The sequence below is a fragment of the Podarcis cretensis genome (assembly GCF_951804945.1).
Source record: "Podarcis cretensis genome assembly, chromosome: 7".
Classification (NCBI taxonomy): domain Eukaryota; kingdom Metazoa; phylum Chordata; class Lepidosauria; order Squamata; family Lacertidae; genus Podarcis; species Podarcis cretensis.
Genome location: NC_137176.1, coordinates 53774622 through 53846710, shown reverse-complemented (window position 1 = coordinate 53846710; position 72089 = coordinate 53774622). Strand labels below are relative to the sequence as shown.

Below are 72089 nucleotides of genomic sequence, written 5' to 3'. Positions count from 1 at the left end.
ATGGCGATTCCCTTGTCGGACAGCTTGTAGCCCAGGAAATCCACCTCCGTCATGTCGAACTGGCATTTCTCCAGCTTGGCGTAAAGCCTGTGCTCCCGTAGTCTTTGCAGGACTTCCTTGACATCTCTCTCGTGAGCCTCCTGCGATTCCGAGAAGATCAGAATGTCGTCCAGGAAGCAGACGCACTTCTTGTATAGGAGCCCCGCTAACACGTGATGCATGAAGGCTTGGAAGCAGTGGGAGCCATTTTGTAAACCGAAAGGCATAACCCTATACTCATAGGTGCCCAAGGGCGTGAACATGGCCGTCTTCCACTCGTCGCCCTCCCGCATGCGTATAAGATTGTACGCCCCTCGTAGATCCAGCTTGGTGAAGATGCGTCCCTTTCTCACCGTCGCGAGCAAGTCGTCGATCTTGGGCATCGGGAAAGCCGTGGGCTTGGTTTTCGAATTTAAAATTCTGAAATCAACTACAAGCCTCTTCTGGGGCGTGTCTTTTTTCTTCACAAAGAACACAGGACTGCCCCCCACTGCTTTGGATTCTCGGATGAATCCCCGCTTCAAATTGTGATCTATGAACTCCCTGAGCTCTTGCAGTTCGTCTTCAGACATGGAGTACAGTTTTCCGGTCGGCAGCGTTGCCCCCGGCAGGAGGTCAATCTTGCAGTCGTAGGGTCTGTGGGGAGGCAGCTTGTCCGCTTCCTTCTCGCAGAAGACCTCCAAAAACGCCTTGTACTTGTCGGGTACAGCTTGCAGCATGCCCAGTTGTAGCTGTGGGTCATCCTCTTGCCCCTCGTCCTCCTGGTTAGTCATGATGCAATGTTCTGCGCAGTAGGAGGAGCAGAAGGTCAATTTACGCTGGTACCATGCCAATGCCGGGCTGTGCCTGTCCAACCAGCTCATGCCCAACACTATGGGCGTGTCTGACAGTTGGGTGACGTTGAAGCTGATGACTTCGCGGTGATTTCCAATGCGCATCACCATTGGCGGCGTTTGCTGTACCACCTGTCCCCCCAGCAATTCTCTTCCATCGACTGTCACTACTTTCAGGGGCATCGTGGCAGGCAGGAGCGCTATGCTATGTTGCTTGATGAAATCCACCCCCATAAAGTCTGCATTGCTACCAGAGTCAATGGTAATAGGCACTTCCATGGTGAGCCCATTGGGAAGCTGGAGTGTTGCGGTGAGCTGCACCACTGGTTTGGGCGGGAGGGGGTCTGTGGGCTGTAAGATTCCTGGGGACTGCTTCACTGATTCGTCTGGCTGGGCCCCAGCGGCTCTGCTTCCAGCCAGACTTCGTCGTTTCCCTGCTGCGGTTCCCTCTGCTGAGCTGCTTCTGTTACTTTTGCTGAGGCTGCATTGTGCTTGTGGAGCCTCTGGGGGCACTCTTTTGCCATATGCTGAGCACTTTCGCAGATGTAACACTTCCTGTTCCCTCTAGGAGGCTTCACTTTGGCTGCTCCCGGTGTTAGGGCTCTGGTTGCTGACTGAGCCTTGGCACCACCTATCTCCATCGGCTCCTCTCCCCCTCCCAGTGGAGGCGTGGATTGAGCGCGCGCTGAGTCTCTGGGGAAGAAAGGAGGTGCCCTTGCTGGCGTGCGTCCCCAACGCCCTTCATCTTTGCTCCAGGGACGTTCTTCCAGCCGCACACCAATCGTCAACGCCTTCTGGACCACTTCTTGAGTGCTCCGTGGCCTCTCCCCCCTTGCGATTTCGTCTTTCACAGCCCCGTTGAGCCCCTCCCAGAACAGGTCCCTGACGGACGCTGAGTCCTTTTCCCATCCCAGCGCGTTGACCAATGCAAAAAAGCGGGAATGATATTGCCTTACAGTGGCTCTGCCTTGTTTCAGACCGTGAATCTCTTTTCTAGCGACATCTACATCTATTTCCGATAAAAAACAATCGTCCATCGCCTTAATGAAGGCTTTTGCGTTTTGGAGGGCTGGATCATTATCTCTCCACAGATTGCGCAACCACGCTTTAGCTTCTCCATGGAGATGCGTTAGTATGAAGCCTACTTTCTCCTGCTCATCTCTAAAGTCCTTCTCCAGCAACTTTAGCGCAAAAACTACATCTGCTCTGAAGTTAGGATATTGCTGCAGACTCCCATCGAAATGCGACACCAGGCTCCCCCCTCTCTTCCCGAGCCCGATCCCTTCTGATTTGGCTGCCGGTGGCCCCTGTTTAGTCAACATTTCCAACCTGTTTTGCAGATCCTTGCAGACAGCATCTGATTCCTCTTCTCTCCTCCTTGCCGCTCGTATTTCTGCGTTAAGTTGTACCACGGCTTCTTGCAAAGCTGCCAGTCGTTCTTCTGTAGTCATCTTGTGCTGCTTTTGTGAGCTCGCGAAGCACCAATCTTCGCCCCTCGCTGCGTCCTCTCACGTTGCGAGGTTCTTTGAAATTTGAGACAGGACTTACTGTCAGAGCTGCGTCCAGGTCCCAGCTCACAGAGGACCAACGCTAGGCTGTAGTTATGTACAAAAGTCTTTATTGAGATTCAGTCTCCATTTCAAAGCGGCAGCGTGCAGCTCTACGTCCCGACCTTAGACCGGCGAAGTCCTGTCTGAGTCTCCTCCCCCTCCACACCAGTTTAAGACTCTCGCTTTGCTCCACCTCTTCCTAAATTCCTTTCTCCTCTGGGCCCTCCTGCCCGCTAGGGTCTCATCCTTCCTGGACTCCTCTGACGCTGACCCTGACGATTCTTGCCCCTCCTTCCGGCGGGCTTTAGGACCTGGTTCCCTATCCGGGCTACCTTCTGTGCCGCTCGCCTGTACCTTTGAACTTGGCGCGCGCGCGCAGCCTGCAACTTTCCTCTTAACCGTTAACTCGCTCTCCGATGGAGGCGTGGTCCACCCTGACTCATCTTCTCTCGCTGGTGGTGCATGTGTGGGCTCTGACACCTGGGACTCCTCCCCCCCACTACGCTCTGGTGGGGAAGCTAGTCCTGATTTGCAACTGCTGCTCTGGGAGTCCCCGCTGGCCCCTTGCTTCTGGGGTGTCCCCCTTGTGTCGCCCCTTGCCCTGCCCATCGGCGCCCCCTTCTGTGAATCTTCCGATTCGCTGGAGAGGCTCATGGAATCTATCGGGCTGCTGTCATATTCTCCTACGCTCCCCTCGGATTGCTCCCCCTCGCTTTCCATCTCCTCTCCTCCCTGCGCTCCCGCTGAGTCCCTGACACACAGAGACACAGAAAAACAAATAATGTGTACAGCAAACTAGAGAGTACAGAAAAACAGAGTGACATGAGACACTGTTGAGTCTCTGATTATACTTGTGAGGGGAATAATTGGCACTGTGGTTTGATTCAGAAGGAGGCAAAATTCATCCCAAATCATCCTGATTCACTTTGTTATTTGGCCCCAGAACAGACCAGTTTCGCATCTCTAGTATGTAGCCTTGCAGCCTTTTCTTCCAAGAATTTGTTTATATCAAAATAGCCAACAATGCTGCCCTCCGGATATCCATCAGCCCCAGCAAACACAACCAATGCACAGGACTGACATGAGTTGCAGTTCAACAACATCTGAAGAGAACTAGGTTGGCTACCACTGGTCTATAAGATAATGCAGGATGCTCCTATACAACCTGAATTATCTGTGGTCACTAAGCTTTTGCTGGCAGAGCAAGGGGAACCAGTTGGTTGCCTCTAGATGTTGCTGAACTACAACTCCCATCAGCACAGCCAGCATGGCCAATGGCTAGAGAAGTTTTGAGTTGCAGTCCAGCAACTTCTTGAAGGCACCATGCTGGCTATCCCTGATCTGGAGGGCACTAGGATGCAGAAGACTGACCTAGTAAAATGACAAGATATAATAGTTTCAAATCAATCAAGAAGTCATATCAGACCCTATAAGGGGAATCACAGCTTTTTTACCTGAAGGGAACCTGTGGTGGCTAAAGCCATTAAAACTGATAACACCATTTCAATATATAAGCATTAAAACAACAGTTATCACTATTTATCATTTAATTATTGAGTTTCATAGAGCTAGTTTAGATTAGAGCTAGTTTAGATTATGCTTCCCCTCTGATCTGGTCTAGTGCAAGGAATTGGGGTGGGTCCATGTGCTCTGTCTGTACTATGAACAGGAATCCATTCAGTATGATGGATTCCTCACAATGGTCTATGATGGATGCCTGACAATGCTTTAGTCAGGCACACAGCACATCAAGAGAAGGTTTTAGGGTGGCAGGACCAATTCGGCCACACTGGGTGCTGGCGCTACAGGTGGCACTGCAACAATGACAGAGAACAGAGAGTAAGAGGCAGGGGGCGCCAAATTTTAGTGCCACACAGGGTGCCACAGAAATTTTAGAGCCCAAAGTCTGCCAATGGTCAGCCTAGAGTTGCAGAACTCCAAGCAAGTAATTTATGTGGGGATCAGGGGAGAAGTATTGCCTGATCTGGCCCATTGAAAATTCTACAGAAAATAATCAGCATCCCACCCCTCGCTCCTGTTACATCTTTAGGTTTCAGCTTATGAAAGAAACAAAACTGCTTGGAAACTGTCCCATTCAATTTGCTTCTGTGTTTGAAGCGTTTCACTTCAAAATTTCTTTTAGCTGAAGCTGCTGCAAAGTAACCTCATAATTATCTCCATTTATCTTCCCGTGCTCTGGCAGATAAGGCAAATCCTTTCACTGACACATTGCACTAGCTTAGGAATTCCAGATAATTCGTAGCAACTGTAAATCACACTAAGATGAGAAGTGCGCTTCTTGTACACTTTTATGGACCATGTCAAGGTCATGAATTTTCTGTAGTCTAGTCACCAGTCAGAGTTTAGAATCCTTTGGGCCAAACTGACATTTGCACAGACAGATACTTACTCCCGCATGTCTACAGGTTCCTGTTTTCATACTCAAAATGTGCTAAAATAACCTTTGGTTATCGGAAATTATATCCAGACACTGACTAATTTACAAGAATGTTTCTCCACTTTCCTTGTTCCTATCAAGGAATGTCTTGATATTCTACCAATGTTTTATGCAAATGCGTTGATTGTGAATGAACAATTTCTGAAAAAAGCGGTGAGTAACAAGAATTCAGCTCATGAGATTCAGTCAAGGAAGGGAGTCATAGCATAGGTGTGTCATCTCTGTGTGCATGTACACAGTGATCCCTTCCCAAATGTAGCAGTAAGCTGCATTAATGAAAACCCCAAATTTTTACCTGTGTCCAGTTTCCCAAATTGTGCATCATTTTCTGAACTTTTTCTTGTACACAGTCCCAAAAGTTTCTTCTTGAATTGAGAGCAGAAATCTATGCTGCATTCTTTCACCAATGTTATCGGGGGAAATGTTTATTTAATCAGGGTGATGAGTTCATCAGTGCTTCAAGTACAAAGTTGAGTCTTTTCTCAGCATCAGACAAATTGATGGATATTATTTAAATAGGATCTCTCTCTCTCTCTCTCTCTCTCTCTCTCTCTCTCTCTCTCTCTCAATTCCCTTTTTGATGTTGGCTCCATAGTAGAACTGGCATTTGTTTGCTTCTTTTCGACTGTTTAAGCATCTCCACAAAAAGGAAGCAGACAGAGTGAAACAAGTATTAAATCAGTCATGGCTCAGCAACATTTCACTGGAAAACTAAGAACATGCAGACATTCTACTGCGGGATCCCTCCCAACCAAATTGTCTGGTTATTAGTGGTCAATTGTTCTTTGCAGCCATATTCCATAGAAAGATGAGGAAAACAAATATGAGGGGGAAATAGAGGTTTTCCTGACAGGTTTGGTTTACTGAGTACATTAAAGAAAAGTAATTCTAAAGACCAACTAAAACAATGGAAAAATGCACAGGAAGTTGGATTTAAACCACAGAGCAATGGGGTGCTTTCCAGATGATGAGGACTACAATTCCATTCAGTCTAGCATGACCAGTACTTATGGGTGAGAGGAGTTGTAGTTCCAAACATAAGCTAAATCATGCTTAGGGTACAGTCACTGGAACTACTAACTTAAATTAATATGACCAAAACTGGATCTAGCCCAGGCTTTATAAAGTTGAAGTAGGAAAGATCCTAAACTTGAAACTAATGATGGCAACCTAATTAGGACATAGCATTAAGTTGGTCTCTCATATCTGAAAATGAGAAAAATATATCAATGTTTGCATAAATACATTAAATCACAGGTAACAAAACATCATTTGGGTAGAATGTTGACCCATATGCAGTGGACCACTTGAACACACCTGAGTTTTATTAAGCTTGCAGCAAACTAGGGGATCACTGCCATCTGTTGGTAGATAATAAATGGAATATTGCATTACCTTCTCATCAATGCAGAGTTGTAGAAACTGTGGCATTTATCTGAGAGGCATAATGTGTCTGCATAACAGGGTATTCCTACCACACTTGCATCATGTTCCCAAGCCTTGTTACTTGGAAGTCCCACTGAAATGTTTCCAAATGAACCTGGTTCTGATCAGGTTGAAAGTGTCCTTGACTATATAGATCCACTCTCTCCCGCTAAACTGTTAGAGGAAGCACCCACAAGAAAGTAGTGGATCTGGGCTGTAGCATCTTACTTGTAAGAGGGCAAAGCATCATGGCATGTAACAAATGATGGCAATTGTGTAGCACACATATGTGATAGACAATGGCCTTGTTCACACATCGCAGGTAACTATAGTTAATGGTTCATTTTGAACATGCCAATATTGACCACTTGCCTGTTCCTCCTTTGCATTAGGAGGAAACAAATCACAGTCTCTGGATTAGCTCAGAGGCAGATTTAAGGCAGCACGACTGGCTTCCCCACACTGGGCACCAAACCGAGGGGCTGCGCAGCAGGGCATATAAGGTGACAGATGGGCAGGGGAAATTTTGGCTTTACACACTGAAATTTGAAAGACCAAAGTCTGCCCTTGCTTAGCATCACATCTCAATCAGATATTATGTTTGTTTCACTCCCTAACAAGCCACAATCTTTTGCCATGGTTGTTCTTGGTTTACAGATCATGGTTCATCTCTGATTCAGATGGAATGCTAAGCAAGGAATCATTGGTTGTTTGTTTCCTGCCTACACTAGCAGGAGGAGACAAACAGCCCAGAAGGACACAACAAAACATAAGGAGAGCCCTCCTAGAGCACACCAAAGACCCATCTAGTCCCTTGGACACATAGTGGCCAACTAGTTGCCTCTGGGAAGCCACAAGCAGGACCTGAGTGCAGCAGCAACTCTCCCCACTAACAACTCCCAGCATTCAGAAGCATACACTACCCCAGACAGTGAGGTAGAACATTAGAGAGCCACTCTGGTGTAGTGGTTAGAGTGTCAGACTAGGACCTGGGATACCTGGTTCAAATCCCCACTTGGCCATGAAGCTCACTGGGTGGTCTTGGACCAATCACTTGCTCTGAGCCTGACCTGCCTCACGGGGTTCTTGTAGGGATGAAATGAGGAAGGGAAGAAACTTGTATTCCCACTTTTGGTGGGAAACAGTGATATACAAATGTGATAAATAAATAAAACACTAAAATAATAATACTAAGGCAATCTCCCCTCCACATTCCTTCTCTATAGGGCTTTGGTAAGCAGTAGTAGAATTTAGGAGGTGCAGTTCGAAAGCACCTCCGGGTGCAAGTAGATAAATAGGGACCGCTTACCAGCGGGAAGGTAAACGGCGTTTCCGTGTGCGGCTCTGGCTCGCCAGAGCAGCGATGTCACGCTGGCCACGTGACCCGGAAGTGTCTCCGGACAGCGCTGGCCCCTGGCCTCTTAAGTGAGATGGGCGCACAACCCCAGAGTCTGTCAAGACTGGCCCGTACGGGCAGGGGTACCTTTACCTTTACCTAGTAGAATTTAAATGTGATTTGGGTATATGTGACATAGCAGCAGCAGTAGATCCGAGTGCTAAACTCTAGTAGTTGTTTCCAAAGTGCCTTATAAACATATTTCAGTTGGCAGTGGAAGGTTAAGGAACACAGGGCATCATGAAACCAGGAGACTCGTGTGTCAGGAGGGATTTTCAGGAAACTTTGCTTCCTATCCAGTAATAAAAACAAAATGTAAAGAATTTTGAAAATGCCAACTAGATATAGCTGAGGTTTTTTTTTCCACCATAGGAACAAAAACATTTCATATGAAACAGAACTGTAACATTGTCCAAAACAGTACAGGATGTACAATGTACAAAACAAAAAACATATGGGATGTAATTGAACTGTTAAGTTTAATTGCACCCAACTTTAAAAAGTCTAGTTAAACAATAAATATTTTATTTACTAAACACAGTTTTTACTTTTTAGTGAACCAAATATATTTACTATTCTTTATCAATTAACACGATTTCTATACCACTTTCCACTTAAGCACCACAAGGCAGTGTGATGCATTTACATTTTATTGCAGAATAAATAAAACAGAAGATAGTGTAGCAGGCTGAATAGGCATAACAAGTTCTTACAATCAACTGGGATTGACGTCCAGAAAAGGCTTGGGAGAATAAATAAGTTTTTAGCAGGTGTCAAAATGGCAACCATATCAGTGCCTGTCTTAGTTTAGAGGGGAGGTGATTCCAAGGGAAAAGGGTCATTACCCCAAAGGATCTCCCCCTGGCTGCTGCCAAACGGATTTCTACAGGTTGCAGCACAGCCAGGAGAGCGTGTTTTGATGATTTGGAAAGTGTACACACTCCTGTTTACTCTGCATCCAGTGCACTGTCACCACCAAATTAATCATGCATTTTGTATAGCTTCTCAGGCCCTCAGTTTGGTGATGTTAATGCACAACAAGGAGCTATGGAAAGCTTCCCTAGAAAGATAAGTGGTGGGGTATCCCTGTGCCAAGACAGGCTGCTAGTTGTATAGGCTGAACAGTTCTCAGTGGTGCTTCTGTTTGCTCTGTCAGTCATATGGATGGAGAGGTGACCATCATAATTTTGTAAGCCGGAGAGCTTGTGGTGAATTGGATGAATGAATCCCCCCTTTTTTTTCCTTAACCCGCCCCCCACAACCCAGATCATATTGCAACTTCAAGAGAAATTGTCCTCTTACTTAACTCAATGCATCCAATTTTCTGTAATTGCCTGTAAAACCTATTTGCAATTATTGCAAATCTCCAGCAATTTAGAAAGGCTTACCACCCTGAACTTATCCAAACAGCATTCTGTTTACTGAAAGCAAAGATTTCAGCAAGTGCCCCACTCTTGGTACTTAACTTCCCTGAGGGGTAATACTCTATTCTCCTAATTTCAACCCTTCATTTATTTCTTGCTCTGAAGCCATCACCGGCTCACCTGAAGGATACTGTTATGAGATAAGCTTTAAGGGTAAATTCTGACCAAATCCAAAGCAATTATCCATATTCTAATCTAGAAAAGCCTGTATTTTATCATGGTGTTGCACCTGGTAAAACACTAAATACAGATAAATAATGATTTGAGAGTATTTGCTTTGCTCAAAAAACAGTGGGAGAAGAGAATTATCAGGGAGTGTGGTCAGAACTGCAAACAGAAAGCTGCAGACATACAACTACTATGCAATGGGAGCTGCATTGAATACGATTTGACTGAAAGGATGGCATTGAAAATGATTTATCTGAAGAAAAGGATTGGCCCTACCATGCAGCAGGATTTTTAAAACAATCACCATCTATTTATATTTCACATAATGTCAGGACAGTCTTTAAGTAGTAGAATGAAGCAACCTGTTTAAGGGTGCTACCATTGGGGAGGGGAAAGTTAATAGTTGGCCAATGGCCACACTGGGCATTTGTTCCACTTCAGGCAGCGAAATGCCTTGTGCAATTACTTCCTGAATGCATGCAAACTGGTGGAATGGGTATAAAATTCACCTTGCTCTTGACAATAGAGTCTCTGGGGTTCCTAAACTCAGCTTCCTCATTTCCCCCCATTAAGGTGAATGTCGGGTTTTATGGTATTCTCCCATGGAAGTCAAGGGAGCTGCAATAAGGCATCCCTGAGATGGGGGCAAGGTCTGTCCCTGCCCAAAATGGCCCCAGGGCCTTGGATGCCAGGGTCCCTCCTCAAACTGGAAATGCTTTTCTTTAAAGGATCTTAGCGGTTCCCAGGATTGCATCTCTGCATTGCAAGATGTTAGTCAAGATGACCCTTTGGGTTCCTCCCATCTCTAAAATTCTGCAATTCTGTACTTTGGAAGGGGGAGAGTAATAACTTGGAAGGAATTTGTATTGACTGCTCTTGTAATTTGAATGAGCAAATAGAAAAGAGAGCTCTCCTTCTCTCCCTGGTCTTCCCCCTCCAGTTCTGCCACAGTGTCTGATTTACAGCAAGTGATTTACGATGACTGTGGCTATGTGCTTTACTTATTTCCTAACTAAATTGCAGTGTCAATTGGTGGGATTAGGCATCTGTGTCTTCTCTGCTCTTTCAGAGGCTTTTGCTGTGAAGCTCACCCTGGGATTCTTTTTGAGCAGATTAATGGAGGAGCCCTTTGTGGCTACTGCCAGATAGGGCCTGCAGACTGGGGCTGAGAATAGGATTTCAACTCATCAAAACTGTCTGGGATTAGGAAAACAGCCTCCTTCTCCCAGGTGCTGTCTGTGTGTCATTTTTTGAAATACAGGCCGAAAACACATGCCCAAACACTCTAAGCAGAGATAAGGCTTTGCACAATAACAGAAAATAAATCTCTAAAACCTCTTAGGCCCTTGGTCCTGTTTTTTTTTAAAAAAAGAAAATAGGGAAAGGTATTTAAAGTGGAGGCTTACATTTTATACTGTTCTTAGCCAGTTCTTAGCATTATATGACGGGCTGCGACTGCAACCTTGCTTGTTGTTTTTGGACTCATCTAGAATAGTTTTTGCACCCATCACTTAGTGTACTGTCCTCATCGCATTGGCTTGGCATGGAAGTATTATGGGAACAAGATAAGAGATGTAATTCCTGTCTAAATGATAAGAAAAAGGTCATTGTATCAAATTTGACATGGGAAGGGGGCGATATTTTGGAAAACATAATTATGTGCTTATCACAAAAAACTAAAAATCCATTAAACAAAGTGCATGGTAGTAAAAATTAGGAAGCATAATTTATAAGCTGTTGATTTAGTTCGTAGTGGGCCTGGGGTGAAGCCATTTACTCCATTGATTTTACTATTTGGTAAAAGAGTCCTCCCCACAACCCAAGATGGGGTTGGGGATGCTTTCAAATGGAAAGGAACAGAGAAGGTCCATACAGAAAACAGCTCCTTTTTGGATTCTGTATATAGTAACATCCCCGGTGCACCTGAATGCATGTGATCCATAAATGACACCCGTCATTCATGCCCTAGTCGCACTGAAATTTGATCTCTGTAATGAACTCTTCTTGGAACTGCCTTTGAAGACAATTCAGAAACTTCATCTGGTTCATAATTTCGCTGCTGCTTGGCACCTGCAGATTAGATAATATTATCCATGTGTGAAGCCATATTCACAGACACATATTTGCATTCAGCCTCAATTCAAAGTACTGGTGCTGAACTTTAAAGCCTAATTCAAGGAGCAGTGATGTGTCTCTGTCTGTCTCTCTTTCTGTGTATGTGCATGAACCACTCCATCTAAAGTGGAATCCATTGAAACAGATGTGAGTGATTTTATCCACAAAGTGCCTTGCAAATAAGTCACAGCAAGCCTCTGAAGGTTCCAGCAAACCATCCCAGGGCTTAGCATATAATAAGCTCTTTATCACCCAGGAAATCTCTGCAGGCAAAGACTAAGCAGACACAATAGCGTTGTGCTCAAATAAGACATGTGGGTAGAACGTGCATATGGGGGGGCACGCACCACCTCCACTGTCCCTGTGAGCCCCTCAATTTCTTGTGTTGAGTGGGAAGTTCTTAAAGTGGAGTCTAAGCGCTTTCAGCATAACGTGCTTAGAATCCTCCATACAACTGGGAAGGTTCTCCACTGCAGGAAGGTAAGTTCATACATGAAGAACCACACGTTTGACCTTCCCATCCAACATGAGGCAGTCGGGTTGGAGCAGTGGGAATGGTGATGTTGGGGGCACAGCTGGTGAGCACATTCTCATGCCTCCTCCACACGGTATGCTCACACTTGCTCTTTGATCACATGAACAGTGCTATAGATGTCTTTGTCACCATGCACACCATACATATCAACCACATTTCAAGCCCATGGCTTTCTCCAAAGAATCCTGGGAACCATGGTTTATTAAGGGTGCAGGGAATTGTAGTTCTGTGAGGATTCTTTGAGGGAAGCCATGCACTTAAAAGGTATGGTGCGGCTGTGACAGTGAGACAGTATTCCTTCAAGTGTGATCTAACCTGCAGTTGGAGTCAGACCGAGTCTTCAGACTGAGTCTTCCTTCAATAACATCTTGTATGGCAAACCTAGAGCTTTGTAGCCCCTAAACTCTCTAGGAAGAAAACAGTCCCTAGTTTGTGGTGGCAAAAAATCTGGGAGTGATTATATTTACATTGTGTCATTTTCCCAGTTGAGCAGTGTCATAAATAATAGCTGACCATGCCGATATAAAATTTCCGGAGGACAGTCAGGGAACTATCTACTCCCTCTGGATAGACTGTTTACTCCAGCACCAGTACATTTCCACAGCTGGTGTTTGAAGCCAAGTATGCATGACATTAGCCACAATTCTGTGGTGTCTTGAGAAATATCCCTCTCTGATGTGCTCTCCCTCAAACAGCTCCATCCAACTTGAACACATAAGCCATGGTTAAGCTGAGGTGTGTACATTTCAGACAGCCATTGCACAATGAACTGGGGTTTGGTGTGGAGAAACAAATCAGGTGAAGACATTCCTGATGTTTGCACAGCAACATAAGAATACCACTTGAAACACAGCAGGGAGAAGTGAGTTTCAGAGACTGCTCATGTGTACATTGCCTGAATATACTGTATGAAAGCAGGTTTAGAGAGACAGGTAATATGGAAGAATCTACCACTTCCAATTATTTACTTTACTTATTTAGATGGACAAGCAATTTATATTCTGCCTTTCTAATGCCTGCTGTTGCTAATGATTAAATTTATATTGTGATCTTTCACCAAAGGGCAGCAAATTTGTCAATACTAAAATGATACAGTTAAAACTTCTCACAGCAGTGAAAGACAACCTTCTAGAAACAGTGCATAACTATGATAGGTAACAGTGTTCTTAAACAGTAGTGTTTATCTTTCTAACCGAAGTTTTAAAGCCTCTTCTCCAGCATCCAGCACTTTTGATGGAAACCAGGTGTGTTCCCTGACTGAAGACCCACAGCCTATTCCCCAGCTGCAGTAGAAATGCACCCTCTCCACTTTACCTCTACTGGGAAGGGTCAGATAAGAAGCTCCCTCTAGCATGGTAGAGTCTGGCCCTCTTATTATGACAAAATAAAATCCTCATGCAGGCATCAGATTTAAATTAAATCACGAGAGAAGGGGCAGTGGGGGCAAGTGAAAGCGCTCTCCTTCACCCCATTGCCATTGGATTTGTGGAAGGCAATTGTCTGCTGCCTCATATTTTTCCTAATGGTAGGCTGGCCTTGTTTTGTGTATCCATGAGGTTCCCTGCTTATTTTAGACCCCCTTCTGTTCCAGGGTTCTTAAATGTTTGGGTGACCTCCACAGATACAAAAGGCTTTCAGTGTGGATCTTTCACCCTGGCTTTTGACACTTGAGATGTCTATTTTTAGTACCTACCTTACCTTTGTAATTTTAGGTTGTTTCAAACTGTTTTTAGTATTGTGTAATATTGTGTTCTAATATTAATGTTTTAATTGTTGTAACTTGCCCTGGAATCTTTGGGTGAATAATAATAATTACAATATTGGAGGCTACAGAGATTATCCTCGACATCCCTTTGCATTATTCTTTAGCCTATGTGAAGTCGGTCCAGATACAGGACATGGATGGACTGTGTAAGAAGACGTTTTGGAAAATCTTGACAGATCATGACACAGCAGCACTGAGGAGGAAGTGATGTCTACAGTATGCAAATGTTGAATCTGCAGAATGTTGCAATGCCTTTTTAACACCCCTAATAATAAAATGGATGCATATGCCTTCAATTTGCAATCTTCAAAGACTGTGAAACCAATGTACTTATATGGAAGAAGCTCCTATTGGGCTGTGTAGAGACTTTTGAAGAAACATGTATTGGATTAAGCTGCACAGTGCTTTGACAAGTTTCAAATTAGCTTTTTTATCCCTCTAGATTGCACAGGCCATATGCCACAGCAAATAGTTTTGCACACTGAAAAGTGGGTCAGGAAACTCAGCTCTAAATTATTATTGTCTGGGGCATTTATCTTTGATATTTTTTCAATGGGGACATATTTCCCCAACCCAGGTTGCATCTGCTTTTGATTAGGAATGAGTTCATACCTTCGCTTTCCATACCTTCCAGGCATCGCTCAGTGCCTTTAGTATTCCCGTAATTATTAAATCCTTTCTGGCAGCTTTATTAGGCTTTATCTGTTCAACTACATCTATGACTTTTGATGGTTCTATTAGGTTTGTCCTCCACCACCCTCTTTCTTTCTTTCTTTCTTTCTTTCTTTCTGCATCTTATTGTTTGCAGTTTTTGTCACTTGCTGAAGAAGTCCCATACTTCAATGGTTTTAAAATATAGACCCCACCTTTTAAATCAACATGGTAAGATGAGATACCAAATTATGCATTTAAAAGCAATAATCCAGATTTGATCAACAGTCCTATGATATTCCACTTATTGTGGTGTGAGCTACAGCTTCTAGATCTTGAATTTCTCTCTCTCCCTCTCTCCCTCTCTCCCTCCCTCCCTCCCTCCCTCCCTCCCTCTCTCTCTCACACACAGAGGAATTTGCAAGTAAAACACCTTTTATGTGATCCTGGTAACATTAAAGATGAGCTCTATCTGGATTATCACACTGCCGTTGTAAAAATTAATTAGATATCAGAACTTTGCCACTGGAAGATCATCCCACATTACCAGTCTTCTCAATTTAATTTCTCATTTTCAAAATCACATTTTCTATTAACACAGAAACAGCTTTATATTTTATCTTTACTGTAGCCAACTGAGGCAGGCACCATTGTTCCTTTTTTATACACGAGAAATTGAGGTTGGAGGCGGTCATTTGCCAATACTTATCCAGCAAATCACCGTGATGACTCAGGATTTGAAACTGAGTCTTCCATTTCCAAGACTGATAGATGGGTTTTCAGTTGCTCAATATGCTTAGTCAAGACAGTCTGTGTTCCTGTTGTTTCATTGGAGCTAGAAGTAGGTTGAATTAGCCAACCCTTCAGCAACATCCTGTACATGTGGTCAGAAACATTCTTGCCTGTGTCACAATTTTCTTTGGTACGAGCATAACACTGCACGACTGACAGCATTTAAAAGATCACATTGATGCACTCACTTTTATGGAATTTATAGAATTCAATTCAACGGGAAAGTGGGCTAGCTTTATTTCTTGATACTTTTAATCTTTCTTTCTTTCTTTCTTTCTTTCTTTCTTTCTTATAATTATATGCAACGGTGTAGCCAGCAGAAATACATAATATACTTTAGGACAGTAGGATAGCTCAGTTGCTAAAAGCATGAGGCTCTTAATCTTAGGGTCCCACATTGAGCCCCACATTGGGGAAAAGATTCCTGCATTACAGGGGTTTGGACCCTCATGTTCCCTTCCAACTCTACAATTCTATGATTCTAATACACAGGATACACACGTACACTTTTCTTTCTTTCTGAAGCTTTCACTGGTTGATGTAAATTGGTCTGCAGCAGGGATGGTTGTCCTAGGAACACAGGCTGCTGCCTTATACCGCATAAGACAAGTGGTGGTTCAGTATAGTAGCTGGCTCAGTATTGTCTACACTGAGTGGAAACAGCTCCCCAGGACTTCAGATAGCCCTCTCTCCCACTCCTACCTGGAGGTGCCGGGGATTGAACTGCAGACATACTGCATGCAAAGTAGATGCTCTACCACAGAGCTACAGCTCTCCCTGTATGTTGTGAAACTGAGTGAGGCTGATCCTAAAAGGTGGCCTCACTCAGCCTCACCCCATGGCTTGTCTTTTTATCCTTCAGGTTTTTAAGGCAGGGGTTGGGAACCTTTCTCAGCTGTGTTCCCTTGTAAGCAATCTTTGGGAGCTGCTGGTAGTACAAGCTGATACATTTTTCTATGTACCAGATTTGCACAAAAGAGCAGTAAAAAAAATGTGTGGGTGCTACCCCAAGCAAGGACACCTATAAGTCAATTGTGGGTGTGCATGCAGGTATTTGTTTACTTGTGTGTATGCACCTTTCATATGTGAAATGCAAGGTTTTTCCCCAATAATTTTTTTATTAAAGTTTGAAAGAAAATATATAAAGGTTACTATCCAATATCTTTTTATCAAAGATAATAGAAGCTGATCTAAATAAAAGCACAAACCAAAAGGAGGAAAAGAAAAGAAAAGGTGAGAAAAAGGAAAAGGGGAAAAAGGAAAGGAAGAAAAGAAGAAAATGTGAACTTCTGATTCTTCATCTGTCAGCTACATATAGAAAATTATTCAAAAGATCCACTCCAAGATAACACCCAACAATTTCATTTACTATAAACCAATATTTTATTCAATCCTCAAACCCAGATATTATAGGTTCATTTTCTTTTTCTTTGCAAAAAGTCTATAAGGAGTTCCCAATCTTTACTAAATATTAACAATGATTTATCACTGATTAAGCACGTCACCTTTGCCATCTCAGCTAAGTCCAATAATTGTAACAATCATTCCTCTACAAGTTTTTCAATATAGCAAATTTGCACCAATGAGCAATAATGTTAAAAATCCAGACAATCATTTGAAATTATTGGCATGAGAGGCTGCTTCTTCATTTCCTTTCTGCTTTCCTTTTCTTGCCTCCTGTACTTGCATGGGCACATTTTATTTTTTGCTTTTAATACAGTTGCTTTGTGGAACTGCCATTCTGCACAAAAAGTGGTTTTAATTATAAAGATAAAGCAACTGGTGGGAAAGGATGCAGTACACGGAAATGCCGTATCTAGCAGGTGGTGCAGTCAGTAAAGCAGCACTACGCTTTTTTTGGGGGGGGGGGGAACCACACAATGTGCTTCAGTACATCCACTGTCATGTAATGTGCAATTTTATATCAGACTTTCTCCCCTTACTGGATTATCTGTGAGGGGGGGTGGGAGGTAAGTGGGAGGTACCACTGAGGAAGAAGACACCACGTGTAAACCACAAAAGAGAATACTGACCTAAGCAGCTTCAACGTCACATCAAACTCCAGTCTGGATGAGGCCTTCCTCTAAAATGTGGGATCATTCACATTACCGTAAATTCCTGTTGGAGCAAAATGAGATGGAGGTGCGTTGGGACTATGTATATACCAAATATTAGCTTTCTAACACTTCTACCAAAAGTATCCTGACATTGTTGATACCCCGAGTAACGAATGATTTTGCTCAGATAGATGTCATGTTTCAAGAGGGATACAGATCAATGTTTCCGTAGCCCCATTTTAAAAAAAAAATTCTCCCACACATCCAATAAGCTGCTGGGAAAATGTGGCAGAACCTGCAAGAGCCAAAATGAGGAGGAAGAGGGATGGGGAAAGTGGGGGAAGGGGAGGACAAAGGAGCACATCTTAGAGCTCACTCCCTAAGAATAGGTCCCATTGCATTTAATGAGAATTATTTCTGAGTAGGCACACATATGCTTGGATCTTTTTGGACCACAACCCCATTCGTTTTTGGATCTCATTAAAAACTTTGTCCCAGTGCTCTCTTGCAGCAGTAAACACTATGGTGGGAAAGTGACTCTTTCTCTTATTTTCAAAGCAGGGCTGTGTCAAAACAATTGATTCTGTGCATAAAAAAAAACATTTTCTTGTTTTTATTTTGCAGACATTTTAAATTATATTCAAAGCCCATTGACTTTGGTGGGTTTAAAATGCTTTCCTTGGACTGAGGCCATTCTGCTTCCCTTACACCAGCATGGTTGATTGAATGAATTATTGTGAGGGTGTCATAAGATATTTTATTGTCACTTCACACTATACATTTAAAGTGCATTCTAAATAAATCCCTGTCCTACAAAGAATCATGGGAACTGTAGTTTTGGGTGCTGGAAGTTGTAGTCCTGTGAAGGATAAACTACATCTCCCACTATTCTTTTTTTGTGGGGGCGCGGGGTGGTGGTGGGGAGTGTACTTTGAATAAATGGTGTGTCTGCATTCTGCAGCCATAGATAAAACTTTGAATAGGCTCAGTTTTTTTGTTCTCCCTTTGGATGCTAACTTTACTGTGTCGTCCCCCCCCCCCCCTTTCTCCCAAGATCAACTCACGGTTAGTTTTGAGCAATTTATACACAACCTGTCCTTTGAAATGAAGAAGGTCTTTCACTCTCAATTCAGTTTCTAGGAGGAAAAATACTTTTCCTGCTGCGTGTCTCACCCACCCACTCCGGTCATCCCCCCCACCCCAATACGTCTATGCTAGGGAATCCCACTAACCTAAGAAAGCAAAGCGCTCGGATATATGAGCTCTGAGTATCCTCTAATCTGGGCGACAATCTCATTTCACAAGTAGCGGAGGGGAGTCATCTCCATGAGTTTGAACCTGCGTCCTCAGGGGAGGAAAAAAAGTGGGGAGGAGGAAGTTTCTCAGGAAAAGGAAGGAGGGGGGAGACCCTCGTTGAGCCGAATAAGAATGATTAAGAGAAGACTTCGTTGCCTTCCACCCACCTAAAGTCGATAGCACTCCAGCGGACTGGCTGAGGCGGAACTATATAAGCCAGGTGTATGGCAGCCAATTCCGACGGCTGCGACGCGACGCCCAGGACGCAGTTTTTACGGATCGCAGACCAGCCTCCAAGCGGGGAAGTCGCAGGACCGAAGAGGCAACTTTGGCACGGTAAAGTCCTTTCCTCGCCCCTGAAAAGACTCACGGCAGGCTTTAGGCAGGTCTCTCAACGTTGTTGTGAATGGACGGGGGCCCCTTGAGTATTACTGAGGGTTTACTAGGGTTTACTGGGTTTACTAGGGTCTACTAGTATATTTCTGCTTGAAATGAATCAGGGTGCCCTCGGGGGTGGGAGGAATGAAGGAACAGTGAAATCGCTTCCCAGGCGATGCACCTGCCAAGGAGGAAGGTGAATGGAAGAAGTTTGCATTTGTGCAGACGCTACGACCACCGGGTGGGTGGGTGTTTCTGTGTTTTTCCCCCCGTTAGATTTTCCCCCCAAAGACAACACTGGGTGAAAGGGAGTTGGAAGAGACAGAACCCAAAGAAGTGGGTTTGTGAATAACTGAATTAATATTCTCCCTTCCTTAATCCTAATTGTTCGCTATATTTGGAGAGCTTACTTAGGGGGATAAAGTACCGAGCTTGGAAGCCCGAGTCCCTTCGTGGTCGGGTTTCCAATCTCTTCTCTCTTTTTCCGAGGGGCTCTAAAACATGGGTGTCCTCGGGAAGGTAGCCCAGGGCCCCACTCAGCAGAATGGGCAGGGCTGGATTTAAAGCGGTAGAGGTATGGGTGGGTGTAGGCGTAAGACCACCCAAATCAGAGCTTGAAGAAAAACCCCACCCTATAAAGACAGATTACGAATCCAAATATTGTAGTTGCCGTCGATGATAGAGGCGGAGGGATATTAAACCTGCAATTTTGCGAACACTTCGACCAAGCCCCATTTTATTCCCTAGGGTTTATTTTCGAGTAGACAAGCATAGGATTACACTGTAAAAAAAAAGAAAAAAGAAAAGGAACGACCAAGGAATTTTCCGGAAGGGCTAAAAAAAATGAGAATATAGTATTTCGCGATGCAAAAGATTTTAGCTGTGTTTGAGGGAGAGAGAAAGAGAGACTTTGGCTTCTGAATATAATTTTGGGTTAAGGGTGTAATTTCTTAATAGGTTTGAACAGAGATGCTTAAAAATCGAAGTCAGGTTGCTGCTTCCAAGTCCTGGAGTTAGATTTTGAACAGCACCTCGGACGAATCCTCCATGTCTTGGGTGCCCATTCTAGAAAAGATGTCAAATTACAAATCCTTTCAAAGTGCCATATTCCATGGTGGGGGAAATCAATAAACTGGGGTAGAAAATCCAGGCGTTGTGCAGTGTTGAAAACAAACAAACAAATAACTAGCCCGCCCCATAGAATCACTTTCGAGGTGCGCGCAACGTTGGTGCAACGGCGCGCCCCGGAGAGAGATAACCCGAGCAATGTGTGTGTGTGTGTGATATTTGATCACAGACCTAAAGATCCGGGTAAGAAATAAGCAGATACTCCTACAAATTCATTCACAAATTCTCCTTCGGGAGAGGGGAGTCGGGGGGAGCCCCCCGCACCCTACTTGGCGCCCCCCTGCTCCGAGTGAAAACTCGTCCGTCGAGCGCTTTAAAGCCCCAGGAGCGCTTGGGAAAGAAAGCCAGGCAAATCCCGCCTAAAGCCCCGCGGATCGCGAAATGCGTGGCCTGCTTAATGCCCTCCTCATAATCCGTGTCTATAAATGTGCCCTAAAGGGCTCCGGGGTCTAAAAGGGAAGCCGCGGCAGGGGCGGCGGCGGCCTGATGGTGGGCGGGGTCGCGGCGGCGGGACCAGCCCCAAGAGCCCCTCCCTCCTCCTCCTCCCGCTCCGCCTGGTGTTCCTTCTCCTCCTCCCTTCACACGCCGGGCACAGACCCGAGCGCGAAGCGAGCGTCCGGGCTGGCAACTGGCTGGGCCCCCGCTGGGACTATTAGCGGAGCGCGCGCCCGGGGAGCTGGCCTGACACCTCTCGCAGCGGCCAAGCCGAGAGGCGCGAGGGCTCCAGCCTCTGGGAAGCAGCCTCCGCCGCCGCCGCCGCGCGGACGCCCTACTTTCTCTCCCCGGCGCGGCAACCGCGACACGTGCCTTTGGCGCGCCCGCAAGCAGCAGCGACCAACCCGCCGCCCAGAGCGGCCTCGCGCTCGCGGGGCTCGGCGTGTCGTCCCTCCGCTCGAGCCCCAGGCTGCGCGGCCAGTGCCAGCCCCACGATGAGGCGGGAGCTGAGGGCGGGAAGGGGCAGCAGCAGCAGCAGGAGCTAACTGCCGAGCGCTGCCTCCGCCGCCTCGCTCTCTTTCCCCTCAGGAGGCCGAGAGATGCAAGGGGCCAAGCCATGCCGCCGCCGCCGCCGCCGCCGCTACCACGCGCTGCCTGCCCTCTTCTTTTTCCTGCTTTTCACCTCAGGACGGGCGCCCAGAGTCGAGGGCGCCGCCGCCGCCAAGAACAAGACCCGGGACCTCCAGAGCCCGGCGGCGGCGGACAGGAAGGCGCTGCTGGAACTCTTGCTCAAAGCCCTTCGCGAGAGGGGCAGCGGCCACAGCCGCCCTCAGTACCAGGCGCCTTTTCACCCCTTGGGGGCGGAACGGGTCATCGCTCGGCGCTACACGACCGGCGGCGCCCTTTACTCCTCCGCCTCGGTGGATCGAGAAGCCAGAGTGATCTCGTCGTCGTCGTCGTCGTCGTCGTCCTCCTCCAGGGAGCGAGCGGGCGCGCAGGCACCCAGGTTCTTCACCTCTTCCCGGCATTCAGGTAAGCGGAGAACAGCCTAACCCCTAACGGGTCTCACCCTTCCTGCCCCATCGCAGCTTGAGTCAGAGCTCCTTTGCAGGGGGCAGGGGAAAGAACACGACTGCCGCTGTCCATGTGCAAAGCGCCACCCCCTCCCTCAACCCAGTTCCTAGCTGGGACTGAGATCTCAAGGCTTGGATTCCAGGTAAGCTTGAATGAGCCTCCGCCTTCCCTTGGTGATGCGCGCCTCCTCAGCTACCTTCTGCTTCCCTCATCCCTAGTAGTTTCGCATAGTAAAGGAGAAGGCTTTAAAATAGGACCATCCCTGCTCACCGCTCTTACATTGATGCAGCGGGCATCGTTTGAACTCAGGACAGAAGGTTTACCCTCTGGTTTACTTTGACCTAATGACTTCGAAATGACTTTATTGAAATCAGTGCTACTTTTAACTTTACTTCCAGATGACTGTTAGAAATAGGATCCGGTTGGTAAACAGCCAGGCTGACTTGGTGCTTCCCAAACATATTGCAAGTGGTAGCTGGGTTTTAGGCCATTTTAAAATGCAAATTAACCTGTTGATTTGCTTACTGTCGCTCATGGTTTCAGTGTTGCTGCTCCAGCTGTTCTGACAAGCCTTATTTCTCTGGCTGGCTCTCCACAGCCCTGGTTTTGTTGTGTCTAGTACAGAGCGTGGTGCTTGATCCTCGGCAGATCTCCCTAACTTTCCCTGCCTTGTCCTGAAAAGTTCCAGGGTATGCAAGGCTCATTCACTTTCAGGCTTTCCAAGTGCCTATTGAACTGTTAATTGGTACAGGTCTTCTGAGGCTAAAACCTCAAGGCACCAGCCTTCCAGCTTTATGTACATAGCAGCCGGAGTTCCAGGAGAGTCTGCTGTTGTCTTTCATTGTGGAGGCAAATAGACCCCAAAGAAATCCTTTTTGCAATCATAAAGGAGAAGCAACACCGGCTCTTGGCATTTCTGTTCTCTGTGTTCCCTGGCAGAAGGCACCAATCTTCTGCACTGGCTTAGTTTTTAAAAGGTGGAGGTTTCTTTCATGTGTTCTCAGATCATAACCTGGCCCCTGTCATTTATTACTCCCATTTTGCTTCTGGCTCCACATTGATCAAGATAAAAAATGTACAGTATCTGTTGTTTAGAAAGTGTGTGTTTCCACCCAACTATTCTGGTTACTCTTTTTAACACTGAGAAAGAGGCAAAGCCTTCCTAAACAACTATAGTTAACATTTTTAGGGACAAAACACAGTTGACACCAACCCACCACATTCCTGGATTTTTAGACAGAGGAAGTGATTAAGTAAGTACTTAGTTTTAGTGGTGACTTTTGTCAAACTTTTCCATCTTGATAATTTCTTTTCCAGCCTAAGTGGCTGGAAGTGGAGAGTGATGGTTTGCAAATAAAAGAGACACAATGCACAGAATGCTAGGTGTACCCAAGTCCCACTAAAATACATCAAATGAAGGCAGTGGATTTGATCCAACGGATGGCTTGTGTAAACTGAAGGAGCTCCTGCTCACCAGACAAGGCTGTCCTTATTTTTGCTGGTCGCCTCTAGCTGTGACCACCCCATGTCTCATATCACACCATTCCTAAGGGTCTTTGGATGTCAGGATCGGGAGGCTGCAATGAGATGGAGGCAACAAACTCCATCTGGAGTTCATAGGACCCAGCATAGAATGATTTATGTGATGTTTTGCTTCAGTTCTGACTCATCGGAACTTACATGAGTCTGTCTTTGGATTGTACCCGAAGACAATAGTCATTTTCTTTCCCAAGAGCTGCATCTACACGAGGACAAAACTGTGTGAGTTCAGTTGTACATTGTATAGTCGTCAATGCATAACTAATATATCTGGTCTGTACAATGCCTTTGGGAAGTTTTCTGTCAGATGCAAGCAAGTGAGCCACTCAATCTGCACTCTAGACAAGGTGCTTTGGCAGTACAGTGGTACCTTGGGTTACAGACGCTTCAGGTTACAGACTCCGCTAACCCAGAAATAGTACCTCGGGTTAAGAACTTTGCTTCAGGATGAGAACAGAAATCGTGTGGCAGCAGCGGGAGGCCCCATTAGCTAAAGTGGTACCTCAGGTTAAGAACAGTTTCAGGTTAAGAATGGACCACCAGAACAAATTAAGTTCTTAATCTGAGGTACCACTGTACCTTCATGGTGTCTAGACTAGGGTTGGTGTTAAAATATTCCATGCCAATGTGCTCTTGTCTTAAAAGATATTCTTGCATCTCAACCATTTCTCCTGCTTCTTGCAGCACTGCGGCTCCAGATAGTAGAGGTGCAGCCACCGATGTAAATTTAAAAATCGATGCACATTTTAATTACATATACTTATTCCACCTTTTTTATTTCTAAAGTAATTTAATTATTGTTAAATTCCCAGATATGTTCAACAGATACAGAAGAGTTTGTTTTTAAGTGATATAAAACTCATTAAAGTTTTTCTTTTCTGGAGATAAACTATAGAGAAGCTAACACAACTTACACTTTCATGGCCTTATGCAGTTTACACAAAGATGGCTGAATTTGTATATTTTGCTAATACAGGGAAATATTAAAAAATCTCATGATATTCTAAGATACCATGCTCAGAAAAGCACATTTCCCTTCCCAGTAAGACCAAGGCCCTCTGACACCGCTTTTACCATTATGCTTGGCATGAAGCTGCTACTCAAGAGCCACAGCATTCAAGTACAATTTGACAAATGTTACGTAAGTTTAGTCATAAATTACCACTATCATCTGGTAGAATATTTTCTGCAAACACACACACAATATCACAGAAATGGTTACGTCCAAATATGAAATTTTATGTAACAACCTATCGCTGAAGGAATGCTCAGTTTCAATTGCCAATAAATTGCCTTTTCTTTTTACTTATTCCACATTTTTAGTTGATTACACATTATCTACTCTCTGTGCCTTTTAGTTTGTCTTTTTTCTGATATAATATCAGAAAAATAGTAACAGACATAATCAGCTTGTCGAGCTAAATTAGCATAACCATGGCATGAAGAAACTATGGATTTTGACAGTTATTTGTGAGTTATTACAATTGAGATTAGAAGCCATTGTTTTTAAACAACTTCCATTATTTTCTATGCGAAGATTTCAGGCTACAATAAGAAATTACAACAATTGGCCATTGATTAAGAACAATTCATTAGATCGTTGGGCTTTCTAGAAACTTTTCTCCATGGAAAACACAATACATTATGGTAATCTGTCCTTTTATGAACCAACAAAAAGACTTTAAAAATAGTTATTTTCTGTGGACTCGGCTTCTGCTATTGATTGAGTTTGGAGCACTTTAGAATTCATTTTCAATTCTTGCTGGAGCAGTCAGTTCAACCACCATTTTCCTTTATCCCCATGTCTGCCAAAATGCCAGGAATACAGTCAGTGCAGTCTACCGTATTTTTTGCTCTATAGGACGCACAGGACCATAGGATGCACCTTGTTTTAGAGGGGGATAACAAGAAAAAAAATTCTCCCCCTCTCTGCCCAGCGCCCCTTCAGCGAAGCGGCAGGAGGTGCTGCCCAGAGAGGGGGAGAATTTCCCCCCCTTGTTCTCCCCCTCTAAGACAAGGGGCCATTCAAGGTGCGTTCAGTCGCCTTCAGGCGGCTACCTTGGAAGCCTGGAGAGCGAGAGGGGTCGGTGCGCACCAACCCCTCTCGCTCTCCAGGCTTCAGGTTCCTTTCGACCTGCTCTTTGGGGCTGGCGGGGGGAAGCCCACCGCTAGCCCCAAAGAGCAGGTCGGGGAGCAGCGGAAAGGTGCGAAGCCTTCCCGCTGCTCCGCGAGCTTCTCGAGGCTGCCGGGGAAGCCCAGGGCTATGGCTTCTTTAGCCCCGCGCACCCTCTCCCGGCTGGAGAGGGTGCGCGGGGCTTCTTTAGCCCCACGCCATCTCTCTGGCAGGGAGAGGCTGCATGTGATTATGGCAATACCCCCACCTCCCGCAAAAGCCCACAGGAGCCGTGACCCTTTAAGGAGCACGCGGCTCTTGCGGGCTTTTCTACTAGGAGGGAGAAGGGACTGACTGGCCGCGTCAGTCCCTTCTCCCTCCTGAGGAAAAGCCCGCAAGAGCCGCGCGGAGCTTGTGTGCAGCTTTCGGGGGTTTTCCTGCCTGCTTCCCCCCCTGCATTCGCTCCATAGGACGCACACACATTTCCCCTTCATTTTTGGAGGGGAAAAAGTGTGTCCTATAGAGCGAAAAATACGGTATGTTCTCAATGGAGTTAGGATCTGATAACCAAAGAGAGAACCTTATGGACAATTATCATGGCAGTCTGAATGGCATAAAAGTAGTTTTCATTCCATTGGTACCACATTTCAAGAAAGCAAATTCGGCTATTAATATTTTATCCTAACATGGTTGGTGGAAGGGCACAACCCCCCGCCCCCGCCGCCCAAGATGTCAAATTCCATAAAATAACACAGAGGTGGATTTAGGGGCGCATGACTGATTTCCTCGCACTGGGTGCAGAGCTTAGGGGCACCACAACTATTATGTAGAATGGAAAGGGGGAGGTGGGGGGGATTTTGGCTTTTCACAGGGCAATGCTCAAATTTGAGGTCCCAAGGTCTGCCACTGGTTAACACAGTGGCGTAGCGTGGGGGGTGCAGGGGGGGGCGGCTGCACCGGGCGCAACATCTGGGGGTTAGCGTTAGGGATAGGGTTAGGGGGCGCAAATCTACGGGTTAGGGGGCGCAAATTACTTGCCTTGCCCCGGGTGCTGACAACCCACGCTACGCCACTGGGTTAACATATCTTAAAGTGATCACATTTTCACAGAGTAGTATCCAGTCTTGCAGCCCGCTGCACCCTGGTGCAAACTAGAATGTTTGGGGATCCTCTGGAGCAAATTTAGAGGGGGCATAGGAGGCTGCAGAGTGGAGGGGAAACTGCTGAGAATTGCCACTCTGGCTTTTTTTGCTGACAAATAAATTCCATTTGCAGACAGACAACATTGGACACCACCTATATGTACAGTATTACACTGGGTTTCTAATTTCATTCCATTTAACTTTAGAATTGTTCTGGAATGTTTACTGATCTCATGCTTTTATCTTCAAATAGCACACGTTCAACCTTTTTTTGTTTTGTTTTAAAGAAAGGACTACTTGGATATATAGTGGGTACTAGAAAAGCCTTCAGTAAAAGATTGTGAGTGGCATAAATCTGAAACCACTATTTTATTCTTTAATCAAAGTTTATGTTGGAGCAGCTAAATGAACTCCTGTAATGTGACCTTTTCATGTACATCAGGGGCTCCCCTTCAGGTGGTCCATGGCATGTCTTTGGATTTGTGACTGAAGACCACAAGTGGTGCATCCATTGCATTAAATATCTGTACAGTATTGATTTTTAATTGTATTTTTATTGCTTCTTTTATTTCTTTTCTTTTATTGCAGTTTGAATTCCACAGAATTCAAAGAAGCAATAAAAATAAAATAAAAAGCCACAATTTTGTTTGCTCATTGACCTCTCAGCTCCACCTTTCTAACTGGTCCTATGCATGAAACAAGTAGCATACCTGAGGAAGCTACAGCAGAGGCCCTGGATTTCAGTTTTCTACATGTCAACCTAAATTTTGGTTCTAGAACCACATTTTATTTGTTCCTGTCAGTGATGTTGACATGTGGAATGACTGCTGATGCCTCCCTAGCTTTATCTGCCAACCTATCTAGATGAAGTATGATATCTGTTACCTTCATGCCTGGCATGCAGGAACATCATTGTGCCATCTCCATGGCCATGACAAATCCAACTGTCTGTTTCCATTATAATCAGATCACTAACTATCAGTAGAACCTGGGTCCCTGGTGGTGGATTCCTGGCACAAGAGGATAGTTGTTTGTTCCCTCATGAATAGTTCCTCTCTGATTCTCATTCTCTGTGACAATAGAGTCCATGGTAGTGAAATGCTTTTGGCATGTCTTTAAAGACCCCATCCACAAACTTCTCTGCCTCTCTGTTTCTCCAGGTTGACTACTTTGGTCTTAAGGGATCAAACTTGTTCCCTGAGAGGCAAGAATTCATTGCACTAATTACACTCTCAAGGCTTCTGTTCAGCAGGTACATGTGCCATTTTGTGCAACACATGTGATACAATGGCTTTTTGTTGTTCACTTGGGAATTTGTAATATTACATTTTTAATTGTAATATTAAAATGGGAAAGAGTGGATTGTCTGTACCGTTGCTAAACTCACCCTGTTGCTAAACTCACACAGGTGCCCTATTTGCTTGTTTGTTTTTCTTTGATACTTTTTCTCAGTGGGTTTGAGGCATTTTCTCATCGGGGGTTTCCTCTCCTGCAGTTTATCTTGCTTGCATGATTCCTTGCTCCTCTGCCTCACCCGATTGTATGACATACCTTAACGACAATATGCAACAAAATCCTTTGTTTTCGAAAACAATGAAGAATTTTGTGGTACTTTAAAGACTAGCACATCTGGTATGAGATAACCTGGTATGGATGGGAGTGCAATTCATCATATGCAACACTTCATCACAGATCTGATGAAGTAGACTCTTGTTTATGAAATCTAATGCTACAACAAATCTGTTAGTCTTTAACTGTATATAGTTGGTGGACTTACTATGCCATACTTCATTGCCCATTCCTGCCAACATGAATTCTAGCAAGCGTAGTATTTTTCATCCTCTTTATTCATTGACCAGAAAGTTTTTTAAAAACAAAAACAAAAAGTTCTTCTCACAGTAAGTTGAAGACATTTCCATTCCAAAGCAACAAAGCCTTCTTGGTGTGCTTGGTTGATATTTCTGACTCTGGATGGAACTGCCTTCAGTTCACTCTGATAAGCTATCTCATTTGCCACATTTCCTGTAAAAATAGTGGGCCTATGCATGATCAGAGGTCTCGACTGCACAGAGCTGAAAACTTGGGGAAAGCCCTCTGCATTTGCAGAAATGCTTGGCTGCCATATCCTTCCCATCCCATCACCACTCATAAGTTTGGGGAAAATATAATAAAGGAGATGGTTATAGAAATTGGCAGATGAAAGAGCTGGTGGGTCTTGTCATGCATTGGAGAATTTTTATCATAAGCTGAATACTTTTCTAAGCATTCTCAAGGCTTGGGGAAAACCCAAACCAATTCTGAATTGATTGAAATGATTAATTGCATGTGGATGTCCCACCAATGAAGTATTAAGTTTCATGTATTAAGTACAATTAACTATAAGAATTGTAAAGCATGGTGTATTCTGAAGTTTGCTATTCTGTGAGTGTATAGTTATACTTCTTAGGTTCCTTAGTTACTCTTCATTTTCCCTGATGACTCTCTTAAATTAATAGCCCTAAAACCACAGAGGTGGTTTCTACTTGATAGAAAATGTGAGAAGGTAATCACATGTTTTAGAAAAAGGAGCACAAATGTATATTCTTTTGATGCTTGAACCACAGCACCTGTTGTTTTTCTTGAATTCCCATAGTATGAGTCTTATTAAATAGTTATTGAGTTGCTTCTTGCTTTGATTTCCCCTTACTATGACTGAGACCTAATTTATTTGCCCTACTTTTATAATGTCAGTTTCGAACTGTGGGGCTGACATGCTATCCCTCATTTCACTGGCAAACATCCCAGTCCAGCAAAATATACTACAAGCAAGCATAGCAGATACTAATTGGACTAATGGCTTCAAACTAAATCTCTCACAGTTCAGTTCCTAAATAAGCAACTGACCCAATATGTGTAGGTTTCTTGCTGATAGAAGGTTTTAAATTGAGAGAAAACATAACATTTTTCATCATCTGATATGCTGGACAGTGGTTTGCATAAATAAATGCATCAATCATCCTTTATTTCTCTTGCCTTTCTGACTCTGCTCTAACTTCGTTTGTTGTTATTTTTGCCTCCTCTGTGTCTCATATCCTCAGGGGTAGCTTGGGGGGCATGGGAAGCTGCAGTGAGTTGGGGAAACAGCAAAAAATTGGGAGCCCCACCTTGCACAAGCAGAAATGCTTAGTGCTTACTCAAAGCCACCACTGGATACAACCCAATAATAGTAGCCTTAATAATAATATGAAACATTTGGACCATAAGGTCCGTTGCTCAAATTACAAGGGAACCAGAAGGAGCTTGGGTCACTTAACTTTTGTGGAGACTTACTTAGTTACCGTTCACCATTTATGGGGTGGGTGGTTGATGATTTGATTAACATTGGAATAAGCAATAACCACTGAGTGCAAATGCACTTGCACTGGATACTAGAGTCTCAAGGCAGAGAAAATGAAACAGATGCAAAACAAAGTGTTATTAAATGTCACATACAATTTTGGGCACTGGGTGCCAGTGACTACATCAAAAGATACAGTGATAACAGGGGTGTGGAAATAGATTCAGGCAGTAATATGTGCCTTTGAAACAGGAGATATAATCAGAGCAGCAGCCAGATATGCATTCATGGATTGCACTTCCTCACTTGGATTTTATGCAAAGGAAAAACAGTTATTGGAGTAATAGAATTCTGATGATCCCATACTTCACTCTCCCTCTGCCCCATTGGTTTCATGTAGATGAGAGGTGGGTAATCATTTGGCTACATGGGCAAGATCCTTATCAAGATCTGCCTCCTAGGTCAAATTTGATATGTGTATAGTGTCTTTCTGGCATCTGTATCGGGGGGACAAGGGAGGAGTGTACCTTTGGGGGTGAAGTCAAACTGTTGGAAGGTTGAAGTGCCTGCTGTGGCTGTAGAGACTGATACAGTAAAGACATGTTTTGTTGCTGGTGGGACAGATGAAGGCATCTGGTTGTGCTGCTACAGATGCCCTATGGTATTTCTTCACTCTTCCCAGTGGTCGTACACTGTGGTTTGCAAGCCTCCCTGCACTGCCATTTAAAGCTTTCGGTTGCAAAGGCTTAAAAAGGAAGTGGAAGGAACCAAAGTCTTCCCATGCTTCCATTTCAGGCCTCCAGAATCAGGAACTCATAGGGAGTGGAGAAACTTGTAGAATACTTTAAAATAGCCCCTATGCTCTCATTTGATCCTCCAGAAGCTCAAACAGGAGTATAGGGGCTACATTACTTTGTGGAAGCCTCTTTAAAGCATCTGTCACATGCAAGGTGCTTCAAAGGGTGCATTTGCACAGGGCTTTTATCCTCACTCAGTAGATGACAGCCTGTGCAGGATTAAATCCTGTCCTTCTGCCCATCATCTGATGGGCAGGGTGGCATGGGTTCTGGAAAAAGGTCTCACAAGCCCAATTGGATCCACTGGTGAGCCAAGACTGGCCCATGGGCTAGAGGTTCTCAACCTCAGTGTACATGTTAAAAGGCATGGGGGACAAAATTAAAGCTAAAAAGTCTTCTCTCATGGAAAGGATGAAAAAATTGATTATTACCACCACCACCACCACCACCACTGTTACTACTACTATTAATTGCTTATACCCCTCCCACCCAATTGGGATGCCCCAGCTGCTCTGGGCAGCTTCCAACATAAGATAAGCACAGTGAGACATCAGACATTACAAACTTCCTAATACAGGGAGTAAGGGAAACGGGTGGCGTTGTGGGTTAAACCACAGAGCCTAGGACTTGCCAATCAGAAGGTCGGCGGTTCGAATCCCTGCAACGGGGTGAGCTGCCATTGCTCGGTCCCGGCTCCTGTCAACCTAGCAGTTCAAAAGCACGTCAAAGTGCAAGTAGATAAATAGGTACCTCTCTGGCGGGAAGGTAAATGGCATTTCCTTGCGCTGCTCTGGTTCGCCAGAAGCGGCTTAGTCATGCTGGCCACATGACCCGGAAGCTGTACGCCAGCTCCCTCGGCCAATAAAGCGAGATGAGGGCTGCAACCCCAGAGTCGGCCATGACTGGACCTAATGGTCGGGGTCCCTTTACCTTTACCTAATACAGGGAGTAAGTAACCTGGGGAAAAGTACAATAAAACCTGGTGGGAAATAGAGATGTGCTTTGGATATGGATGAATTCCAAGCCAAGGCAGGGTGCTTCTGAGAGATTTTGAGTTTGTCTGAGATGAAGCAGGATTTGTGCAAAGCTGCATAAGTCAAAGCAGGGACCCTTGAAATGCCTTGTTGTGCCTCAGCAAGCCATACATAAAAAGCAATTAGTAAATGTCTCCAAGATTACCATATAAGGGAAAGACCAAGCTATGGCGGGAGGAGGGAAAGGGAGCCGCTTTGCAAAATTAAAAGACTTGTCTCTAGCTTAAGAAAAATTACAGGATCAAGAAGGTGGAATTAGCTTGTAATGAGAGGGAATGATTTTGCCCACTCCAGAATCACCTATACAGCCTGCCTAGCACAAAAGCCCTGGGTCTTATCTGTCTGCAGTTTGGCAAGTGTCTTACTCTAGGGTATCTCTCCCTATCTCTTCAACTTTTTAGACCAATTGCCCGGAAAATACTATGGAAGTTTAAGATATTTCTATTTATAAATCCAGAAACTATAATGGTTGCAATTTCAGGAAAATTACTACAGTTATCCTTCTAAAATTTGTCAGGATTCATGTGCTCAGAATATGTGACTTTGCCTGCAAATTTCATCCAATTCTATCCTAAAATAAAAATATCATATGGGAATTTTCTTTTTCATTTGTCCGTAATTTGGTAAGCTTTATCTGGGTGGGTGAAAATACAAGAGCTTGACATTGCTATTGAATTCTGGAAAAGTTACAGATATTTTTGGATTTGCCAGTAGTGAATGGAGGTGGGTGTGGAGAGAAATGAAGTAGACATAGACTGAACTTGAGTCAAAATCAAGCGGCTAACAAAACACCACAGGCCATGGTGGACTGTTTCCCAACACACCAATGTGAGATCTGAATTTTGTGATCAGTGTGTAGCCCATGGACAAATAATTTTGAAGGGCAAGGTATGCTTTTTACAATACATGGAAATTAATTAGGCCCAATCAATATGTAGAGAAATAAGTGATGGACTGATGAATAATTTCATACCAGATTTGCGGTTGAGCAGAGGCCCTTGCTATTGAACATTTGCTTTCAGGTCATCAGTTTGAATAAATCTATCTTAGAAGAAGGCCGATGAACAAACTGTTGAATGAGCAAAATCAAAACATTGATTTTACTCAGTGCTTTAGATATGAACAAACATGTAAGAGTGACAGGCCTCTCTGCCTTAAGGCATTTTAATCTGATTAAGAGAATGGCAATAAACAAAGAATAGAAAATGATCAAATAGAATAAGGGTTGTATCATCACGAGGCCACCCTTATGTTTTTGGTGACTGTATCTACTGATGTATGCTTATCAGTGATGGTATTCTTGCAACATGTTCAATTAAGTTTGGAATGAAATAAGCAGCAATGTAGATTATTGTGTTAGAAAGTTTTCTAGAAAAGGAATAGTATAGGGATGGACTTAAGGGACTAAATTATTTTGAGAAGATGATAAACGTCTGGTTTAAATGTACAGTAACATGTTATTAAGCTGAGCTACACATGAGACATGAGCCTGTGCACTCCATTCACACACTGCCTGTACCCTTCTCTCCATGCCATGATTTAAGACTCGTACAGATGATAAGTAATGGCCTTCTGTTATGGCCAAACTGGGCCAACTAGAAACTGACACCAGCTCATGTTTTCAAAGACTGGTTTGATCTGAATTTGGCAACCATGGTTCCCAGTTTAGACGTCAAAAGGAACTATGGTTACTCACTCTAGCAATCACCATGGGTTATGAAGTTGGTTTGTTTAGAATAACTGTAGTTTGAGATAATCCATTATCTCATATATGATGAAACAACAAGGGAAAGTCAAAAGCATTTCAACTTTTATTATTTACTGGGTGAGAGGAGGACAGGAAAGCACTCACGTGATGCCAAACCATGACTTAGTGTTATATCTCAACATGAGCATTATGTCTAAATTGGGCCACTGTACTTTTCTGGTGTCATTGTATCTGGGTATTTCCATGACTAGTGCAGTGTAAATGCACAGGAAAAATGCAAAAAGTAGATAGCAAATACAAAGACCTATGTAGTTTTATGGAAGTATAGGTTCAAAGTTGAGACCACAGAAATAGGAATAAAACAATAAAAATATTTCCTTTTTAGGGTTACTTTTTTGTTTTAGTTATGTCCTGCAGTTTTTAAATAGTGGATGAGTCCTAAGCATTTAGAACAAAAGCAAAACAATTAAAGCTGTTTAGTGTTTGTACTAAAGGTAAAGGTAAAGGTACCCCTGCCCGTACGGGCCAGTCGTGTCCGACTCTAGGGTTGCGTGCTCATCTCGCTCTATAGGCCGTGAGCCGGCGCCGTCTGAAGACACTTCTGGGTCACGTGGCCAGTGTGACGAAGCTGCAGCTGGTGAGCCAGCACCAGTGCAGCACACGGAAACGCCGTTTACCTTCCCGCTATAAAGCGGTACCTATTTATCTACTTACACTTAAGAGTGCTTTCGAACTGCTAGGTGGGCAGGAGCTGGGACCGAATGACGGGAGCTCACCCCTCCGCAGGGATTCGAACCGCTGACTCATACGATCAGCAAGTCCTAGGCACTGAGGTTTTACCCACAGCGCCACCCGTGTACCTAGTGTTTGTACTAGATGGTTATTAATCAAGATGCTCCTAGAACAAAGGACTTCTATGAAAAAGCTGTCCCTCCCTCCTTTGGAAGGAAGGGTGGGATGTAAATTGAATTAATAATTTTGGGCAGTAGTCAACTAAGTTTAACTCAGAGTTGACCCATTGGAATGAATGAAAATGTGTAAGCCCATTAATTTCAGTGGGTTTATTCTGAGTAAAAGTTAGTGGTTTGGAAATGTGACAAAATGCATATTTTTGTCATGTCATAGCAAAAAAGTAAAAGGTAAAATAATAAAATAGCAATAACTATAGTACAGATATGTAAACTGTAGATGTCGTCCTGGGAACTTTGCAAAAGGGTTTGTATCACTTTACTAAATCAGATTTCTGAACTGGAAACATTTATTTGTAGACCAGGGGTCACCAACCTTTTTGGACCAGTGAATGCTTGGTCTTTAGCTCTGGAACAGCAGAAGACATACATGAACCTCTTAACAATGTTTTTACATTTGCCTTCTTGGGGATTGGGAGGGCAGGTCTTTAACACCCACCTACACCTATTGTGTAGTAGTATTTGCAGAAAATCACCTATAAGGGACTACCTAATCGTAGACAAAACCATCACAGGAAAGATGCATCCTAGTTGCTAGGGGAAAAGGAAGGGCAAAGTGGAGATTCTAAGCACTAGAAAATAAGACAGATTCAGGAAAAGTGCACTAAAAGGGAGGGAAAAGCATAGGACCCTGGGGATTACTATTGCCTGGTGTCCAAACAACTAACTTTTCATTTATGGCTCTGATTTCACTTACTGGCTAAGAACACTAACAAGCAGAAGCAGCAAGTCTAGTTCATTTCACAGAAATTGCTTAGAAGGGCACCTGTAAATTGTTCTCCATGACTTTCCTTCAAGGAGGGCTAGAGACTTGCTTTCTCTTTTAAATGAAAGTTCAGAGTTTGGAGTCCTTTCTGGGATGCCGATGATGGTTTTCATGAGTGCAGTGAATGTCACTGGATTGGTGACATTTTCTGGCTGCTTCCCTTCGTATTCCTGCCCGGTGGTCCTTAGAGATGGAGTACACAGTCAGCTCAAGTTTTACATCTGTTCCTAAACCACTAACCACAGGGAAGGAAAAATAAAATTAAATGTACCTCCACATGGAGAATTTCTGGTAGATTCCAGATGCCCTTCTGGTAGAAGGGTTCTATCATAGCCTATCTTTCTAAATGATGGTATACACAGGGAGTTCAGACATTCAGTCCCTCGCCTTCATCCCTATTGTATCACAAAATGGTTCATAAGTGCAAATCAATGCTTTCTAATGCAGATAGGCTTCAAGGAACTCTTTGATATTTTTAATCACAGAAGTGCAGCTGTAATCCCTCCTAATTCATTCTATAGGGCTACAAACAATTATTGTTATTGTTATAAAAATAATAATATGTAAGCAGCTTTAATAATAATATCAGTGGGTATTATAATATATGCTCATAGTTTGAGCATATTCACTATTACCAACCAAGCCTGCATGACCTCTGGATCATATATTACACATATACACACATATCACTGTGGAGTTGATATTTCAAGGTTTTAGGCTGCTAACTAGAGCATGTCACAGGGAAGCAGAGCTATAATTTTATTACTAGGGACAATTAGCAAAAACCCACTGAGTCTCAATTTGGATTCAAAGGTTGAAACACTCTTCAAAAGAGAGAAGTATAAGTTTCCTCCATTTCACAGTGCCCAAGAGTCTGGAGTCAGTTCTGTATGTCTGGAACAGTGAATCATGAATCCCCAAATGTAAGACACAGTCTACCTTTCTGTGCCTGCAAACTGTGTGTCAATCAGAATTTCTTAGTTTCTTATAGCTATGATTGGGGGGTGGGAAAGTAGGTACCAAATGGCAAACCTTTGTAGGTCATCCTCAAGACATGCACAGCTCAGCATGGACTACTCTGAAGAGTCCTCAAAATATAACTTTAGAAACTAACAAGTATGCCTAAAGTGAGAACACAGTTCTGTATCTTGTTTACCTGTATGAAAACAACTAGAGGGTGTTCTACACATAGAGAGCAGCAAGATGGAAAATGCAATGGGGAGAAAGAAAGTAAGAAGACTAAATAGCAGACAATGTGTATGTTGTACCAGGGGAAATAAAGTAATGGAGGGATAAAAGAAACATTTAAATCAGTTTGAATAATCCATTAAAATTAACAGCTAAACACTGGATTAAGGGACGCGGGTGGCGCTGTGGGTTAAACCACAGAGCCTAGGACTTGCCAATCAGAAGGTTGGCGGTTCAAATCCCCGCGACGGGGTGAGCTCCCATTGCTCGGTCCCTGCTCCTGCCAACCTAGCAGTTCGAAAGCACGTAAAAGTGCAAGTAGATAAATAGGTACCGCTCTGGCGGGAAGGTAAACGGTGTTTCCGTGCGCTGCTCTGGTTCGCCAGAAGTGGCTTAGTCATGCTGGCCACATGACCCAGAAGCTGTACGCCGGCTCCCTCGGCCAATAAAGCGAGATGAGCGCCGCAACCCCAGAGTCAGCCATGACTGGACCTAATGGTCAGGGGTCCCTTTACCTTTACCTTAAACATTGGATAGAGCAAAGCTGCAATCATGTACACACTTGCATAGAATTCAGGTGACTTCTCAGTAAACATGCATAGGATTGTGATGGGTGTGGACTGTTTCACCACTGCAGTAGGATAATATAGAGGGGAATGGAAAGCTGGAGATATTAGCTTAAGGTTAACATATATAAACTTGGATCATTGGCTGATGTACCCAAAGTGCTATCTATATTGACTGGTGGCAGCTTTTAAAGCTCTTTCTCAGCCTTGCTGTCTGAAATATGGATAACTCTAGAAGCTTGGACTTTCTGAATGGAAAACTTGCACTCAGCTAGTCAGCTGCAGCCCCTGAAGAAACGTGTGGATGTTTTCGCCCTGGATTGGTGCAGTAAGGAAAAGAGGAAGCAAAGACAGAATTTTTATAAATGGCAGCACAGAACATGATCATCAAAACAACAAGATGTTAACCTATAGGGACAAGGGAGGAAGCCTACAAAGGCAGAAAAAGAATTTGGTTGAACTGGACTGCACAATGTCTGGCTGAAAGGCATGTTTTTGATACGTAGCCAGGCAAAGGAATGAATGTACACTGATGTGAATATTTCTTAGAAATATTCATTACTAATTTGAGTAACTATTGCTTGCCAAAGGAAAAGTATCTCTGCTGTGTTGTTAATAATATTTAGGGCTACAGTTTCCACTGCTGCCTGTCAAATATTTTCACGTAGGCACAATCCAACACTGACTCAGTCAAGAGGCTTTAGGATAATTATATGTAGGATGCTAAATATGTTCATTAGGCTTGAACTGAAAGCATATGTGGTACTTTTTGCAAACACTTCTTATTTTTAGGGTTTCAAGGCAACAACCCTAGAGAGACAGGCGTTCAGAATAAAGACAATGTGAGGGGAAATTGTCTTAGGTTGCCATAAGTGCGTCCTGGGATCTTTTTTGGAGGGAGGGGTTGTTTAAATAGCAGGCACTTTTTATTTTTATGTGCCTATTGGGGAAAGCATTTAGAAACTTGACCCGGTGACCATTCATCCCTCCTGCCAAAGAAATATTAGTCATGTGCCTCCCTTCCTACTGCAAGGTCTTTTATTCTGCCTTTCAGGAAACAATAGTATTATGCATTGTCAAACTCCCTGAATACCTAAATGCTAATCATTCACTGAAGTTTGTACTACTAAAAAGTGTTGTGAATGTCAGCTTAACTTGATTTCTAACTTAAGCTTCCTATCATGTGTGACTGTTCTACAACCCCCCACATATGGATTACTTCATGGCTTAGGGCTGTAATTATCTGCTTGAGCCTCCAGCTGCTTGTCCCACAATCAAGCAAATTAAATCATTACAAATCCAATATACCTTACTATGCTGATCCTACTAAGTTGCTGAGAACCTATATAAAGCATTGTGCAATCCTACACAATCTTGTTCTCATCTTAAGTGGTGTCTCTATATTCCCAAATGTTTTACAAAACAATAAAATATTTCTCTAACAGTTGCATTTATTTCAGAATAAAGGTAAAAGTAAAGGTAAAAGGTACCCCTGCCCGTACGGGCCAGTCTTGACAGACTCTGGGGTTGTGCGCCCATCTCACTTAAGAGGCCAGGGGCCAGCGCTGTCCAGAGACACTTCCGGGTCACGTGGCCAGTGTGACATCGCTGCTCTGGCGAGCCAGAGCCGCACACGGAAACGCCGTTTACCTTCCCGCTGGTAAGCGGTCCCTATTTATCTACTTGCACCCGGAGGTGCTTTCGAACTGCTAGGTTGGCAGGCGCTGGGACCGAGCAGCGGGAGCGCACCCCGCCGCAGGGATTCGAACCACCGACCTTTCGATCGGCAAGTCCTAGGCGCTGAGGCTTTGTTGTTCAAAAGACCAAATAGCCATTAAACAAATGTTTGTAGCATCAAGCAAATGGCTTTTTCCATTCTTTTAATCAAGCAATATGCTTCAGAATATAACATCTTCAAAATATATATTTAATATTAAGTAGCACATTTGTAGAATATGGTAAAACTCATGGTGTACAATTGACTGAGAAATGCTGCTGAGAAAGTCCAAATGGAACTACACTGGTACCTCAGGTTAAAAACTTAATTCGTTCTGGAGGTCCGTTCTTAACCTGAAACTGTTCTTAACCTGAGGTACCACTTTACTTAATGGGGCCTCCCGCTGCTGCCGCACTGCCACCATGTGATTTCTGTTCTCACGCTGAAGCAAAGTTCTTAACCTGAGGTACTATTTCTGGGTTAGTGGAGTCTGTAACCTGAAGTGTCTGTAACCTGAAGTGTCTGTACCACTGTAATAGGAGTACTGCAAAGATTTCAGACTTAGTCTTCCAAGTTCTGCACTCGCACAAGTTCCAAGAAAAATGAGGAAAGATTGGATAAATGCCTAGGGTCTCTTATGTTGTGGAAGTGATCTTGACACAATGAACTGCTGCTAGCTTCTGCTGCTTGCTGAATGGAAGCTGCTGGCCCTGACTTGCAGAAACCTGTAGGAGGACCAGAATGATTTGACCCATCCTATAACCTCTAATGGTTATTTTGTTGAATGTTTTTGAAACCTGGGTCAAATGACCTGGTAGAATTTATTCTGCTGGATGTGGGTGTTCATATGTTCTCTTGTTTTGCCTTCTTAACTTATTAGAGGCAGTATAACACTACAAACAGAAGCCAATTCTGTTCTGCCTCCACACTGCTACATATTTGCCTCCTGTCTAGGAATGGACTGAAGTGTTTATTCCAAAATTGTCACCCCATTCTGAAGGCAGTTAATTCCAGGTAGCCGTTTCAGAGGCTGTGGTTTTGCACCCAAAATAGTTTTTTTGAGGAAGGGCTTACCATAACAGTGAAAGCATGAATTCACTCTCCCCCCTTTTTTCTTTTCTTTTCTTTCTTCATGGCCCCTCTTCTCCCTTGAAGTTTGGTATTTACCCCCAAATGCCCCTTAAAAATATGGCAAAAGCCTGAAACGAAAGTTTGAGGACCTGATTCTGCTGTAGACAGAAACAGGCAGCAAGACTCTATCTTTGTTTTTATCCTTGAAACATTCTGGCACCAGCTGCTTCCCTCACCACCTGGTCCGGCCCCCAAAATAATTAACACAATCAAGGAACAGGCATGTTTTTAGTACGGTATGTCTCACTATCCTTTCATTAAATTTTGTTTAAGGGAGCTTTCAAGTAGATCCTTCCTATTGTAAGGACATTCTCTGAAATGTTTGGCTTAAAGAATTCAAACAGTTTACAAATGTTCGTAGGTGGTTCTGCATGAACATTGTACAGTTCGGATAGTAACGTGTTTGCGATCTTTATGGCTTCATCTCTGTCTAATATTTCTACAGTAGAAAGATACAGTACCATCTCCTAACCTGGATAGCTCAGTTGGTTAGAGTGTGATGCTGATAATACCAAGGTCACAGGTTCGATCCCTGTATAGAACAGCTGCATATTCCTGCATTGCAGGGGGTTGGGCTAGATGATCCTCAGGGTCACTTCCAACTCTACAATTCCATTATTCTAGCAATCCTACACATGCTTGTTTGAAATCATTCAGTCAGGATTATACCAGACTGAGTGTGTTTTGTGTGTAGTGTGCTTTCTTCTTTGGTGATCACTCATAGCCGAGTAAGATTGTTTTCCATAAACATGGCTTTAACAATGAGTCCGTAAGTGACTGTGGAGGCCAATTCTGGATCCACATGTTCTTCAACAGTGGGGACATTGGTTTCCGGGTGGGAGTTGATCATGGTGAGGGTTTGCCAAGCGTACTTTCCTCTTAGCGTGTTTCTCCCTTTCATCCTGAGTTTAAATGTTTTCAAAGCCCATTACACTTTTGGTAAGGGCTGTTCTCAAACTGGAGCGCTCACAGGCCAGTGTTTCCCAGTTGTCGGTGTTTATACTACATTTTTAAAGATTTGCCTTTGAACCTCTTTTGTTGACACCAGCATTACGCTTTCCATTTTAAAGTTAGTAATAGAGTAGTTACTTTGGAAGCTGATAATCAGGTATCCACACAACATGACCAGTTCAACAGAGTTGGTGTTGAAGAATGATTGCTTCGACACTGGTGATCTTTGCTTCTTCCACTACACTGGCATTAGTTTGTCTGTCTTCCCAAGTGATGTGTAAAATTTTTCGGAGACACCGTTGATGGAATCTTTTGAGGAGTTGGAGATGGCATTTATAAGTCGTCCACGTTTCACAAGCATGCAGTAAGGTTGGTAGTACAACAGCTTTGAAAACAAGCATTTTCTTCGAATGTCCTGGTCCTCAAATACTCTGCACTTCAGTCAGGAGAAAGCTGCACTCGCAGAGCTGGATTTCGGCATCAATGTCTGCCCTTGTGTAAAGTGTTGTGTGCAGCGCTGCTGCCAAAGCACAATAACATTTTTAATTTTACAATGAATTAAAAAAAACTATCTTTTTTGTTCCACAATTAAACCACTAACTCTTTTATTGCCACAATTTTTAAATTATCTCTCTCCCCCCCCCCCATAAATTGCTTTAGTGGTAGTGTTCTCTTGTATGACATTTTATGGTTATGAAATGCAATGATGTCAGACTCTTTTTGTGGGATCTTTGTAAATCTTAGTTGGATCTGGGCCACAATACACCCTGCCAGTGTAAGTCATATTACAAGAACTCATGACAGAGAAGTATTTGAAGGACTAAACCGGCAGCTGCCTATATTGATGGATCACATTTCTCCTGAGAAATAGTGAGCTTTTCGTAATAATGGATTTCTGCATGTAAACATAGCATTAAATTTTCTGGATATTAACTTGTGACCAGTAACTACAGTGGTACCTCTGGTTGCGGACACAACTCATTCCGGGGTGCTGTGCACACCCCAAAAAGTCTGTAACCAGAGCGGCGCTTCTGCGCATGTGCGAAGCGTGCAGAACGCTTCTCTGTGTGTGCATGCGGTAAAACCCGGAAGTAAACACTTCCGGGTTTGCCGCGTTCTTAACCCGAAAAAACACAGCATGAAGCATTTGCAAGAAGAGGTATGACTGTATTGCTTTTCAGATTTGTTTATGTTAAGTGGGTTCAAGATAAATACAAGAGCCAAAGTTTAATGGAAACTTGACCCAGTGGCACCAATGGCCCCTCCCCATACCCAGGAAAACACTGTGTCTCTTTTGCCACCCTCTCTGGCATTGTCACTTGGGGACCCTGGAGCAGGCAGCTGACTTAGGGTGTCATGAAAGGGCAGCAAACAATCAGTTACTCCATTTTTACTGCTGAGCCAGGGATTGGAGGGGAGGGGCTTTCTTTATCCAGCACCAAAATAACTTGGCTGGCTCTGGCTTCCATCTCACCTTGACTAGAATGAGAGGCACCATTTCCCGCTCTTTTTCAGGAAATCAAATATTTTGGTCCAGCCCTCTGCTGCTATTCACCTCTGCTGTTCAAGCTTAGCAATAAAAGGCTAAAATTTCAGAACAAGATTTATTAATGAATTGAAATATTTTTGAAAGTAAGTGTCAAAGAAAACGGATATTGCATTTTAATCATTTTTTACTGTTGCAGGCTGAAAAATGTGTACTCTCATTACTGTTTTACTGGGCTTAAGAATAGTGGGAAATATTTCTACTAGGACTAGCAAAGATTTGTTTATATCAATATATAAATGCTGTCTAGTCCCCATCATTATTTTGGCATCCCATCCTTCAAAACCTGTTTGTCATTTTTTTGTGTTCTGAAAAAGCACAGCTCACTGCTTTCAACCATCCTTACTATTCCAATATATTACCTCTTTCCTTAACACCTCTCTATAAATCCTGTGAAATGCTTTACCCCAGCTACGTTTCCCCCCGTTTTCTATCCTTTCCCCATCTACGGGTTTCCTCTTTTACTTTTTTCAGGATGTGCAAACTCATTTGAGGGGTATTCAAAATCGTTATGATAGTTTAGAGAAGTTTTGAGCTTTGAAAATAAACATTGAGACTGACTTATATGGGTTCTGGTTTCAGGCTTTCCAGACAGTCAGGCATCACTTTTTTCCCTCCCCGCCTTTCTTTTTTAAATACAGCTTCAAATGTTATATAGTGACTTTAAGGGGAAAGATCTGAAACTCAAGGATAGTGCAAGACATACACAACTACCTTAGGGGGGCCACATGCAGCTCATTAGCTTTGTGCTGTTCATTCCAGGTTTCTTAAATTTAAGAACAGCAGGTGTGCGTCTGTATTGGTGAGAAATTCAGCTTACTGTGTGGTTGCCGGTCCTCGGTGTTTGTGAAATTTAACCATGGTGCATGTCATAGAACACTAACCACATAGTGTGTTAAATAATGTATGGCTGTTTTTCATGGAGAACAGATGAGTTTTGGAGTTTTACTTATAAAATAAGCATGAACTTTGGAACTTTTAGTTCAAGTGGTATGAAATTTGAGGCGTTGAAAATGTGGTGGTGTATAGCATATGTAGAAATTCCAAAGTTTTTTGTATTGACTATTGGGTGTATCAGAAAATAATAAGGATCACTGTATTTTGAAATTAAGATTGTAACATGAGGACTGCCCTCTGTTTGATATTCCTCAAGCGTCCTTAAGCCTATGTGAGTCTGCATACTGGTATTAAATTTGTTTGATTGATGGTTTGGATTATACCTATACCCTTCAGAAGCATCTTGAATCCAGCCTGTTGTGGTTCGAGGACCCGACTCCCGCAATGTAGAATGAATACACAAGGACACGTGATGGGCAAGAAAAGGCCACAACTTTATTGATTACAGCAGTGATAAGGTATTGGCTTAGGCATTGGATGTCTAAAACAAGGGGGTTTATTCACCAGTAGGTGGAGCCTGTTGATGCTAATCCAACTATAGGCTCTCCCCTGATGTCACCGAGGGTCGTGCCATGGCCTCCCGCCAAGCAGGCATGGGACAGAGTACATGACCGCCGGATTCCTTTAACGGAATACCCAAAAATGGAAGGCATAGGCGATGGCCACACCTAGCTCTTCGACACACCACAACACATTATTCCAATGCCTAACCTACCCACCAATACCACAAAAGTTGTGACGATTGCTACGAGGTAGACGAAAAAACCAGAAAGCCTAATGCCAAATGGAAAAATTCCTACCAGGCCCCCTGGACAACCAGGGCGACCAACCTAAGGTCCATAGCAAGGCCAAGGAACTAAGACCCTGAGCTTGAAGGGAGTGGAGGGTGGGTGACTCGCGACGAGACGACGGAGAGGAGAATGAGGCCGAGGAGGGGCTGGCGCCGCAGCACATAGGCTGCTGAACACGCCCCTCGGAGGCACCTGGTTGGGTGCCTGCCGATGGGCGTGGGCGCCAGCCAGGTGAGTGGGAGAGGCAGGGGGCTACCGCCCCCTGCTAGGGGCGGAGCTCGGGCTCCCGCCCACAACCACTCCCCTCTCTTCCAGGGAGGAGAGTCTCTAGCAAAATTACTATTCTGGCACTGATAAGCTAATTGACACATGATGTAACAAAACTTATTAGTTTTTATTTAACCCACAAGAGATGGCATTGAACTTCTTGATAAACCATAATTCAGCTGTTTCATGTTCTTTTCTTCTTTTGGAGTTTCTCTTTCCAGAATGACCACTTTATGGTCAGTTTCAGAATATCCTGGGAGGTAGAAATTTTCTCCCACTGGTTTATAGATACTGCCATTTCTAATGTCTAATATCTGTCTTAAAGGCACCCTACTTGTTGCTCTGTTGCTTTCAGTGGTCCAGTTATGTTTTCAAGGTACATTGAGGGAGAGAAATTACATTTCCATAGAATCAGCAGTATGTTGTTACTTACAAAATGTAATTTCTTCTCACTGGTCCTATGCTGACACCCACGTACACCAGCACTTCCATTGTGAGCTCAGTTCCCCTGTTATTTGTGTCACTGATGATAAAAACTGAGTGTTGCAAGGGAGGTACAGGCCTTCCAGAGTACCTTAGTTGTGGATGTTAGCGTACCTTTGTGGAAACTGGAAGACCCTAATAGGTAGGTGTCAATTTTCCATAATATTTCTCCTATCTTTCAAGAGAGAAAAGGGGATCCTTGATCCCTTATTTCTCTGCTTGATCACTGAGGTCTTTGAGTGCATCATGGTTAGTGATCCCTCTCAGCTCAGATGTATGGCTTGTATCTACTAGTACCTGTGTATTCAGTATTGTAGGCCCAGTCTTATGGAACTCCTGCTGAGGGGTCATAGGCACTGAAGACCCGTTTATTCCAGCAGGTTTTTAAAATTGAATTCTGATTTTGCTGTTTTAGCTCACTTTTAGTTTCATTGATTTGAGTCTTCTGTACATCAGTTAGAGATGACTGTGATTAAGTAGTATGCAAATAAGTAAGTAAGCAAGCAAGCAAGCTGTATAGACCAACGAAGGTGTGGCCTTATGGCTTTCTGACAATTCTGCATTGCAAAGTTGTTGCTCATCTGGTGATCTCTCAAGGATGCATCTTGTTATTCTAAGGATCTGTGGTTTAAAAAAGTCATGTTCATTGAAATTTCTGAAAAACTGATTCATAAAATACGTGCCACCAGGGGTAATGTGGACCCCTCCAGCTTTGCTTGCATAGGGACCGTTTGTGATTTATATAACCAAATCTCATGGTTAGCACATTCCCACTAAATATGAGCTTATTTGGCTACATTCATGGTTATTCGGTTATGTTTGGTACAAATGTGAACCTTGTATTCCACTATGGAATGTATTTTACGCCACAAATTCATTTCTTTTTAAAAGCTTTCTATGATTATTATTTTATTATCTCTTTATTTTATTCTTCCTACTTTTATAGCTGTTTTTATTATTACTTTTAGCTTGATGTTTTGTTTGTTTGAATAAAAAATTAACTTTCATTTACATTTTTTGGTTGGATGGAAGTGAAAAAGGACTTAGAAATATGGTCAAATCTGAAGCTATCATTGCTAGGCCGAATTGCTGCGATAAAAATGAATGTACTGCCTAGGATGCTGTTTTTGTTTCAAACATTGCAAATTCTGGATAAAATGGATTGTTTCAAGAAGAGATATTTCTAGATTTCTAGATTTGTCTGGAAGGGCAAGAAACCTCGAATAAAATTTAAGATACTAACTGATGCTAAAGAAAGAGGTGGATTTGCCCTGCCAGACCTTAAACTTTATTATGAATCAGCCACTTTTTGCTGGCTGAGAGAATGGTTGCTTCTTGAAAATACTGACGTGTTGGATCTAGAAGGTTTTAACAACGTATTTGGGTGGCATGCATATTTGTGGTATGATAAGGTCAAAGCACATAAAGCGTTTAAAAATCATATTGTCAGAAAAGCACTGTTTAACGTCTGGATAAGATATAAGGACTTGCTCGAAAATAAAACCCCAAAGTGGTTGTCACCAATGGAAGCGAAGGCTCAGAAAAAGCTCAATATGGAGGCCAAATAGCCGAAATATTGGGAAATTCTGGAACAAGAGGGAGATAGATTAAAACTACAGAGTTTTGAAAAACTAAAAAATAGAGTGCGAGATTGGCTCCATTATTATCAAATAATGGAGGCATATAATCTGGACAAAAAAAATTGGCTTCCAGGTGGAAAAATCAAAATTGGAACTGTTAGATCCCAAAAGTAATAACTTGTCAAGAATGTATAACTGGCTGTTGAAATGGAACACTCAGGATGAAACGGTGAAATCACCTATGATTAAATGGGCACAAGATGTTGGACATAATATTATGATGGCTGACTGGGAACAGTTATGGGCCACAGGTATGAAAATTACGGCATGTAACGCCTTAAGAGAGAATATAATGAAAATGATATACAGGTGGTACATGACACCAGTCAAGCTTGCAAAAATTTATCATTTGCCCGATCATAAATGTTGGAAATGTAAAGAGACTGAAGGCACATTCTTTCACCTTTGGTGGACATGCCCAAGGATTAAGACTTTCTGGGAAATGATCTACAATGAAATGAAAAAGGTATTTAAATATACTTTTCTGAAGAAACCAGAGGCCTTTCTCCTGGGCATGGTCGGCCAATTGGTGCCAAAGAAGGATAGAACTTTCTTTATGTATGCTACAACAGCAGCAAGAATACTTATTGCAAAGTACTGGAAGACACAAGATCTACCCACCCGGGAAGAATGGCAGAGGAAGGTGATGGACTTCATGGAACTGGCGGAAATGACTGGCAGAATCCGAGACCAGGGAGAAGAGTCGGTGGAAGAAGATTGGTAGAAATTTAATCTACAGAAACATTGTAAAATTAAGGAATGTTAGAAGGAGGCTGGAATGAAGTTATGTGGCTTTAGCAGAAATATTATAAAGGATTAAGTAAAAATAGATTGTTAATGGATGAAAGGAGGAAAGGTAAAGTTACATTATATTAAGATAAATTTTAGGATAAAAATTGGGAAAGATGGAAAGGATTTGCTGAAATAGCTAACCAAACTAGAATACAAAAAAGGGAGGTGCGAGGAGGTCAAGGAAACAAGCAAATGAAAGATACCTAAGTTATGGGAAGGTTCATTGTGTTTTTTAATTGTTTCTATTTTTCTGTTTTTTATATATTTTTTTCTTTTTTCTATTCTCTTCTTTCATTATTGTGATGTGTTGTCAAGTTTTTGTTTAACTTGGAGTTATCTCTTTCTCTTTTTGTAACATTTAAAACTTTAATAAATATTACTAAAAAATAAATAAAAAATAAATATGAGCTTATTTGGCTACATTCATGGTTATTCGGTTATGTTTGGTACAAATGTGAACCTTGTATTCCACTATGGAATGTATTTTACGCCACAAATTCATTTCTTTTTAAAAGCTTTCTATGATTATTATTTTATTATCTCTTAATTTTATTCTTCCTGCTTTTATAGCTGTTTTTATTATTACTTTTAGCTTGATGTTTTGTTTGTTTGAATAAAAAATTAACTTTCATTTACATTTTCGCCCCCTTGAAATTTCAAAAAGCCTAAAGACTCTCATGAGCAAAATAGAGGAACATAGTTATTCTCTTCTGAAATGTCATGCCTTGAACATATAGATTATTGATTGACCTGTGATGATCTCAAGCAAACATACTTCCACATATTTTGAACAATGAAGCAGAAGAAAATAGCCATTCTCTTTTAATTCAGCAAGTTCTTTCTTCTGCTAAGGTTCTGGATCACACAGTATTGCTCTTCTGATTTAGCTTGTTGCATGGAAAGGAGTTAGTGTACACCAGCCACACATACCAATGCGAGGATGGAACATTTGAATGTCATCTACGCATGTAAAATCTAACATGTGTAGGCTAAAATGATATGGGTTGATTTTACATCATGTGCACTGCATGACATTAGCTTATTCAGGTTGAATTTTGTATGGGTGGGCAGCAATTGTCCTATCATACGCATGTACTAATTTCCACAGATCAATTTACAGACAACTCAGTTGTGTAGAAGAATCACTTGTGTAAAATCAGTGCTCAACAAACTGATTATCTATGCATGTGCACTACAAGTGAAGACCGAACAACACAATCTGATTTTTTATTAAAGTGACAAAATTATAGTGCCATAAGACCTGAGGGAAGAAATAGTTAAGATTGACTAAAAATGAGTCCACCAGGTTTACCTAATTCCTTCACCATAGTTCCAGTAAATTCAAATGTTTTATGGAATTTCACTCTTTTGAATGACCATATATGCAAAGTAGTATTTATTTTTAGGATTTTCAGAACACTAATTTGCAACAGGTCTCTCAGAAGCTCTTTGCTCCTCCTTGCCACAATGTATACCCTGGATATAACATAGACAAGGCTCAGTGGATATTTGCTTATGTGCCACTAATGATATGTGGGTAGTGTTGCTAGCAATGATGGTGGTAAAGTTCGTCATCCTCAGGCTCAAAAACAACACTTGCCGCAATGAGAGATGAGTTCCTGATGTTACTGAATTCTTCTTTGGCTCAGAGAAGATCAGGAGGGCAAAAACCCACTCGCCTTGGCCAGTGTAGGCCTCTAAAAAGGGGCCACTGAGGGAGGACTTTTAGGCTAGATCCTAAGCCTATCCAGCTCATTTACTGCATGTGACCTGGCATCCTAGCATAGAACATTATTTAAAAGACTTGTTTTTCCTCTGTCAGGTTTAGCCAGAACAGCAGCAGCAGCCCTACTGATAAATGGGGTTTGGATCTTGTGCGACTTTATACTAGCTTATTGTGCATAGGCTTGCCCCCTCAATTTATTAACAGGACAAGCCAAAGGAGGGTGGAGTGGGGTTCAAGGTCTCATGGTGACTTTCTGGTCATTCCTTACTCATCTCCTGTCTTTCCACTAATGCAAGCCTCCTAACACTCACTATGGGGATCTAAGGCAGCTGTTAGAGCAACCAGATCCTGCAGCCGTTCTGGATTTTTAGGGGGGGGGAAAAATATTTTGTTACGTTAGTCATGGCTTTCAAGCCTAGCATAATTTGTGCGTCAAAATCTGCTGCTGGAATTCAAGTCATATGTAGATCATTATCTCCTTCTACAGAAGGAATCAGAGGCTGAATTATCTAGCCTCCTCTTTTTTAGCACTTTCAGTGAGGTTGGCAGGACTGATCAGAGACATTGTGCTGTTTGAGGTGTAGAAGCAGATGGAACTCTGCCCTCTCCATCTTGGTCAAGGTGCACACACACACACACACAGAGAGAGAGATTTGAATTTGCTCATAAGAGCTCATGGCTCAATAAATCAGTTATAGCCCAAAACCTTTGCAAAGTAAGACAACAGTGTCAATTAGTTTCCAGTTTACTCAAAAGTAAGACTGTAGAGGATTGTATCCTTAGTCTATCTAAGGTGCCAAAGCAATGTTTTCTTTACTCAACACTATTAGATCAGTCTTTAACATGTATATCACAGATGGTGATTTAAAATGGGTTTTGTTTCCCAAAGGTCTTATCTTATGAACATATTTATTGGTTTCACCTTGGCAAGGTTCTCAGTTGATCATGAGAACTGTGGTGACAAGTGTGACCATTTCGTAAGTCTGCTTCCGCTAAATCCATGATTACTTAATTGTGGTAGCATCTTGTCATACTTATGCTTAGATTTATTAGCTTCAGTTATGTGGTAAGCATCGCTTTGTGAACGGGCCACGGGGGCAGATTTTAAAGAGCTAGTTAGGCTTTATCACCTGATATGTGTCTGCTTTGATGATCCACTGCTTCTCAGAGAAGTATTCACCATGCACTAAGAGAAAGAAGAAGCTTTCCTTTGAAGATACAAATTAAACTATAAAGGGGACCATCCTCAAGCTATTTCCCATGAAATAATCTCTCCTCAGGAAGTTTTACTCCAAAGGCAGTGGCTTTGGGATTAAAGCAGAAAAACAAATTGCATTTCTGCAAGGTCACTCGGAAGGTCTTGTGTGGCATTGTGCCGCTGAACCTAGCTAATCTTGGGGCCCCATCTGGTGCCTACAAGAACAACAATATCCAAAGCGTCAGAGAATTAGATCAGCAGTATGGCCACTCCTCCAGCTTTTCATAGCTACTGCTGCCGTGGACTAAGGGGCAGGATTTATTCTATAATGCTTAATTATCTAAAGAAGACTAGGCATACAAGTTGAAAGATCCCATTGGAAATAAAAAAGAAATCCCCGATAAAGAAGATTACTTATTATTATTAACTGGGATTATGCAAGGGATGAAACTCTTGCTTATATAATGCTACTTTGCCTATAACTGTGAGGATGCAAGTCCATAAAGCCTGCGCAAATAAGAGTAGATGCTTTTATTTGCGGAACACCAAGTTTTAGAACTACTCTGTTTTGTATAAAAATGACATGCTGCTTTTCTTCTGCATGAGAGGGTAGGGCTGATAATAAAAATATAATGGTTAGTCACTCTTCAAAATGCTTCCTTAAATGTCGTTTCAGTTTGTTGGTATTTATCCACAGCAAAGATCCATGTTAACAACTTTGACGGGACTCTGTGTGGATATTGTGCCCCCCAAAAAAAATTCACCATAAATACCAAATTACATCTTAATTGTTTGATTGAACATAACTTACCAGAACTGATTGGAACACATTTCATATCTACTTCTCTTTTTTAGTGGTGCTTTTTGTTTTTATCATTTATCAGAAATGTAATGCTCAAATAATTGTGTATTGGGCAGCTGGCAGCTTCTTGAAAGGGAGTGAGGGAATGAAGTAGTCTTGAAGGAAGAGTGCTCTTACCCCCCAACCAGGTGCCTCCCCACTCTTGCTATATACTGCTCCCCCTGCAACTCTAAGTGTTGGGATGCTGTATAGCACATAGGTAATGCCTGCTCCTCACTAGTTTTCTCCCCATGTGGGGGGTACCATTGCTGTGAGTGTATTGTAACGTTCATGGACCTTCACAGTAAAGGGGGACTTCTCACATTGTTTCAGGCTTTTTAGGTCTTCTGATTCATGGACAATTTACAGCAAAAACTCATTGGAGGGGTCAGCTTTATGCCCACAAATGAATATATGCTTCCACTGGCATAACGAATATGCCTTACATATGTGGAGCTCTGTATATACAGAAGAGCTCCTGCATCTGCAGAAAGGTTTTTGTACTGAGAGTGGTATTTAAATGGTAACTAATATATATATTCTCTGTATGGCATGCCTATGTAAATACTGCTGTTTGATTTTATTTTGTATCGGTTTTAGTTTTGAAACAGCTTATGGACAAATATAGTTTATATTTATTAAACCCATATGGTGATATCTAAGTCATACTCAGATGATGATTAGTTGTTGTTTTTTAATCTCATCCAACCTCCTAAAGGAGGAGTTCAGGGTGGAAAACAACACAGCTTTTGAAAAACAGTTACTGTATCTCTCTCTCTCTCTCTCTGTCTCTCTGTGTGCATGCACATATTTTGATGTAGACTTTTCTTTAACACATTATTGATAATGAAATATCTTTTCATCCCCAGAAGTATTTCCAAGAGATTCCAACTTAAAGGACAAGTTCATCAAACATTTCACAGGTAAGAACACTTTTTGTGTGAAGGCAATTCTGTGTTTAATCTCTTGCCAGATGTTGGCTACATAAAGGAGTATCTTATCTCCTCTCCCAATGAAGGAAGCCTATATTGTAAATTACCAGGTCCCAACCTTTGGGGCTGCTGTTTTCCTGCTTGCTTCCCAACAGGTTGTAGTGGGACCCACAGATTAGGGCATGAAATCTTAAGGCCCATTAAAAGGCTAGCTGTTCCAATGGCAAGTGACTCCCAACTTTTAACTTCCCTAAATATCTTCAGATGCCTTTCCCCCAATAGATTGGAAAAGGCTCAATAGAGTTGAGGAGCCAGTGTGAAAAGTCTTGGTGATAAAATTTTGTAGCCTTTATAGTTGTAACCCATCACCCATCACTGGCCTTCTTTTTCATTATTCCAGTAGCTTTAATTACATTAATATGGTTATATGTAATTTTTGTCAGAAACTCCTGTAAAATTGTACTGTGAACATTTATTTATTTATGTATCTCTTTATCACACCCCCACACCCATGAAACAAAGTTCTCTGGGTGGTTTATAGTATAGAAATTAAAACCATATAAAAGCTGAATATAGTAGGAGAATAAAGACAAAATAAGCTAAGGAAAAACTGTAGCCCAAAATATCTAAAAAACACTAAACATTTTAAAGATTGAAAGGTTGGGGCAGGAGTGGGGAAGAGAAATACCTTCACTTGATGCCAAAAGGACCACAGTGTAAGTGCCAAGTTAGCTTCTCTGAGCAGGACACTCCACACCCCTAGTGCTATCACTGAAAAGGTCCCTTTTCTATTAACCACTACCTTGCCTTGTTTGACAAGGAGAGTACCTGGTGAAAGGTTTGAAACATATTAGATGAAGCAAATATGAACTAACTATTTATTTATTAATTATCTGTGCAACTTAGTTCGCAATAGAATTAGAAATGCAATCAAAATGTTGTGTTTGATTAATCCTCAAACAGGTCCAGTTACATTTTCAGCTGAATGTAGTAAGCATTTCCACCGGCTCTATCACAACACACGGGATTGTTCAACACCAGCCTGTAAGTTCCAGCTAAAAACTACTTCCATGTTTCATTGTCCTGTCTGTCTGGTCTTAGGCCAGGGTTGAGCAGGTTCTTAACACCAAGTCATTTCCCCCAGTCTTTCTTGAGAATGGAATACACATGTGTCCACTGCCACTAAGAACATAAGAAGAGCCTTGCTGGGTTAGACTAGTCCAGCATTTTGTTCTCCATTGGCAAACTTGAGGCCTTTCTTTGGGAAGTCCACAAGTAGGGTAGTGAGTATAGTGGGACTCTTCCACTTGAGATTCCCAGGAACTGGTGTTCAGAGCTATGCTAAATCGACCTTGAGTGCTGTCAACTTTCAGTGGCATTTTTCATCTGGTGCCAGAGCTGAATGTAGTGCCATGCTGAATGTAATGTATGTTGAAAACTACTTCCTTCCTTTTCAACTTTCCAATAGTACCAATAGTTCATATCAATGTTCTATTCATTAGGGAACATATATGAATCCTTTGTTTCCACTTGTCTTGGGCTGGCCTACAAGGAATGTTACTTGTTAAATAATTGTTTTATTGCAAACCATCTAGGGAGACATATAAAAAACTCCCTAAAACACCTACATTTTGCAGCTGATGGCAAATGAAACTGGACTTACAGTCTAGGAAATTAAACACATGATGATTAATGTTAACTTCATTTTTGTGGTTTTAAATAGATTATAAAAGGTGTGCAAGATTGCTGACAAGATTAGCAATGAGTCCACTGTGTACACAGCCATAGGAGGCCTGTTATGTAAGTATTTTTTTTTTAATTAAAACACCTTTATAATCTAATAACCAGTTTGTTCCTATTAGATTCTTTTCTCGAAAGCCAAACAGTAACAAGAGTTTAGCCTTCTCCCCACTGTGGTTTCAATCAAAATCACAGAAAATCAGACATACAACTTTTTTCATCAAGGGGAAGCTTCTGTTCGCACTGGAACTGGAACTCCCTGCTTTGGAAATGTGGTTTTCATCAGTGCCATGGCAAGAGTGGAAAAAGTTAAGCTCCCTTTCCACTCCCACCATTTTAAGCCTGATCAGTCTCCCCTGTGGCTACTTGAATTTATAAAAAGATTTATGTAACTCAAAGAGATGATTTACCTGCCGTTTTCCAGTTTTGTCAAATGTTTGTTGACGTCACCCTGGTGGGCTACTTCTGCACCATTTCAGGACCATGGAGAAGTCTACTGATATAATAGGTAAAATATGGCTTCAGTTTTCCAAACAACTAGCTTTTTAAGCTGCACTACAGGTTATCAACAATATCAGACCATGACTCCATGGTGGAGATAGTTACAACTTTCTTTTTTTTGTAGATGGCAGGAAATATTTGTTAATTTCTGAGGTATGCAAATAAGCCAACATTAAAAATGCAGCATTTCTTGTTTTAAAAATGGAAAAGGATCAACACTTTGCTGCTAATCTGCATTTATTTGGAACAGAATCTGTGTGCATATCCACTCTGTGTGCAAAAGACTTTCTGTACAACTGGAATCCCGATTTGTCAGGGCTCTCAAAATGTATCTTCAGTTGAAAGTGCCAATGGTGGGGTGGTACCAGCAGTTATGTTGCCCACTGAGCGTTTCATGTTTACACTGGGAAAGTCTGTAGTTATTAAAATTTGTTTTTTTCTTCATTTTTTTGTAAGCAAAAACTTATAAATACGTTGGTCTCTACTGAAACTTTTATTAATCAATAGCTGGGAATCTAAGTGAACCGTTTTTTGTTTCAGACTTTTCTGCTAAGCCTGAACTCTGGTTTGCCGAGAAAGTGCCTTGAAATCTGTCCCAAGACAAAGAGAAGACATCTTGCTCTTTTTTTATTTACAGCATTGTTTTGTTACTAGATGCATTTTATTTTCATATATGTCGGACATTCCATATTCGTGTGAAAGGAACGTATTTTATTTGTATTTGTAAATATGTTGCCTATAGCTCAAATAAGCCAATTTATTTAAATATGTTGTATATAAAGACTACTAATAATATACTAATTAAATGTTATATGCAGGGAGTTGGCTGGTGTGTTTGCTGTTTTCTTGTTTCATTGTTTGTACATCATTTTGCTCAGGCTCTTACTTTCATTATTTGCACTAACTTGAAAAGCAGAAGTCTCTGTAACTGAAATCTGAATAAGCTGCAAGTGGGATGTTTTACTTTCTGTGGAAAATATTTCATATTATGAAGCTTTTGGTAAAATATATATATGCCTACATAGTATATATATTATTGCACATCAGAACAAACTGCTCAAAAAATGCACACTGCTTTGGGAAACATTTGTAAAGCTGTTTTGGATTATCATCAGTTACGTTTGTACTGGCACTTATAGAAAGAGTCGCAAATAATGTAAATATAAAGACTGGAAGACTGCAATGCAGTTTGGGTGGAATAAAGAATATAGATCTCATATTTCCATGTTTTTCTTGACCCTTAGGGTGATTTGGGGACTTTAATTACTATCTCTAACACCTGTTAAATATATTCTCTATTGCAGCTGGATACTATTAAAGTAATTATTCCATACTTGAAGGTATATACTTTCTACATACTTTCTAATGCTGCAGTCCTATGATCTCTAGGAGAGCATCCCAGGAGCCATAGGACATTTTAGTTTTTACTTTCTGAAAAAAAGCAAGAGACAGATGTTCACCCTTGGAGAGCAGACCCGACCTTTCAAGCCTTCCCTGTGAGGCTGTGGAAAAGTCCTCTGCCATTACTCCTCTGATATTAGATAGGACAAAAAAGGAACATACCAGGTTATTCATGGATGTGCAGGATCCAAAGCCTTCCTATTCTTCTGATTCCCCCTCCCCCAGAACAGCAAATAGACTATGCCAGTCTTGCAGCTGGTACAGTTTATCTCCTTCCTACTGAAATCAGTAGGAGGTAAGCTTTGCTCCCCCCTTTTTAAAAAAGGAAGCTCTCGAAATAGAAAAAGTTATCCCCTCTGCAAGCTCAGCTGGGCATTAGGAAAGGCATTTCCTGCACCCCATTTGATTTGCTCTGTTAAAGCCACACGTATAAGTTCTGTCTTATTCTATCTGTGTCTTTGGTCTACAGGCAAATGAGGATAAGACTACAAGAAAAGTATCTGTAGTGTGCAGATGACAGGGTTTCAGATGCAAACTGTAGAAAGTCAATTCTTCAAGCAAATCCACAAAGCAGCCTCCTCTGTTCTTGATTAAGTGCTTTACTTCTAAAATTAAGTATAAAAACAAGGGTATATTGTGTGAAACTGAAGTCAACTGTGCATATTTGCACAGGCAGTGCTAATTCTGTAGACATGCTTGTTAATTTTAGTCATAGTCAATTTATTTATATACCAAACTATTCACAACCGTGTTTGTGCTGAAAATGGCACACTAAAAATAATAATAATAAAATAAATAAATAAATAAAACCCCACCCATCTGGTTGCGTTTCCCCAGCCACTCTGGGTGGCTTCCAACAAAACACTAAAATACAATAACCTATTAAACATTAAAAGCTTCCCTAAACTGGGCTGCTTTCAGATGTCTTCTAAAAGTTTAGTCGTTATTTTTCTCTTTGACATCTGGTGGGAGGGTGTTCCACAGGGTGGGCCTGGTTCCATGTAACTTAGCTTCTCGCAGCAAGAGAACCACCATAAGGCCCTTGGCGCTGGACCTCAGTGTCTGGGTAGAACGATGGCCCTATTATAATTTAGATTATAATATAAAATTATCCTATTATAATATTAAAGGTAAAGGTACCCCTGCCCTTACGGGCCAGTCTTGCCGGACTCTAGAGTTGTGCGCTCATCTCACTCTAGAGGCCGGGAGCCAGCGCTGTCCGCAGACACTTCCGGGTCACGTGGCCAGCGTGACAAGCTGCATCTGGCAAGCCAGCACAGCACACGGAATGCCGTTTACCTTCCTACTAGTAAGCGGTCCCTATTTATCTACTTGCACCCAGGGGTGCTTTCGAATTGCTAGGTTGGCAGGTGCTGGGACCGAACGACGGGAGCGCACCCCGCCGTGGGGATTCGAACCGCCGACCATGCGATCGGCAAGTTCTAGGCGCTGGGGTTCTACCCACAGCGCCACCCGCGTCCCATTGTAATATTACATAAGCATAATAAAGGTTATCACTTTAAACTGACACAATAAGAATCCGACAATTACCAGTTCATTTAAAATACACCAAAAAGTGAGTAAGGCTTACAAATAGGTCAGCTAACAATCCAATACCTTTACATCTCAATGTAGTCCCAAAGCTGATGGCATGACTGTCCAGCAGTATTTCCTCAAAAAGTTTTATACCTGGACCCAGAAATTCTGTGAACTGTAGAAGTAAAGTTGAATTGCTCTCCTAAAATCACTCTGAGAACCTGGTTTCTGTATCAAACTTCTCTTAGTGATCTCAAAAGTATACATGGTTTTCTGGTGGCATTTCACATCCTCATTCTTACAATTAACATACACAATTGCAATATCTGCATAGGCTTTTAGATCTAGGATTGCAGGGTCTCACATAATGCCAAACTCAAGTACAGTGTGTTTGTGTGTGTGTGTGTGTGTGTGTGAGAGAGAGAGAGAGAGAGAGAGAGAGAGAGAGAGAGAGAGAAGGAGAATTCACACGTAGCCATACCTGAAATGAGAACTAAGGATTATTAACTGCATCTTTAACTGGATCTTGCACTTAAACTGACTTTATTCTTAAAACTTTCCATGTCATATTATTTCTATTAAACTACACATGTGTTTCCGCTTCTGCTAATATATTAATTGTGACACGATTGCAAAATAAACAGAAGTAGCAATGAGTCATTACATTGCACTAAAATACATTTTAGATTATTTTTGTACTATAATTTGGTACAAAGGCCACCTGTGAGAAAGATGCAGAGCCCTCAGAGATGGAAGCAAATGAAATGGATCCCTGATGTGTAGGAGCACAAATATAAATATGGGTCTAACTTTGAAAGCCATGTGATTTATTCTGAATAAAAAGCATCATTATATTTCCACAGTGCTATACACTTTGTATTTGTATGCATCTAGCTGAAATATATATTGTATATATGGTTGGCTGGAAGTCACTTTGGGTTGCCTTGGGCAAGATAAAGTGAATAACAAATTTAATAATCATGATATATGAAGATCTTTGAACAGTTTATATTTTCTATTTATTTATTTTTAAAAAAATTATATACCACTATAGCTCCAAAAATATCAAGCAAGTTTACAAGAAAAGTATCAATGTACAGTACAATAAAAACCAGGAAATTTTTTGATGGAAACCAGAGTGCACGGAAACACCTTTTACTTTCCCACCACAGCGATACCTATTTATCTACTTGCACTGGTGTGCTTTCGAACTGCTAGGTTGGCAGGAGCTTGGACAAAGCAACAGGAGCTCACCCCTTCACAAGGATTTGAACCGCTGACCTGATTGGCAAGCTCAAGAGGCTCAGTTAAACATGAAAGTGGCTGTTTTGTACAGGCCCAGCTTGTTCCAGAATGTTCCCCACTGCCTAACAAATGCAAATTCCTCCTCCTGACACCATTGCCACCTCCAAGACAAACTACAAAGCTCTGCCTGTCTAGCTGGCCCTGCATGTGGAACCGGTAGTATTTTGGAGAAAGAAAACTATTGTGGAATGATTATGTACCATGGAATATTAGGTTTACGTATGATGTGGGTGCACATGTGTCTGGGGATAAGTTGTCCTGTTTCTTTCAAATGTGGCAATTGTCCAAGCTGAGAATGTGATCAAAATATTTTATTGCGTGCCCAGTCGCAGTCCCCCCGCCCCTCCGGGAGCCTGACCTCTATCAATGTATATGCATGACAACAAATTTGGAATTAAAATGGCCACAACTTTATTTAATTTCAGATGTAGGAAACCTTGGCTTAGGCATTGGGCGTGTATACCTCTCAGCCCCCTGCTGGGGCTCTGAGGCAAAGCAGGGTCAATTGGAATATGGGGGGGACACTGCAAAACGTGTGTTTACACAGCTAGCCCCCCTCTGCGCTGTTGAGGGGAGTTCAATGACTGCCTGCTGAGCGCATGAGGCCAGAGACTTCCCTCAAAAACCCCTTTAACGGGGAACACTGGTATCGTCACCACCTCACCCTTCTTTTGATAGACTAAAGGATTCCACCCAAGACCTAAAACTGCCAAAGTTGAGACAATTGCTATGGGCAGATTACCAAACATTTAAAAAGGAGAGAAATACAGTAGTAATAATAGGGGACTTCAACTTCCCCGATATCTTTTGGGACTCACACTCTGCCAAGAGTACAAGGTCTGACAAATTCCTCCATTGTCCTGCTGACGATTTCGTTTCCCAGAAGGTGGAAGAACCAACAAAGGGATCATCTATCTTGGACCTGGTCCTCATCAATAGGGAAGAACTGATTAATGAAGTGGAAGTGCTTGGAAACTTGGGAGGAATTGATCATGTTCTTCTAGGTTTCAGGATACAAAGGCGAGGGAAAACTGAGTGAAGTCGGACACGCACTCTGGACTTTAAGAAGGCCAATTTTGAAAAGCTGAGAAAGCTACTGGGTGTGATCTCATGGTCAGAAATACCCAATGAGAAGGGAGTCCAAGAAGCATGGGAGTTTCTAAAAGGAGAAATATTGAAGAACCAAATGTAGACAATACCAACAAGAAAGCAAAGTGGGAGGCATCTAAGGAAACTGGTGTGGCTGCATAAGAAGCTTACAGATGAGCTGAGAGTTAAGAAGGACATGTATAAGAAATGGAAGAAAGGGGAAATCACAAAGGAGGAGTATACACAAGTAGCCAACAGGTGTAGGGGGGAAATTGGGCTAGCTAAAGCTCAGAATGAGCTCAGGCTTGCAAGAGAGGTTAAAAATAATAATAAAGGTTTCTTCAGCTATGTGCAAAGTAAGAGGAAGAACAAGCAAGCAAGCAGTAGGCCTTCTGCATGGGGAACACAGAGAAATGCTTTTGGGTGGCACAGAAAAGGTGGAACTACTCAACAACTACTTTGCCTCTGTCTTCACTCAAAAGTAAAGTGATGCCCAACCTGGTGATAATAGAATAAATGATATAAGGAGGGAGCTGCAGCCCAAGATAGGAAAAGAGGTAGTAAAGGAACACGTAGCTATTTTAAATAAATTCAGATCTCCAGGGCCTGATGAGCTGCATCCAAGGGTACAAAAGGAACTTGTGGATGTAATTTCAGAGCCTTTGTCTGTTGTCTTTGAGAATTCTTGGAGAACAGGTGGGGTCCCTACAGACTGGAGGTGGGAAAATATTGTTCCCATCTTCAAAAAGGGGAAATAGGAAGACCCAGGTAACTACCGACCACTGAACTTGGCATCAACACCAGGGAAGGTCCTAGAACAGATAATTCAACAGTCAGTCTCTGAGCATTTAGAAAAGGATGCTGTGATTACTAAGATTCAGCATGGGTTTCTCAAAAATAAGTCATGCCAGACCAATCTGATTTCCGTTTTGATGGAATGAAAAACTTGGTGGATCAGGGAAATGCTGCGAACATAATGTACCTTGATTTCCATAAGGCTTTTGCCAAAGTTCCCCATGATATACTCATGAGAAAGCTAGTAAAATGTGGGTTGAGTGAGGTAACTGTTAGGTGGATTTGTAGCTTGTTGACTGACTGAACCCAAAGAGTACTCATTGATGGTTCATCGTCATCCTGGAAAAAAAGTGACAAGTGGGGTGCCGCAGGGTTCTTCTGTCCTGGGCCTGTTGTTGTTCAATGTCTTTATAAATGATTTGGATGAAGGAATTGAGGGGATGCTCATCAAATTTGCAGATGACACAAAACTGGGAGGGCTAGCTAATGCCGCAGAAGGCAGAATCAGAATTCAAAATGACCTTAACAGATTGGAGAACTGGGTGCAAGGTAACAAAATGAATTTCAATAGGGACACATGTAAGGTTCTGCACCTGGCAGGAAGAACCAGATGCACAAATATAGGATGGGGGACACCTGACTTACTAGTAGTACATGTGAAAAGGATCTAGGGGTCTTGGTGGACCACAAGCTTAACATGAGTCAACAGTGTGATGCAACAGCAAAAAAGAAAAAAGGGTAAAAAAGAAAAAGGGAAAAAACTAAAAAAAACTAATGCCATTCCAGGCTCCATCAACAGAAGTATAGTGTCCAGATCAAGGGAAGTAATAGTACTACTCTATTATGCCTTAGTCAGACCACACTTGGAATACTGTGTCCAATGCTGGAACGTGTACAGAGGAGGGCAACCAAGATGATCAAGGGCCTGGAAACTAAGCCTTATGAGGAGCACTTGAAGGAGCTGGGTATGCTTAGCCTGAAAAAGAGGAGACTGAGAGGAGATATGATAGGCATCTTCAAATATCTTAAGGACTGTCACATGGAAGAGGGAGCATGCTTGTTTTCTCCTGCCCTAGAGGGTTGGACTCGTGGCAATGGCTTCAAGTTACAAGAAAGGAGATTCTGACTGAACATTCGAAAACACTTTCTGACTGTAAGGCAGTGGAACAGACTCCCACAAGAGGTGGTGGAGTCTCCTTCCTTGGAGGTTTTTAAACAGAGGTTGGATGGCCATCTGTCATGGATGCTTTAGCTGAGATTCCTGCATTGTGGGGGGTTGAACTAGATGACCCTTGGGGTACTCTCTCAACTCTAAGATTCTATGATTCTTTGAACACTCTCAAATGTGAAGTGATCCAAAGTGCTCCAAGACATATGGAACACCACTCACTTAAGTGGATCCAAGAGTTAACAATTGCCTGAGACTCTTATGATTCTTAGAGAACACCTGAGGAGAATGACACAGACCCTATCAGAAAGGTTTACCTAGCAACATAAAAAATAGCATTTGAGTTTTTCTCCAAAGCAGTGATTCTCAGACTTATTTGTCTCATGCAGGAGGAGGGGTGGGTACTGGGACAGGCCTGGTCAACAGACTGTGTAAGATAACTTTGAAGAGGTTAAAATAGTCAGTGAGATAATCTGTGTACCACCAGGTGGCACCAGGAGACTTTGCAGGTAATGGTGACCAGCCACATAGTAACACTTTGGCTATGTATAACTTTAGAAAGAATGATCCACTATTTCAAGGAGTCCTCTCTTTGAAAAACTGTTTGGTTCAAGTCTGGTTCAACAATAAGGAACCATAAGAAAGGAGAACAAAGGCCATGATGTTGCCCATCAACAATTACCACCTGAGCAGCAGAATGAGCATACACCCACCACACCTGATCAGTCTTCCCTACTATGGGGAATATGAGATGTATTGCATTTCTATTTAGACTAATTATTCCTCATCTTGCTATATAAATTAGCATACTAATTTTCTAGGCAAACGTGTGCCCTCATGTGTCCTTCCTTTTTTTTAGGTAATGCATTTCTACTTTTTGGGAATGTGGACATCATTGCCCTGCCTTAAGGATCCTTGAATATTTCAGTCAAAATACTCTCTTTGTAAAAAAAACCAACCCCAGGAGTCAGAGAGGACAAGTCATTGACTATTTACATTATAAATAGTAACAGGAACAAGTGGTTATTGCATTGACCTCCTACTTCCTACAAGTGTGCAAATATTAGTTTAACATATTCTATTTCTCTTCACCTAAGAAGTACCTGTTTCAAGCTGTTTCTGTTTTAAATCAAATGAATAAATGTTACTTTTTTTGCCAGCTGTGTTTACCCTTGGATCAAGGTCAACACAATGGGTCTGGAACTCATACAGCAATTTGTATAATAGAGGGAAACCATGGAAACTACAGCTGATTGGTACTGAGTATATATCCCCCACCAAAAAAAGTACAATCAGCTCAGGATTTAAGACTGGAGGACTGTGATGGAATAAATTTCTTGTTGAAGAATGCTAGGAAGAAACTGAATGGCTGAAGCCAGTCAGATTGGATTTTTCAAACTAAATATTTATCTCATATTAAGTTATCGGGTATTGAATTCGTTAGTAATTATTTGTCTCATGTGGAGATACCTAGTGCTTTTTTGAGAGGGAAAGTGGAAGATTCAGAAAGGCAGGATCCTTCATGATATTGTCACAGCCATACACCCTCACAGCCACACCCATTTTGAGATGATACAACTTTCTATGGTTATACAATAATCTTATCATTATACAATAATAATGATTAGGAATGCATTGTAATAATGTGGAGATCAGCTAGATCTACCATATTCTGTGCACATATGATTTGCAAGGCCCCAAGAGCTTCTTTTGGAGAGACTGAAGTTGTGTTTTCCTTGAAGTGCCATTGTAGGTAACAGAACTTGCTCATCATTCTCTTGAAACCAAAGCGCCTTGTGTTTCCAGTGTTCCTAAATGCTTAGCTTTGGTGCATACACTGGCTGAAAAGATCTCATTTAATGCTGATTGGGCAGCTTTAGGATACTTGATACAAGGACCCTGCTGCAGAAATAGTAGTCAGTCTTCAACCCCCTGCAACTCCTGACGGCTTCACCACTGAGCAAAGGTAAAGGTAAAGGTACCCCTGCCCGTACGGGCCAGTCTTGACAGACTCTGGGGTTGTGCGCCCATCTCACTTAAGAGGCCAGGGGCCAGCGCTGTCCGGAGACACTTCCAGGTCACGTGGCCAGCGTGACATCGCTGCTCTGGCCAGAGCCAGAGCCGCACACGGAAACGCCGTTTACCTTCCTGCTGGTAAGCGGTCCCTATTTATCTACTTGCACCTGGAGGTGCTTTCGAACTGCTAGGTTGGCAGGTGCTGGGACCGAGCAGCGGGAGCGCACCCCGCCGCAGGGATTCGAACCGCCGACCTTTCGATCGGCAAGCCCTAGGCGCTGAGGCTTTAACCCACAGCGCCACCTGCGTCCCCTCACCACTGAGAGGGAGGAATAAAAGAATAAAAGACTGAAATGAGATGTCAGCTCAATAACAAGGGATCTCAAGCTTCACCTTTTGGGTTCAGCACCTATGAATAGAGGCCTCTGAAGATCATTGCAAATCCCTGTTTGTCTCCTCCCCAGCTCTTGGGGCACTCACACAGAAAGTGCAAGGCTTATGTGAAATTCCCTTCCACATATAAGCTTTACCTTCAGGCTCAACAAGCTTTGAAGCTTGTAACTTACTTGACCAGAGGAACAGGATAGGAACTTAGGAACAGAGCGAACCTGGTGGGTCAGGAAGGGCCATTTGGCTTTGGCTGAGCTAAAAAGAGACCTAGGATCTAGACACTTATTCCTTTTGGGGCATTTAATAAGCTTTGCAACTAGTTGTTGTGCTTCTTGGACACACTCAGTTTAGAGCTGCGAATGTAAGCAACTGAGAGATGTGATTTCGTAAAATACTTTTATTTTTGTTAGCATATCATTTTGGGTCACAATAAAAAGTTTTAAATGTTCAGTATATATTGTGTGTGAATGTGTGTTCTAATAGCCCATTGTGCTGCATGCATCCATATGTGCATTCCAAGTGGAGGAAGGATGGAAAGCTCTGGGTTTAGGAATCCCTCTACAGGTAGGCACCAAGGCCTCAGGGAAGGATCATGGCTTATGCAATTTTGTTCCCCTCCCCCCAATAGGGACATTTCTATTCATTAAGTCTTTCAAGAATAGCGCATCTATATTTCCAGTTATTTCACCAATATAAATCAGAAGGATACCTGATGATTCAGACCCCATCATGAGATTAAATATTTAGAAAACCTTCATTCTCTTGATGCACAAGGGACGACGTCACTTGAAAGACAGTCCTCTGCCAGAAACCATGGAGAGCTGCTGCCAGTCAGAGTCGGCATCTCTAGGCTAGATGGGCAAATAGCCTGGCTTAGTATAACACAGCTTCCTCTGTTCCTGTAGCAGCCCTTGCGGTAAATGCTAGGAATGTGTATCAGCTTTATGATGATCACAGTGAGGCAAGTCAGGGTGATTCAAGGTCTTCCCTCCTCCATTGATGCACAATGTCAATGTGATTGCACCCACAGCTAGATGAGAGTGGACAGAGACAGAAGACCCAAAGCAACGGGAGTGAAGGGTTTGCAACTTCAGGGGAACTGCACAGCAACCTACAAGGTTCTCCTAAAACAAACCCAACCTTTCCTTGAAGCACCCTAATCATGACTTAAGTGCCTACCTCCACCCCATCTATCCCAGTCTGTAGGAAGTGTCCACAAATTTCCCAGAGGCAAATAATTTCAGGATGAATTTGTGAATGATTGGACCACCCTCCATTTTTCGCAAAAGTCACAGGGGCTCTTCTAGTTGTCAAAATGAAATCTTGCCCTTTCCAATGCCCTCTGCCCTTGCTGCCACTTAACATCCTTGCTTTTTCACACTCAGACAGACTGAGTTCAGAAAAAAAGATTATATGCACTGATGTGCATTGTTTATATTAGTTCAAGTATTTATCACATCTGGTAAGTATGCATACTGTCCTGCTGGTGTGTTTATTTGAATGTTGAAGTCATACAAAGTTTGATAAGCACACTTATTCAATGTCATCCTTGGTCAGCAGGACATTTTTATAGATCACCACTTATAAAAACTTAATAGTGCATCCTTCGTTGATGTCACTCTGAAGTTATGCATAATTGTGCCGGCCTGCCATGTATAATATTTTCGTTAGAGCAATGCAAAAGCATCTCAGGACAGCTCTATATTGGGATTCTTTGTGCTGTGATGCTGTATTGTGCCAATCTAGTTTTAATGGACAAACACCCCTATCAATTCCCTGATTGTGTTTTTCAGGAGGCCCAAATAAACTAACTTTAGATTGCTCAGATTCCATGCTTCACAGCCACAGATGTACCTTTTTATGTGGCCACAATTCATTTCATGGCTTTTTATCTAAGTTGCTCCATTTTCCAAAAATAGACAACCCTCCATGACACTGCAGTGGACAAGCCTATCAAACGCTTGGACATGGTCAGTTTTCAAAAATTTGTGAACTTGTTTATTAGGCAGCATCTGGCTCACTGGATCATTTATGGTGGTTTTGTGAAGTTTGCCTTGACAGGTCCCATGAAGATCCCATGTTCTGCTCCGTGCATTCATTGAAGAGCTAGAGCACACACATCAGAGGCTGCCTTAGACCAACTCAAACTATCTGCCCACTTGTTTCAATATTGTCTACTCTGACTGGCAGTAGCGATCCAAGATCATAGGCACAGATCTTTCACAGCATTAGTTTTCATAGCATTCAGCCGTTTGTTTCAGTTGAAATGCAAAGGAGGAAGGATGGCATATAAATGTAATACGTAGTGGTAGCAGACAAACTGATGCATGCCTAAGGTCTTATCCACACTGCCTCTTGTCCTGCTGCTTTCCCCCAGGAAATGCCACTCTTTAGCACTCAACTGGAGCAACTGGCAATTTGGGTTTTCCCTGGATTGCCATTTGTTCTGATCTGTTGCTAAAGCAGAGGCAGATTTAGGAGAGTGTGACTGGTTCACCCGCACTGGGTGCCAAACCAAGAGGATGCTGCAGGGGGACCACAACAAAGATATAACATGGAGGGTGAGAGGTAGGAGGCACCAAATTTTGGCACCACTCGGGGTGCCACTGAAATGTGAAAGCCCAAAGTCCACCACTGGCTAAAGAGCAGATTGTCCCTTGGGAAGGAGCAGGCTCAGGAGAAAAATGCTTGAAGAAAGTACAGGTAAAATGGAACTCCCCCCAGACCCATGCTTTCTTAGGCACAGCACAAGTAGAAGTGTGGAAGAGCCCTTAATCTAGATCCAACCCAATAAATCATCTAAAGGTACATGCATTAAGCTGCAACTGTTATCTTAAAGCAGCCTTCACCAACCTGGTGTTTTAGACTACAACTTCCATCGTCCCCAGCCATAACAACCATCCCCCCCAGGCGCCTTGCAAAAATAAACATTGGAAGCACGATATATCACTATCGACACACATCAAAGGTTGATATATGAACACATATTAAACCAGCAAAAATCATTTGGAAAAGGTGGTGCTTCTTGGGGCTGAGTTGTTGGTGACACCTGCTTTAATTCATTGTTTGGTTAGCATGTGAGAGAGGGATTATCCTAACACATATTATCAGCGGTGCAATCGTTACTAAAAATGAATGGGGCACCAGTTCCTCTAAAAATAGAAGGATAACAATTTATTACAGAATGCAACCTTTAATTGTTTTTGCATTTTAGCTATTGCAGGTTGCTCCACAGTTGTTCAGAAAGTCAGACCTTCATCAGTGACTTGAGAACTTTTGGCCGGATTTATATCACTTAACAGATTGTCACCAGAAACTCTTAGGATCTTTTAATTAGACTTTCCAGGGCCAATTCTCAATGTTCACTGAGACAGTAATACAGGCAATCAGATTGTTCAGCAGACGGTGGGCAGGCGATGGAACATCAGGAATATAATCAGGGATAACACGGATAAGACTGAGCCCAAGAGAAGAGGGGCTGTAATAATAACATTTAGAATGTTTGCAAAATGCAGACAGATGGTACAGAGAAGGGCTGTGAAGAGCTGGGACAACTCTCTTGAAAATCCAGGGGCAGCACCAGCAAGATTAGTTTCCTTTGGATGAGTGAATATTGTGGACATAGAGCATCCTTGCAATATTTGATGTGTTTACAAGAATTCAATCTGAAAGACACAGAACCTCCTTGAGCAGGTGGCAGATCCCCAGAAGCTCACTTTTGCACTACATATTTAAAGCACATTTAACACACATGGCTTCCCCAAAAGAATCCTAGGAATGGTAGTTTGTTAAAGGTGTTGGGAACTGTAGTTGTGTGAGGGGTGAACTGCAGCTCCCGGGATTCTTTGGGGGGAAACCATGTGTTTAAAATGGATGTGAGCGGGACAGTTCTCCTAACAGTTGCACCCTAGTTTCTGGCCAAGTCCAGCTAGGGAATGCTCAGCCCTCTGAAGTACTGTCCCTTTTTCAAACAATCGACTGCCTCTGGCTTAGCATCCTGGGCCAGCAGGGTTGGTCCTCTTCTGAGGGGCCCCACCACCACAGGGGATCCAGTCTTCCTCTTCACCATCACCACCTGCTTGGTTGGCTCACTTGCTTCTTGCTCTGCCCTCGACAACAGTGGTGGTGACAAGGAGGAACAAGAGATGATGGCAAGGATGGTGGTGATTTTGGGATTTATGAATCGCCTTTTCCATGTTTGTCATGGTGATTTGCAAACCTATCATAAAAACAAGAATAGTTTTAAAAGTCATACAAAAGAACCTTACCCATCATCGTGTATTCATACACTTAAAAAAATTACTTTTGGCTGCTCTACCTGTGCTGCCAATATGTGGTTTGTCCCCTTGCACCTCTCTGCAAGTGGATGTCAGGAGTCTGGCAGTGCTGTGGCAAGTGATGCTGCTAAATCCACATTCACTTTTATTTTACTATTTTACCATCCTTCCATTAAAAAAAGGCTTCTTCAGAGGCTTCCTGTGATCAACAAGATGGCCTCTGCCCACAGACTTGCAAGCTAAAAAGCGTGAAAAGAAAAAGGAAAGTGGAGGGAGAAAGAAAATAACAAGCTCAGGTACTAGTTTTGCTAGATACTTGTTTTTCCTTTTAGAATGGAGGAAGGGCAGCTTGTCTATATTGTGAGGTTTTATCTTCCCCAGTAAGGCTATTCCTCTTGCTGGTTAATTATGTCTGGGATCTCATACCATTGTCATTGAAAAGGAATTTATGGGCATATTGCGCAAAGGTTAAAATGTGGCCAGGCATGCTTTGACTGATTGTGTAGAGAGGGCCTCTCTAAGACTCCTTCTCTTTCTTTTACTGCACCCCAGGGAAAGTGGAAGATAAAAAGAGACACCGTGCTGTCACAGGCCAAAGGCCATCAAATCGAGAATCTTGTCTTGGTTAGTTATCAGTATGTCATTTCAGCTGTGTGAATTTTGGCTTTACTTAATGCACAACTCGTTCTCAAGCTAAAACTTTTAAAATGGGAACACTCAATGACTGACCAGCATATAGACAGATCTAATTTGGCTCATGAATACATTGTTTTCCTAAACCTCTTCTTAAAATAGTGGACGTTGTTTGCTGTAGCATTGCTAGCTTTTCTTGTAAGTGTGCCACTGGCTGATTTTACTGTGAAAAAAATGCTCTTTTGACTGAACATTTTACACTAATTAATAAGCTATTATTGTTGTTTACTATGGAAGCTACACAGCCTTGTAGCACACAATAATGTTGGTTGTCATTCTTTAACATTTCGGGAATGACAGCTAGCATAAATCTGCAGTCACATATACACATACAAAGCTGCACAGTTACCCTTCCTTCCCCCACAATTTAGTTACTCTGAACTTATTCATACTTATCTTTCTTGAGAGAAAGCATCAGGCGCTAGAATCCAAAATGTTCCCAAGAGTCACTTCATACATTACATTTCCTACGCAGAGATTGGAGTGATAGCCAACAAAGTAACTTTCATAGGATGACTGACATTGGATATCACCTTTAATTTCCATGCAGGAAAAAGTACAGAGAGGAGATCTATGGACCTTGAAGCTGTAGCAGTCCCTGCAGCACACAGGCTTTCTCCTAGTCTGGTATGAGCAGGACTACAACCATGGATATATGGTCAGGATGCTGTCAGCGGCTCCTGGCTGGTTGCCTAGGAAAGTATAAAGACAAGGAAAAGTTTTTTACAGACCCCACCCTCAAATAATGGTATTGTCCCGAGTGAATCTCCACCCCTCTCCCTACTCTCCCACTTCCTCATTCGTCATCATAATCATCTCCTCTACAGGTGCTTCTACATGCCTTCTGTCTTTGAGTTCTCTGCTCTCCTACTTTTAAGGCTTGCCGGGTTCTGGGAGATGGAGGGTCTGGAATGCTTTCTAATGACAACATGTCAGCTGGGTGTGTTTTGGCTGTCCCATGATTTCCCAACTTTTCCCTTCATCTGCCTCTGAGCTACGACCTCCTTCAAAGCTTGTTGTAAATATATACTGCCTTCCTCCTCCTCCAACCTGGAAGGGTCAGGATGCGGAGGTGGTCTCTGCCATTCCATCTCTGCCCAGTCCCTGACACTCAGTGGCATATTGTCCTTCGCTGAGGTGAAAAACTCACAGTGCCAGATCAGTATGTGGAGCATGTGAATTGAGTGAATCTGGGATGAGACTGGCATGTGTGTGAAGTTGGTTTCTGAGTACTTCCTCTGTATGCCCAGTTCAAATCAGCTTACATTATCACCTGCTGAAAATGAAGGGTTAACAAGGTCTCCAAGATATTATTTGAGTTGCATGGGGTACTTAATGACTCTCACTCAGCATAGATACTCTCCCGGCTAATTTGATACTGTGAATTGTTAGTTACGCCACATCTTTTCCCCCTAAACTCAAATAGCACAGTTCTATGCATGACTACTCAGAAGAAAGTCCAGTTGAGTCCAATGGAACTTATTCCCTGGCAAGGATGGGGAACCTGTTGCCCTCCGTATGTTGTTGGATTCCAGCTTCCATCAGCTCTGGCAAGCATGGTCAATGGTCAGGGACGATAGGGGTTGTAGCCCATTGGTATTTGGAGGGCCACAGGTTCCCTATCCTTGGTATAAAGACGACATCAGCCCCACCATTGTTCTCTGTTGGGCTTATTGTTGTTGGCAGGGTTCCAAAGAAAGAGATGCACACATGGGGCACTTTCCTTGCCAGTGGAAGCAGCTCTGAGGGAGATAGGGAGCAGCTCTGCATGAAGTCTGCATGAAGTCTTCTCCAACCCAAACCTGTGCATGCCGTTTCTTCAGATCCTTTCCATTGTCCTCTGTGTTCTCCTATGCATGTTTCTGCAGCAAATCTGGCCAGTTCTTTTGTCCAGCCTTTTGGTGAGTCAATGTGTGACAGAAGATCCATAATTGAAAAAGGTTTCAGTAACTGGGTAGCAAGGAGCTGAAATCAAAAGGACATCAATTAAAAAGGTAAACAACTGATTAAAAAAAATAAGCTGGTGTTTTTGTGCTTTTATTTCCAGTTGATCTGTTTGGGGAATGAACATTTCCAGTGCTATGGTTCTCCAATTATCATCATGTTGATTCTACAGGTGTACTAAATCTGCAAAAACATATGCAGTATCCCTTCCAAAGAACTGTTTAATTGAGGGGGAGAGGCAGTGCTTTAAACTGGTTTGCTTTTGGTTGTGTGTGTGTGTGTGTGTGTGTGTGTGTGTGTGTTTTGAATTCTCCTTCAGTTTTAATTTGACCAAATAGTAAAATATTCTTCCTAGGCAATTTCCAACTTGATCCAGCCCCTCTGTTGCAAACTGGTTTTTTCTGATATTTACTAGCTTCATATTGTTTGTCCGGCTCTTAAAGTGATTTGCTACACCACACAGCTTGTGAAATCAAGTTGCAGAAGGGCTAGAAAGAAATCAGTCTTGCACATTTCACAGCCGAATATTTAGGCAGATGCAGAATTAGTCAGTCCAAGCCAGTTCCTAAAAGCTTCCAATGAACTAACTCTCTCTCTCTCTCTCTGAACTCAAATGAATGGGAAACATAAAGTAAAGCATGGAGGATGTGCAAAATGAAATCCGGCAAAAAATAGAATCTGTATTCATTTATTTGATTCCAGTTATGAATTGCTTCCCATAAAATACATTGAAGCAATTCCACAGTACAAACATCAACAATATATCAAATGCTGCAGCCTTCCATAAATCCAGATGTTTTGGACTACAACTTCCAACAGCCCGTCAGCATGTGTCCAGTTTTTAACAGTACTTGAAAGGGGAACATGAAGATTAATACAACTATTTTACAGCTATTTATTTCAACTCAAACGTTAGAGAACAGCACTTAAAAGGGAACCACTGTGCAAAAATTACTGGGAATGTAACTAGGTATCAGAAGCACTGAATTTTGTACAAAGAGGATGCATCCTATCTAGTTTTCTCTGAATTGTGCCCAGGATTCTTATTGTTTGGGATCTGTTCCACCAAGCCATCTTGTTTAATAAGCTGTGCCAGACAGGAAGGGGGTGGACAAGAGTTGATTGCCTGCCAGTGTGAACTGAGAGAATGGCTGGCTTAAAACCCTACAATCATTGCTCTCTGCCACTATATCATATCTGTCAAAACATTTATTGAGGCTTTTCATATTACATATAATATAATATGAATGGGTCAAACTGCTTACATAAACAACCACAAATCTGCTTCCATTCCCCTGTCTGCAGCTTTACATCTCTTGTCAAGTGCAGATGCAACAAAGCTGGCACAGGGAATTGCAGGTGCATTTACATTCTGAATTGCCTATTCAAAGGACGAGGCAGATATGTGGTAGACTTGACAACCAGTGAATAAATACGGGAGCAATCCTAACTCCAGTCTGGGAGTGGCAGGGCTGAACAGAGTGGCAGAGACCCCACCATATTCAAAGCAGCTCTGGTATGGTGGATTGGGGATGGAGATTGGATTGCTCAATGAGGGCTATTTTGTGCAAATGAACCTCAGCATTAACACCACATTTCTGAATAAATCAAGCCGGATAGGTTTTTAAAAAATTGTGTTTTGTTGATTTTCAAAGCTATCAAGTCT

At 42.5% G+C, this 72089-nt stretch overlaps 1 protein-coding gene across 2 annotated transcripts; it reads left to right on the top strand.

Moving 5' to 3' along the window:
• The first annotated feature begins 18524 nt into the window (after positions 1-18524).
• Positions 18525-55026, top strand: ALKAL1 (ALK and LTK ligand 1). 2 transcript variants are annotated; one of them, XM_079983412.1, is made up of 6 exons: positions 18525-18840; positions 21034-21477; positions 51509-51559; positions 52532-52612; positions 53292-53368; positions 54350-55026. In XM_079983412.1, the coding sequence occupies exons 1-5, from the start codon at positions 18729-18731 to the stop codon at positions 53354-53356; spliced, it is 753 nt and encodes a 250-aa protein (XP_079839538.1). In that variant the 5' UTR covers positions 18525-18728; the 3' UTR covers positions 53357-53368; positions 54350-55026. The 2 variants fall into 2 exon arrangements, with proteins under 2 accessions (XP_079839538.1, XP_079839537.1); XM_079983411.1 differs by having other exon boundaries at positions 18546-18840; positions 51506-51559.
• Positions 55027-72089: the final 17063 nt, after the last annotated feature.

What these genes read in the sequence shown, in the direction of transcription:
- ALKAL1 (XM_079983411.1), top strand. Translation starts at nt 18,729, where the DNA reads ATGGCAGCCAATTCCGACGGCTGCGACGCGACGCCCAGGACGCAGTTT. An exon ending in GAAGAGGCAACTTTGGCACG is followed by an intron (nt 18,841 to 21,033) that starts GTAAAGTCCTTT and finishes CTTTCCCCTCAG; the next exon opens with GAGGCCGAGAGATGCAAGGG. An exon ending in GTTCATCAAACATTTCACAG is followed by an intron (nt 51,560 to 52,531) that starts GTAAGAACACTT and finishes ATCCTCAAACAG; the next exon opens with GTCCAGTTACATTTTCAGCT.